General features: G+C 40.7%; 1 protein-coding gene across 1 annotated transcript; it reads left to right on the top strand.

Annotated features, from left to right (window-relative positions):
* The first annotated feature begins 4216 nt into the window (after positions 1–4216).
* On the top strand, positions 4217–42868 carry ube2z (ubiquitin-conjugating enzyme E2Z). The gene is made up of 7 exons (XM_028818734.2): positions 4217–5268; positions 27107–27179; positions 30088–30275; positions 32637–32748; positions 33058–33170; positions 35436–35526; positions 39793–42868. Exons 1-7 carry the CDS (start codon positions 4880–4882, stop codon positions 39964–39966), a joined length of 1140 nt encoding a protein of 379 aa, XP_028674567.1. The 5' UTR covers positions 4217–4879; the 3' UTR covers positions 39967–42868.
* Positions 42869–57931: the final 15063 nt, after the last annotated feature.

Here is a 57931-nt window from a genome sequence, read left to right on the forward strand (position 1 = left end):
CGTTTCGATTGTGATCGCTTTCTTTACCTTCGTTACCTTCGCTTCCTTCCTTAGCAGTTATTGAAATAAATTATATAAATCACTGCACTGACCGAAATGACGTCCACAAACACATGTATCTGGGCTCCGACTGACGCTTACAAACGCTCTCAGCTGTTTGTTTACAATCGCACAAGCGGATACACGTGACCGCATTCGGGTCGTAACGCAAGATGTTGGTCGTAATTCAAAACAAAAATTTTGGTCGTAAAGCAAGTTGTTTACATGTCAGTCCGGTCGTATATCAAGGGTTGACTATACACCATAATTTTGATGATGATGGCAAATTACACAGCAGCAAGCCTTCTCTCTACCTACCACTACACCACCTGTTTTTATTTTACATATGTAAAATAAAAAGTTATATACTGTATATATATATATATATATATATATATATATATATATATATATATATTGTGAAGGATTGCTGGCCTTTTACTCCGGCCCTCACCTCCAGGCCGTCAGGAGGAGCTCTCCCAGCAGCGTGGACGTGCCCCGAGTTCCAGCAGGGCCTCATGGACTATGTAGTTTTTATACACAGCCCTGCTGGATACCTGGGGGTCCACCGGGAGTCGCTGTAAGGGGGCTCGTGGACTCTTATGTGCCCTATAACCCAGGAGTACGTCACGGTCACGTGACAGGAAGGAACGACGTGCTCCTGGGGTGAAGAAAAGGACTGTTTACCCTGACCCGGAAGGGAAAAGGAACTGTGGACTGATTGGACAGAAACACTTCCGGGTCAGGAGATATAAAAGGACGATGGGAAATCCCAGACGTTGAGCTGAGCTGGGTGGAAGGGTGGCAACGCGTCTGGGAGTGGAGGATTGGTTATTGTTTGTGGAATTATTGATTATTATTGAGTATTGTGGAGTGGAGGGTGCTTTGTGCACAATTATTATTATTATTATTATTAATAATAAAACTATTATTTGGACTTTTATCTGGTGTCTGATGTCCAGTCTGAGGGTTCAAGGGGTCAGGGAGACCTTAATCTATCACAATATATATATATATATATATATATATATATATATATATATATATATATATATATATATATATATACCTGTCGGCATGGTGGCGCAGTGGTAGTAAGGACACACCTGGGTTCGCTTCCCAGGTCCTCCCTGCGTGGAGTTTGCATGTTCTTTCTGTGTCTGCGTGGGTTTCCTCCCACAGTCCAAAGACATGCAGGTTAGGTGTATTGGCAATCCTAAATTGTCCCTAGTGTGTGTGCATGTGCCCTACGGTGGGCTAGCGCCCTGTGCTGGCTGGGATTGGCTCCAGCAGATCCCCGTGAATTAGGATATAGCGGGTTGGAAAATGACTGACTGACTATATACCTGTATATATAGTACTATAGCATACATCTATAAATATATCAAATCCAATGTCTGTCTGTCAGTCTGCTTTTCACGAGAAAAATACTTCACAGATTTAGAGCGGGTATTTTTCTATAATTTGCTAGAACATTCTGGTTTATTTTGCGACTTCTTCCATTGCACTAAGTATCATAGTTCGCTTGCGGTACCAATTTATTTGGACGAATCTGAGAGAGCGGCTGCGGACCGAGGGGAGAAGAGCGGTGCCCTCCTCACTCATGCGCCAGCCTCCGTTCGAGTCATTGTATCTCTTGCCACGTGTTGGAGTGTACCTTGCCTCCACTTAGCTAGCGATACCTTTTTATTCAAGAGTGGACCTCAGTCTAATGGGAATACTCCAGTCGGTAAGAGAGTAAATATTTTCTTTTCATTTCATCATTTTTACTCCGTTAAGTAATAATTAATTTTTCTTTTACATATTTAGATTTTGTGATTTTGGCCACAAGTGGGACAGCCTACCAGGCTGCAACTGGGGGTTGGGCATCAAAGGCGCCAGGGGGTTGAGCCCCCCTTGTACTGTATATATATATCCATCCATCCATTTTACAACCTGCTGAATCCGAACACAGGGTCACGGGTATATATGTATATATGTTTATATATAGTAACGGTGCCTACAAGGGATGGGGATGAGTCATCCATAGTATGAGCCTGCATTCCATGCTGAAAATGAGTAGCTTGGCAAGTCTGCCAGGCTGCCAAAATAAAAAAATAAAAACTCCATCTAGTGAAATAACAGTGAGCCATACTTTTAGGGATAGCAACCACCTAAACAAGCCATGTAAGCAGCAAAAGGATCCATTCTGACACTCGTTACTGGTGCTACATTGGTGTCAAGAGCAAGATGAGGTTAAACCCAACCATCCATTTTAGCAAAGCTCTGAGTGCCACAGAGACTGAAATGCTCCTGTTGGGCTCTTCAGAGGAGTTGCTGCAGAGTTTTGAGGCTGAGATCCAGGATCTGGAATGCCATTTGCAGCATCAATATGCTGTAGGTGGGAAGACAGCTGAGAGACAACCACCTCTGCAGCGCTACAAAAGCCAGCCTATCTGCTAAGGTCCATTGGTCTGGGTGCTTGGATGCTGGTGGAGCTTCTGGCTCAGGGAGGTGGGAAAAAGTGTGGCAAACAGAGGTCACTGTCGCCAGGTGAGCCTGTTGAAGCAGGGCCGGTGGTAAAACTGTACAGGTAAAGGAGATGGCAGATGGTAGAGGTGTTTCAGAGCAGCAGTGGATGAAGAGTCTCAAAGCTGAGGTCTCAAAGCTGAGATCCAGACCTGGAATGGTGTTTGCAGTGTCATGTTATTGAAGGAAGACAGGAACAACTGCAGCTTCATGCAAGAAAGTTTTCCTTCTTTCTGTGGCCGCATAACCACATCAGAATCAAAGACCACTGTGTGGCTTTGAGAGTTCTGTGCTATTTCAAGAAGCTGAAAGTGGTCATTGTGGACAGCGACTTTGAAGGGAGGGCTACATAACGCAGCTAAGAAGTTGCATCAGTCATCCATAGTATGAGCTGTAATTCCATCATGCAAATGAGTAACTTCAGTGCCAGAGAGGGGGGGGGGGGAGGTTATAAAAAAGGCAAGCCTGTAAAGTCACAAAAAGAACTCCATCTAGTGTGGCAACAGCGCTTTTAAGAGCCATGTTTAGAGCAGCACAGCCAATCAATCCATGAGGTGATATAGGCCGGCACCCAAGCCAAGGGGCATTATATATAAAAGTTAAGGAGTGTGTGCTTTGGAAGGTGGGGTGCGCTCTGTATCTTTCTGTTATGCCTATGCTATGGGGGGTGGGTTATGGACACATAGGGGGACGCTCCCTCCCCAGTTCTTGAGGTCTAATAATACTGAAAGCCATAGACACCGATGGGCACAGTTCATGTAACGTTATGGCAACCTTGCCCACTTAAGGCTCTATAAGGGTTTCGACTGGCACTGAAGAGCAGAAAATCCATTCTTGCACTCAATGCTACAATATATATATATATATATATATATAGAGAGAGAGAGAGAGAGAGAGTACCTTTCTGACCCACGTCCATTATACGGACATAGGGGGGAATTGTTTTAGTAATATTCTGGAAACCCTGCCCAGCTAATGCTCCATATGGTCTTTGACCAGCACTGAAGACCAGAGAATCCATTCCATTTTAGCACTACAATATATATATATATATATATATATATATATATATATATATATATATATATATATATATAAAGACAGAGAGAGTTGAAAGAATGCCTTTGGATGGTCTTAGTTAATAAAACAGCATTTTTTGATTGCCTTTAAAACAATGTACTGCAAGGAAAGATGTAAATAACATTATTCTTCATGAAATCACAAGGTCACAAGTTCAATTTCCATGATCGACTCTGTGTCACTTTGCACAAAAGACTTACAGAGCCAGTGCTGCCATTAACCAAAGGTAGCAACAACTGTAGCTGAATGGTTACTAACTTCAGACAGAAATACCAGATGTAAACATGGATGAAATATGGAAAAATCAGATACGTAGCAAACAAGAGCTGTTTTTAGGATGAGCAAGGAATTAGCATTAAATGGGCGGACGGACTACCACTTTCTTTGCCCTCCAGTTCTAAGAAGCTGAGGTGCCCTGCCGTACTTTCATTTTGTCAGATGGTGCTGCTGCTTGAAATAACTGGTCATCCTGTAGTCGGATGTTTTACATACACGCCTCTCTACAACAATCACCAAGACAGTCATTTCCAAAAAGTGAGCGATCATTTCCGAGTTGCACGTTTTGGCCCAGATCCACCAAAATTGAGGTCAAAGGAGGGTGGTGTTGGCTTTTTGCGCTCCGAACGGCCCTTCATCATGCGGCTGTGGCGCACCTAGACAACGCCCATCCCGGCAGTGGCTGGAGGCAAACGACTAAGCAGCTGGAGGTGTCTCTGGCCAGTGGGAGGACACCCAAGCGAGCATCAGTCGCAACCCCACGCGAGAGCCTGAAAACTGCAGCCAGATGACGCCGTAGATCCGGACTGAAAAAAGACTTTCTACTGAGAGACTTCTTATTTGTAGTACACGTCTCCCATTCTGCGGCGCACTCATGGGGAAAACCCGACGTTATGTCTTGTAAAGGAGACGAAGTAAAAGATGATACGATGGCGAAAGGCGCTATATAGCCCGATCGTAAAGTGCCAAGCACCAAAGCGAGGAGACCAACCCCGCGTTTGAAAGTCTGACGCCAGGCGGCACTGCAAGTCGAGGAAGTGAAGTCGAAGCCAAGCACTGTTCTGCGTAGGGGAAGCAAATAGGAACACCGGTAGAGTCGCGACCGCTAGCAGCTGGGGAGCGGGGAAGAAACAGGGCCGCGCGAGTTCGCTCCTTTCGGCCCGGAGCTGTTGTTCATCGCGGCGCTTCTCCGTACGGGCTGAGCCACCAGCAGAAGCAGCAAGTCGACAGGAAGCAGCCGCCCGCGCGCGGCAACATGGCGGAGAGCGCAGGGGAGGAGGCGGCGGCTCACCAGGCTGTGGCCCCCGGCACCGCACCCGCCCCTGCCATCAGCCTCGGTCTCGGCCTCCAGCTCCTTCCCGGCCCCGAGCTGCTTGTGTCCGCCCCTGGCCTTGGCACCGGGACCCCCGCCGCTGCCATCCTGGACCAGACTCCTCCCGGCCTGTTGGTCGGGGCGGCCCCTGGCATGGGGCTGGGGGTAAGCGGGCCCCCGAGTCTGACGGGCGTCGGAGTGGGCGGACTCGCCGGGACGGGAGCGGGGGCCGGACTGTTGCCGCAGCTGCACTCAACCTTTTGGGACCCGACCGTGAGCACCGACTGGGACAACGAGAAGCCGAGTCAGCAGTGCATCTTACGGATCAAGAGGTGCGTATCTGGGAGAGAGCTTGAGCATACAGGGGGGTGAGCCTAGTGGAGATGGACGGGAAACGGACAGGGGGAACTGCTGCCGGACACGCGCGAGTGACAGGAGAGATGGACAGGCAGGCACCGCACTCTGTCCAGGCACACGAAAGCAGGAGGTAAGGCAAGTGGCGCATGAATGCGGAGCAGGGCCGACGAGTGTTCACACTCGGGGCAAGTGCACTTTAGTCTTTATTATCGTTTAGTAGCTAACAAGCAAACTTTATAACGTCTTCGCTTTCTTTTTCATTATCTGCATTAAACCCTAAGCCGCATGATTGATAATGTTTCAGTAGTATAACAAGTGACTTCGGTCCTGGCTTATTGTGAAGCAGGCGGTTGACGGTGAGGGCTCGAGTGGCAACTTTGTGCTTTGCATCTCAACGCATAACACACGCCACTTTTATTGATGGAAAATCCCTTTTAACACGAGTTGTCACAGGACTGCTCAGTTGGCAATATGGGATTCGACCTGGAGTTACTATAAAGTAGTACTATCACTTTGAAGTTTTAAAGGAGGCTTGGGGAGGAGCAGTTAATGCAGTCTTTGCATTGAGAGAACTGATAGAGAAGCATTGAGAAAACAGCAGAAAGGTTTTCATATGTTGTTTATTGATTTGGAGAAGGTTTAGGACAGAGTGTCCTGTAAAGAGGTCTGGAGAAGTTTGAGAGAGAAGAAGTATGCAAGGATTGTCCAGGATATGTATGAGGGAGTGAGGTTACCAGTTAAAAGTAATAATATAATACATTTTATTTATGTAGCGCCTTTCCCATGCACAAGGCGCATCACAGAGTCGTAGAAAAAACAGCAGGGTATATGTAACATTGGATACAAATGTTTTCCTGAATAGAACAAAGAAACAGATAACAAAGCATTAAATAGAATAAAAGACAATAAACCAGAGTAAAATACTAAATTCAATACTAAAAGAAAAACTAAACAAATAACCTAATTTGTGATATAACAGACAACACAAATTATCCTGAGCACCTGGACAGAGAGGTAAACTGAAAGTAGTGTTGGGATAACAGACAAGATCTTAGTTAGAGGTTTCTCTGTGTCCTTACCTCTTTGATCTGGTTCAGGATGTGTTGAGTCATAGGATAAAAAAACAATTCCCTCTGGTGCAGACTTTTTGCTGATGACATTGTGTTGTGTCGTACCAGAAAAGAGGAAATAAAGAGGAAGTTGGAAGAATGGACAAGGGCTTTGAAAAATAGAGGTTTGAAGATAAATTGGAAGAAGACTGAATATGAAGTTTAATGATTATTGGGATTCAGAAGTTAGCCGGCAGGGAGAGCAATTGAAAAGAGTGGATACATTTAAATATCTAGGATTAGTGGTAGTTCAAGATGAAAAACTAGATGCAGAGGTAACCTATAGAGTACATTGCGGATGGACCAATTGAAAGTAGGTGTCAGAAGTGCTGTGTGATCAAAGAATTAAGGCAAAGGTTAAAGGTAAGGTTTTTAAGACAGTGGTAAGACAAGCAATGTTGTATGGAGCTGAGACACAGGCAGTAAAGGAAGCACAGGAGAATAAATTAGATGTGGCAGAAATAAGAATGTTGAGGTGGATGTGTGGAGTTCCAAAGAAGGACAGAATAAGAAATGAGACAATTTGAGGTACAACAAAAGCAGGAGAGACATCTAAAAAAAGTACATGAAAGGAGGTTGAAGTGGTATGGACATGAGACAAAGAATATGTCCTCACATGTGGCGCAGTGGTAGTGCTGCTGTTTTGCAGTAAGGAGACTGTGGAAGATTGTGGGTTCGCTTCCCGGTTCCTCCCTGTATGGATAGTGCTTTGAGTACTGAGAAAAGCACTATATAAATGTAATGAATTATTATTATTATTATGTGGGCAAAAGAGTGATGGGAATGGAAGTACAGGGGGAGAGAAAGTGAGGGAGACTAAAGCAGAGGAAGAAGATCTGAAGAAAAAGGGTGTGACTGGGAAGGAGGTGCAGGACTGAGCTGTTTGGAGAACATCGATTAAGCACATCGACCCTACGTGGAAGCAGGAAGAGATGAAGTGGAAGAAGAAGACTGTGTTCTAGTCTAGCGGTTCTCAAGTTCAGTTCTGTGGGCTCCCCTGTGGCTACAGGGTTTTGTTCTAGTCAGTTTTACAATCAATGAGTCATTTTACCTTTAGTTGATGTCATTGTTTAAATAGCTGACCTTTTTATTTCTTTGTTTATTTTGCATTCAGAAAAGTGCAGTGGTGTTGGGTTCATATTTATAAGAAACTAGCTGTGAAATTTCTTAAAAGACAGTAGGCCTAGGTTTTATTGTCAAAGGTTAATCATATCTATCTATCTATCTATCTATCTATCTATCTATCTATCTATCTATCTATCTATCTATCTATCTATCTTATAAAAAGTACTATTTAGGTAACTGAGCACTTTTCTGTGTACAATATTATAGTTTGTCCTCCCAGGGTCTAATATAATTAGTTCACTGGAGCTCCTTACTCTTGCATATGCAACAATATAAGATAGATAGATGGATACTTTATTAATCCCAAGGGGAAATTCACAAATATATATAAGTGCACATAAGTAAAATATTCTTTTCATACATCAGTTATTACTTTTACTACTGACAGACTTTGGCTTTTGTTGGTGGTCATTGCAAAATACAATTTTAGAGGAAACTGTGTTAAATTCAAAAAGGTGATTAGTAGGAATAATGAGAATTTTAAGTGTAACTATGATTTCAACCTGTACAAGTGATAGCTTCAGTTAGATTTGAATACAATGAGTTGATATGTGATCTTGTGCCTTTCCAAAGTCATCTTGTTTTTTGGGGGGGTATGATCACAAGAGATATACACTGGATTGTGGTTTACTTAGCATATTACATATAGCAGTGGTCTCAAACTCCAGTCCTGGAGGGCTGCAGGTTTTCATTCTAACCCTTTTCTTAATTGGTGACCAGTTTTTACTGCTAATTAACTCCTTTTCCTTTTATTTTAATTGACTTATTTAAGATTTGTTTCCCTGTATTTCTTCATCATTCCCCTGCATTGCTTCATTTCTTTCCTTAAATGGCACCTAAACAGAAATGAAATGTGAAGTGAGGGAGCCAACAGAAGACCAACTAAGCCTCAAACTCCAGCCAGTTTCACTCCAACCAGTCTCTCAATTATGCTGATTCTTGTTGTTAATTAAACCCGTTCTTTAATTTCATGGCTTGTTGCTGATGTCGTCATGCAATAGCATACATTTCCAAAATTGTTGATTTTTCTCTTTTCTAAAAGCACTGTTCAAGTATTTTGAGGACCTGAGCAGATCAACATTCCTGAGACCTTCATCTTTCTTTCTTTTCAGATGTTGTATGATGGTCACAGTTTGCTGGTCGTGTTTTGTATCTCATTATTGTTTGGCTGCTAATAAAGGAAAAAGAAACAATTTAAGGGGGCCGAGTCTTTAAGAGCAAGTCAATGAAAATTAATTCAAGAAAAGTTAATTACCAAACAGGTCACTAATTAAGAAAAGGTTTAGAATGAAAAGCTGCAGCCACTGTGGCCCTCCAGTGGTTTGAGCCCACCGACATACAGCATTAACACTTAAAGGCTAAGGATTTACATGTCCCGCTGAACGAACTCAGTGTTTTTAAGCGTTGAAAGTTGAAAAGAAATAACCTCATGAACTATGTACAATGTCAGCTTCCTATATGTTATGTTTGTGGAGGTCCCTTTTAGTGAGCCATGCAAGCGTTTTAACTGGCAAAAGCATGCAGTCACCCCGGTTTGTGTTGTACATAGGTCTTGAAACCTACTAGTACGCTGTACCAGCATTTCTTTATTTCTGCGCTGCAAGCTGGAGTGTAGCAGCACATTGCGGTCTGACCTCATTTTCTGTCCATTAAGGCTTAATAGTCCATAGTTACTTGGATCAACCCAATCATCCTTTTACACAATGGGATAATATTTGGTAGCCTCCTGTCTTTAGGAATTTGTAGTGTGGCATTTTAAAATTACATATCCGAGTGAATTCAAGTGCTACAACTCCTAGGTTAATTTATAAGTGAGTGGGGGGGGGGGAGGGATGAAACTTCTTAAAGGATATATTTGGTATTTTATTTCAAGTCAAAGTAATTTCTTCACAAGTGTGGTACATATACATTTGCCATGCGAAACTGTGTTCTAAGTGTGTTCAATAAATTAAAGAAAATATATTTCTTGCCTGCTCTGGCGCTTTAGAATGGAGGGTATGGGGCACGGAAGAAAAGTTTTAAACACATGCAAAACACATCCATTTCTCATGCCAAGATAGCTGTCAAGTAGTGATCCGGACCTCTTTGTTTCTGATGCATGTTTGTGACAACAAAAAGGGTCTGGAAATTATTTTATCATATATCCCTGGTACTGCTTCTCATGGTAAGGATACATTTTCTATTGACTTGTGCAATTCCCACGTAAATACGAAAGTAAATTAAAACTAAACCAACCATGTGGTGCAAAAAGTTTACTGTGATTTGTATGTTGGAAGGAAACGGCCCCCTCGTGGGGAGAAAGCATGTTGCGCATGAAGACTAAGTGCAGAGCTATTGTGTTTGGTTGGTCTTCTTTTAAAGCAGTGGAGTCTCATTATACGCGTCATTTTTGAACTTAAAAAACATTATTAACTATTTTACAATGTGTGTGTAATTGCAAGATGCAGATCAATACTTGACAACTGTCTTGGTTTGAAAAATGGACATATTTGGTAAGTTTTTAAGCTTTTTCTCTGTGCCGCTTAGACTACAATGTAAAACACCCCGGACAAGATACTGTATATATATTTTTTAATATGTAGAAAGCAATTAACTTTAGAACGCAGTTTGACATGGCAAATGCATTTTTTATGAAGAAATAACTTTGACTTGAAAAATACCTAACTTATCCTTTAAGCATTCCACCCTAACTTGGGTTCTGTTAGAGACATTGCCAAAATTTACAGCTAAAATATTAAGTATAGATAGATAATTTATTACTTCCAAGGGGAAATTCACATACTCCAGCAGCAACATACTGATAAAGAAATAATATTAAATTAAAGAGTGATAAAAAAAAAATGCAGGTAAAACAGACAATAACTTTGTATAATGTTAACGTTTGCCCCCCCACCCTTGTGGAACTGAAAAGTCGCATACTGTGGGGGAGGAACGATCTCCTTAGTCTGTCAGTGGAGCAGGACGGTGATAGCAGTCTGTCGCTGAAGCTGCTCCTCTGTCTGGAGATGATACTATGTAAGGCTCCTCCAATTTTTCCTCCTAGATCTTTCCCAGTTGCCCCTGCTCCTTCAGGTTGTTATGATACGGCTATTTTGATGAACTCTTTTTTGGGTTGAGGTCTAGAGACTTTGACTTGGTCATTCTGCTCTTTTTACATTTTGTTTTAGGCTACTCCAGTGTGTCCATGTGGTTATATATTTGTGTCATTCATCTGCTGAATCTTATCCACAACATTTGCGTCTTTTACAGACTTCTGGAAATTTCTTCCAGAATTTCCTTGTTTTCTGCATCCATTTTTTTTTCCTGTTTTCATCTTAGAAGGTTTCCACACCCAGCTCCGGAGGAGCTCCTCTGTAAGTGACATTGCCACCATAGTGCTTTACAATGGAACCTGTTCTCAAGATGATATTTGGCCTCAGACTCGATTGTTTTGTGTGTTTAAGCCAGCAATATTTATTTATTTATTTTTGTTAAAGTTTAAAATCATCTTCTGCTTGATTTTTTGGGTTCTCCCTCATAATAATAATAATTATAATTCATTACCTTTATATAGCGCTTTTCTCAGTACTCAAAGCGCTATCCACACAGGGAGGAACCGGGAAGCGAACCCACACTCTTCCACAGTCTCCTTACTGCAAAGCAGCAGCACTACCACTGCGCCACCTGTGAGGACTCATGCCTCTCCATCTATATAGGATTTAAATACATTGCTTTAGATTTTCCAGTCTTTTTGAAGCCCATATTTAATAAGCACTCAGGTAATTATCACTGTATTCAGTGTTTACCTTTTAGTTTTTTAAAGTCTGTAATTCTTTTGGACTTATCTTACACACAATACTTACTTCAGCTGTACTCATCCTGCGGCCTGTGTTTGGAAGAATGTCTTTTATGGCATTACTGTATGTTTTTCTTCTTTAAATAATGAAATCTATTGTGCTTTGGAAGATTCTCTGTTCATGGGAAGATTTTCATATACTGTTTGCTTTATTAGTACATTTCATGATTCGTTACATCTGTTTTTTTTTTTTTTTTAGTAGGAGAACAACTATTAAAACATTCATACATGGTAATTTATGAAGTTGATATGTTGTCACACCTTTCCAGTTTGTTCTTGTTCGTCTTGAATTTTCAGTCAGATTCCTTTGGAAGAAACGTGAGGCCACACTTGTTTTGCTTGCTTGACTTGCACAAAAAGCAATTAAGGGTTATTATTTTTTTTTTTTTTTTTGGTAGAAGTAAAATGTACATTAGACAGGTAAACATTACAACATGATTGTCAGATGACAAATGGAGTCAGCAATTAGGTGTTTATATATTAAAACAAAGCGAGTGGTCATCATAATGTTAGTGCGATTATTTTGGATAGTAAAGTTGTATCTGCACTTAGAGGTGGCACAACACTTGAATGTTGTGTCCGTCCAGGCCTAAAGGCAACTGCGCATTTTTGAAGTTACAAACTTTATGAAGGGCTGCAACAGTGTGCAGAGTCAGGTCAGTGGTTTTTTGGTCTTTGAAGAAATCAAAGAAATAAGTAATACTTCTGTCTCTGTCCATGACAATTTCCTGAATTTTGTTTAAATCTGCTCCCATGTGAAAAAAATTATGATATGATGTGCGTGTAGGAGTGAGATGCATCGTCGTGAATTATACTGGTGTCATAAACATGGCGTGTTTTTTCATCATACAGCAGTTAAACCATTTCTTTTTTGCTTATTCTGCTATTTGGTGGTGTTGCTACTTCCGAGTGTCAAGCCATGTGGCAGCTTTTACAGAAACTCTTTCTCTTAATTTATTTAGAATGATGAGTGTTTTTAATGTAGTTAATTCATTTTATTAATTGGCAACTTTAGATTTGGTCTCAGGTTTGTTACCATACATTTTTCAATGAACTTTTAAACTAAACTGAAGAGATGCTGCTGTCAACATAGACCTGTGAACCAGCCCACCTCAACTGCCTCTTGGACCATCTGCAACCTTGATAAATGTCACACAGTGAGCATAAAAGATCTGATGGCTGCCTACATCCGTAACATCTCAGAATATAAGAGACTCTAAGAAATGTAAAGTGGGACATTTGTAACATCCCAATATTCATCTGGTAGCAGTACGGTCACTGCCACCTAAAGAAGCTCTGTTGCGCCCCATTGGAAGAACTCCAGTCAAAAGCTCGTCTGAAGATGGAAGAGGCGAAGATCCACAACTAGGATAAAAGTAGAACGGAAAGGATTCAGACCTGGCCTGACTTCATATAATGAGAAATGTTCCATCGCCTTTATATGTTGTATGAACTGTTATATCTCATAGCACGTGAGGTCAAATTCAGGGACTGTGGAGAGCTGCTGTTTTACTGTTGGATGGGTTTCATCAGACTGAGTGGTAAAAGCAGCAGGGAGACTGGAGATTTTTAAAAATGTGCAATAGTGAAAAGGGAGCACAGTACAATAAAAACTAAAATGTGTGATCCAAACATTGAAATACATACTGAATTCATGCACGTTACTGCCCAGGCTGCATCATCCTGCCTTAGCAACAGAACTGATTCACTCTGTACCAATATCTTAATGATGAATCATTCCGAATGCAGGTGACTTCCATCAAGGAATCAAGTGTCTGTTAGGCCTGCTTCATTCATGGACACTACAGGCTGGCAGGTTGGACCTGCTCTATCCAAATGTTATTGAGTTTAAATATAAAACTGTAGCACAATTGGAGTACGTCTGACTTCATCTTACTGACACCTACAAGCCTGTTATTGACTGTAGCATATCTCCGTTATGCAAAGCCAGAAGTTTTTGTGTGTTTTTAGGGAGGTGGTTGTTTGTTTTATTTTTTATATGATATATATTTTGGGTGCTTCTTTAAAATTTTAATTTCCCCTCGGGGACAAAAATGTATACTCAGATCTAGTGGGCACAGTTGTAGATGCTATTTAACATAAAAATGTGCAGCCCTTTTTATCCTAATCCATACATCCATCCATCGTCTTAACCTGCTTATCCTGAGAGGGGTCGCAGGAATGCTGGAGCCTATCCCATCAATCATTGGACACAAGACAGGAACAGCACCTGGACAAGGTGCTTGTGCATCCTTAGCCAGGTGAACACACATACAAACACACACACACACACACACACGCACGCAATCCAGTTTAACAACGCCAGTTCACTAGCCTACAAGACTCTGGACAGTGAGAGGAAACCAAAAGTGGGGAACATGCAGACTCTATGCAGGGAGCACCCAGGACACAAACCCCAGACTACTTTTTGTGAGGCAGTAGTGGCATCATACTGCATTTGTTAACCTTATTAAAAAGAGAAATGTATGTGGGTATGTCTCCGCCATTTCAACAGATGGCACCTGAGAAACATTTGTAGTAATAAAACACATTGTATTTGTCATTCTAATAAATTGTGCATCAACCATTAACACTGCTTTTATGAATCACATGCCAAATGACTTATAACAGATACTTGTGCATTACATTTGTCATTCCAACAGACCGTGCATCATAAATATTTGTAGATATGCATTTTATTACCACAAATGTTTGTAATGCACCCTCTTGTTGGAATGACAAATGCATTACATTTTACTACTTCATGCATGACAAAAGACAGTCCAATAGATGGTGCACTGCAAACGTTGTTGCTGAGGTCTATGTTGGTTACTTAGATTTCAATCTTTCTTGGACAGGTAACACAGCCATTAAAAGTATAAATGTCTGTGTATCATTGTTTCTGTCTGTGTATCATTGTTTCTATTCAGGTGCTATGTGTCTGCCACATCACAAATATCTATAGCAATAAAATGCATTGCATTTGTCATTCAACCAGATGGCATATTACAAACCTTAACACTGCTTTTACAAATCCCTGCATTTGTCATTCCAACAGATGGTGCATCACAAACATTAGCAGTAAAAAAAAATGGTTTACCACTAATGTTTGTGATGTTTCATCTGTTGGAATGACTGATGCAATGCCTTTTATTGCTTACACGCTCTACAGAATACATTTTAATAGATGGTGCACTGCAAACGTTAGCACTGAGGTCTACATTGATTACTTAGATTTCAAGTTATCTTAGATGGGTAGCACACCTAGTTGTCCTAATATTGGGACACACATTAAAATAAGCAATTTTCGGTCATGCTTTTTTGTATTAGATAGATAGATAGATACTTTATTAATCCCAAGGGGAAATTCACATACTCCAGCAGCAGCATACTGATACAAAAAACAATATTAAATTAAAGATTGATGATAATGCAGGTAAAAACAGACAATAATGTTATATAATGTTAACGTTTACCCCCTCCCCCCGGGTGGAATTGAAGAGTCGCATAGTTTGGGGGAGGAACGATCTTCTCAGTCTGTCAGTGGAGCAGGACAGTGACAGCAGTCTGTCGCTGAAGCTGCTCTTCTGTCTGGAGATGATACTATTATGTGGATGCAGTGGATTTTCCATAATTGATAGGAGCCTGCTGAGCGCCCTTCGCTCTGCCACAGATGTCAAACTGTCCAGCTCCATGTCAACAATAGAGCTTGCCTTCCTCACTAGTTTGTCCAGGCATGAGGCGTCTTTCTTCTTAATGCTGCCTCCCCAGCACACCACCACATAGAAGAGGGCACTCGCCACAACCGTCTGATAGAACATCTGCAGCATCTTATTGCAGATGTTAAAGGACGCCAGCCTTCTAAGGAAGTATAACCGGCTCTGTCCTTTCTTACACCGAGCATCAGTATTAATGATGATTTTTGCTATTAAGGTTTTTGAACTTTTTGTCTTGTCATTGTGGTTATAGAATTTTGGTCACTACTCTTGTTTGTCTTCCCAGTAATGACTTCTGGCCCATATTATTCATTACTTAAACAATCCCCATCTTTCCCAATCACGCAGAGTTTAAAAAAAGAATGTCCTATTTGGCAGCCATTCATTACAGTTGGTAAGGAGTATTAAATTCTGCTGAAATACAAAGTCTCTGCGTTTGTTATATTTTAGTTTGCTAAAATATACTAGATTTCTGTTCATCAAGTAGCTATTACCATTTCTAATATACAATGCAGTATTGGTTACTTTCGGTTATGTAATCTACAGGTAAAATGCTTTCTATTTCTGTAATAATGCTCAGTTTGAAGCCTAATGAAGTGGATTGATAGCATTGCTCTCTTTTTGCCCCAGTTACCAAACATTATTTTAGTTTAGTCTGTAAGGCCATCATGTACATAGATATTAGGTTGTGTGCTGCATTGGTTAAGTGGTTTGTCACTTATAATGAACCAAATTGCTGTTACAGTGGCGTCAGTTGTAGGGATGTCATTTGCTGGAGAGAATATTAGAATGCTGGATTTGTAAGTCACAGATTCCATATAAAACCGCTGTTGTAGACAGCTAGCAAGCCTGTCAAAGGGCAATAATGGCCTCACCCATGTTTATAAATCTAGTAACACTCCTTGCTATCAGTTAATCTGCATTTTATATAACAGCTTTAGTCCTTGCTGAATGCAGCGACTGGTGACACCAGTGCATTTACAGGTTGCTGTGCAATTAAATCAGACCAGCAGCCACTGAAGCTGCCACCTTCTGTCGCTGAGTGTCATAAAAGATGAGTTAGGGTTGCATGCGTTGTTTGCGAAGATTCTTCTCTGCGTGTCTAAATAGGATTACAAAGTTTGTGTGGCCGAAGTGAAATTGGTTTAGATTATTAGTTTTTTGTAATAACGTTATTTCTTTTTGGTTGCTTGGCTTAGTGTTTGTTAGCATTCACCCCCAGGGTTAATGTTTTAATAAATCACATTTATATTATACACTGTACCAGCTGTTGCTATTTTGGCTTGTATGGTCCTCCGATGAATCTGGGTGAAGCTTCTGGTGATCTGATTGCTTAGTATTGTTGTTTTTGAGCTTTGTTTCAAAACGGAGATTTCCTTGATTGTGGCCATTTAGTTTGTGTTTGTTGAGTTGGGACGTTGGTCCTTATTTGATCCATTATCAGTTGAAATTCCACAGTGACTCAATTAAACCGATCTTACATTACGTGACTTTTTGTCGTAGGGTATTCATACTTGCCAACTGCAGTTGCGGTGATCGTCACCAGACCATGTCAGTTTACATGACTGAAAATTGCAGGGCATATTACATTTAGTGACAATGTAATGACTTTCCAACTCCGTCTTGCTTACCCCCTTCTCTGCCAACCTAAAGCATGCTCCCTGAATTAGTCACAGCTGTATGAAGGGTTAACAGGTTACAGCGAGTTCGACCACACCCCCACACCCCCTTTTTTCCATTCTGTTGTGGAATGTAAAACACAAGATTTCAGACAGATGAGCTTCTTGTCGGTTTGTGAGGTCCAAGACATCCGCCTTCCTTATTCCTCTTTGTTGCATTCAATGCATTGTACTTCTGGGTGAACATGCATTGGCTGTCAGCTCTCATGCACACATAGCCTACCCTGTGACTAATGTCTGATTTATTTGGGCTAGTTGGAGTGAGTCACTGGGCATGTCAGACTGCACAATTGGTCTTTACAGGAACTCGCTGCTGACTGCCTCCGTCTTGCTAAGATGTAAATGAAAGCTACAACTGAAAATCACTGGAACAGTCACCTAATGTGTCATGGCCTCTGTGAAGACTGATCTTCCATCTTAGGGGCATTACAGTTCAGAGTCCTAGCCATTTGGAAGGGGGGGGATCACTGCCCTACACTAACATTAACATTTTTAAACACACTTAATTCAGTTCAGGGTGTTTCACCGAGAACCAGAAATACCTTGGCAGTGGTAGGCACAAGAAAGAAAACAATACTGGACATTGCGCCAGTTTGTATGCACCAGTTAACATACACAGATTTTGGATGTGGGAGGAACACTGGAGTACCCACAGAAAGACCCAACGCTTTATGAACTCTACACAGACAATGACTGGGCATGGAATTTGAATCTAGGATGTTAGGGCTGTGACGCATCAGTGCTAATAGCAGTTGCTCCACCGCCCATTGATACTGCCAACCTAACTTTATTAAAAGATTGGGACCATTGTAAGAATTTAATATAAACAGTAAGCCAGAAATGTTACCCTTTAACATTAATAGTTGTCAAATTTTAACACAAGTTTTAAGGGAGAGATCACAACTGTAATACAAGAGAAGAATATTCTAAGCTCTAGCACAGGGGTCTCCAACTCCAGTCCTGGAGAGCTACTGTGGCTGCAAGTTTTCATTCTAACTCTTAGTGACCAGTTTTTGCTGCTAATTAACTATTTCCCTTTATTTTAATTGACTTTTCTTGAGACTGACTGCTGAATTGATTCTTTTTTCCTTAAACGGCACCTATTCATAACGTTGATGTGAAGTGAGCCAACAGATGACCAACCAAGTTGGGACCTCAAACTCCAACCAACTTCACTTCATTCAGTTTCTTAATTTGAAGCCAATTCTCGTTGCTAATTAAACCCGTTATTTAATTAATTCCATGGCGCTCACTCATTCTGCCATGGCAGACATTTCCAAAACTGTTGATTTTCTTTTTAAAGAGCGCTGTCAAAATGTTTTGTGTGCCTGAGCAGATCAACATTAATGAGGCCTTCACCTTTCTATAGTTTCAGTTATTGTGTGATGGACTCGGGTTGTTGTTTATCTGTTAGTACAATTTGTGTCTTAATATTGTTTGGTTGCTAATTAAGGAAAAAATAAATAAATAAGGGGCCTGAGTCTTAAGATATGCATCAATTAAAATTAAGGCAAAGAGTTAATTAGCAGCAAAATCTGGTGACTAATTAAGAAAAGGGTTAGAATGAAAACCTGCAGCCACAGTAGCTCTCCAGGACTGGAGTTGGAGACCCCTGTTCCAGCATATTCTGTTTCTAACATAAAAGTCTGTCCTGTGGACTGGGGCTTTGTCGCATGTTTCTTGCTTTATATACAATTTGCTGCTGTGGTGGACTTAAGCATCCTGACTTTCACATATGGTTTTATAATTAATGTTAATCAAGAATGTAGTTTCAGAATACTTTTTTTATTATAATTAGAAATACATTGTTTTATCTAATTGCTTGTAAATTTAGCAAAATAGATTATTCATACTTGTAGTCCAGTAAGATGACAAAAAGCATTTTTGTAAGATGTAAACGAAATTTTCTGAGATTGTGTAGTCTCAAAAACTATGAATAATGGGATGTCATAGTACAATCTCCAAAGACTTCAAGATGCACAATACAAAAGAGTAAAGATATTTTTTGTATTCAGCCTTCCAATAGCACCCCATGTTTCTGATTGGGTTTATGCTCATCTGATTTCTTATGCAACAGTTCAGTAAATGTTTTTGTTAACTATGGATGTAGACCTGTGAATAAAAACCTTCATGGAATTCACTTAAATACGCACCACTGTTCTTTACAGTTATGTTTTTTGGAATGGTATTTGTACCACAGCTCTTGTAAGATGCGTAACCCAAACGAGCGACGATTTATGAGCAAGTCACAGAGCTTCTTGTAAGTAATCAGCTTGCAGTGATTGGTCTCACTCAGTTCTCTTTTCAAAATGTGTTATTAAAAATTTTGAATTAAGTAGATTTGCTGCTTAGAAATGAGTCAGATCAGTTGTCTGCGCTGGTAGGGACTTTAGAAATTCCCGTAAAAATCCCTTTGCTGTATAATGAACTACTTTCACTTTGTTTTCCCTTCATATGCTAAGTATACAATTTATAAAGTACTTGGAACACAGTTTACATTTTTTATCTCATTTTTTAGTTTTAATGGATGTACACTTTTTGTTGTATCCCTGACCAAAGTTGTTGTTAAGGAAAACTTAACTAAAATAACCAAAAAATAATTTTATTTAATCAAAATAAAAATGAAGCTAAGAGCAGAATGAAAAATGAAAGTTAAGCCTGGTGGCACAGTACATGACATTCAGGCGAAGAGCACATCATAATTAACAACTGCAGTTGTTATATCTCATCACCGTAAGGATGTCAGATTACAATATTAGTATCGCTGCCATGACAGACCACACAACTTCCCCTTAACTTCTCAGTACAGTTTCGATTTCCAGCATATCATATGTTTGCTGTATTTTGAAAGCCAATTGACAGACTGCTTGACAGCTCCAGTATCTTTACAGTTATTTATCAAGTGTAGTGAGGTCAGCTATAGTTTCTGCGCACCTTTATCCTTTTTACATTCTGGTGTGATATGACTAGCAAGCAGAAACACCCATTTTCCTTCTTACCTTGAGCCATATTTTATGAATTGGATTTATTGTGCACACACACTAAGACAAAAGACCCATTGGATTTTGTTAGGGTGAGCCATAGATCAGTATGACTGAGGCCATGTCCACACTACTATTTAAAAATTCACCTTTCATCTCCACTACACTGGTGTTTTTAACCCACACAAACAGACTTTTGAATATGCTCTTTAGAGTCATATTTGTCTGAAAACACTGGACTTAATAGTAGCAGTGTAGATGGGTGAATATGGAGTTTTTGTGATGTTCCATCTGTTGGAATGACTGATGCAATGCATTTTATTACTACATGCATTACAAAATACATTCTCATAGTGCGCTGCAAACATTAGCACTGAGGTCTACGTTGATTACTTAGATTTCAAGCAATCTTAGATGGGTAGCACACCTAGTTGTCCTAATATTGGGACACACATTAAAATAAGCAATTTTCAGTCATGCTTTTTTGTGTTAATGATGATTTTTTGCTATTAAGGTGTTTGAACTTTTTGCCATGACATTGTGATTATAGAATATTTGTCACTACTCTTGTTTGTCTTCCCAGTAATGACTTCTGGCCCATATTCATTACTTAAACAATCCCCATCTTTCCCAATCACACAGAGTTAAAAAAGAATGTCCTATTTAGCAGTCTGATTTGTTAGCACTTAATATGTTGCACTTCCCTGATTGGACCCTGCTTATTACAACATCTCATTCCCTTATTGGTCACCCCTCACAGATGAAAAACATATTCCAACATAGTAAACACAGAGCTGTTGATATCCATGGAGCTTGTGGTGTTGCATATCTGCATGCGTATAAATTGCATTTTTAGTGCAGTTTGAATGATTTACGAGCAAAACACAAATAATTTACTGGTTACATATAATTTAAGTATCGTTTTAGTGTGGGTGGAGATAGTTTCATAAATAATGTGAAAATAATAGTGTGGACAGAGGTAGTTTTCATTTAAAAATGTCTTTATAAAATGAAACCGTAGTAGTATGGGTGTAACCTAAGGTTGTCAGACTACACAAGTGGCACTGATTCAAACATGCTTGGACAGTCCCCAAATCTCTTAAGATTATGTAAATTAAGCCAACAACAGAAAATCACAGAAAAAGTTGTGCAGTGTGATGGTGCTTAAACGGGAATTAAATCTGCATACACAAACTTGCCAGTAATTTTTAGGTGTAGCATTCATTTACAAAATCTTAGTGACATCCCCAGCCACTCGTTTATAGTGCTCTATGATGAAACTGGGCAAAATCAAACATGCTTAATTTTGTTAAAAGTCATGGGACAGGCCCTTGTGTGTGAGAGAGAGAAACAAGCGAGTGCTCATCTGGAAGTATAACATGTACAATGCAGCCCAAGGAAAGAAGTAAAATGGATTTTTTTTTTTTTTTTAGACTACACCAGTGTTTCCCCACCTTGGTCCTGGGGGCACACTGTGGCTGCAGATTTTTGTTCCAACCACATTCCTAATCAGTGACAACACCTGATAGCACTGATCTCATTTAATTAGCTGTTTTTTTTTTTTCTTTTCTTGTATTCCACATTCAGAAAAGCATAGCAGCATGATTTTTACATTTGTAAGACATTTAGAAATGTTTCTGCTATTGCTGTAGATTTAAATGCTTAACTCTGTTTTGTTGATTTCATTATACAGTGGAACCTCAGTTTGCAAGTAACTTGGTTTATGAGTGTTTTGCAAGAAGAGCTAAAATTTTTAATAAATTTTGACTTGATAAACAACCAGTGAGGTCTTGCAGTACAAGTAGTATGTGTACGCTTTGTCTGCTGAATGTCATGTGATCACAACTGAGCTGATGGTGGTTCTCTGTCTTGCTGCGGGATTGTGGGCAATCGTCTCCTATTCTCCATCTGAGTAGGCGTGTCTCACTCATATAGTCAACATCTGTACGAGCGTATACTGTTTATTGCAGCATTGTGACTGTGTGTGTGTGTGTGTGTGTGTGTGTGTGTGTGTGTGTATGTGCTGTGACGTGTGAGTCCCCGTCTTGCACCCAAAACACAAAGCTGAGTCTCAGTACTTTAGCAACACCAGCTTTATTCAACTTGGAAACAGCAACAGCGCAGTTATTTATTGTAGCGGGATCTGCCGCTCTCCTATACACAGACACAGCAGTCAGGCAGAGTCGAGACAAAGTAGTAGTGTGCCCTGCGCATTTATAATGTTCCTTGTTTCTTGTATCACCCATCGACGGCAGGCACTTATAGCATGTCCGCGATCTTTTTGGATCCGCTTTTACGACGAACTGCTACAGCGCTGGGAGACTGCGATTGATTTGGGACGCTCTTCCGCGTGTCGTCCCGTTGTGTGGAATCCCACAAGAGTTTAGAAACTCGTTCACACCAGCCATGATTCTTTTCAAAGGTAAAGTGCAGGTTAATTTGTTTTATGTATTATGTATTATTTATGTACTTTGTATTTTGTATTAATCATTTTTATATGGATAGTTTTGGGTTGTGGAACGAATCATCTGAGTTTCCATTATTTCTTATGGGGAAATTCACTTTGATATACGAGTGCTTTGGACTGCAAGCACGTTTCCGGAACGAATTATGCTCGCAAACCAAGGTTCCACTGTACTTTGCCTTTTCTCTGTGCAGTTTTCCCCCTTCGTTGTATCTTAATAATGACAATTTAAAACGAGCAGATCAGACATGCTGGCAAACAACACTGAACAAAAGGCTGCAAATACTTTAGAGTCAGACCCACTAATTAGTAAATAATGGATTAATTAAACCGTTAGAACACCTAGAAAAGTAGAATGAAAATCAAGATGAAAATACTGTTAAAAAGAAAAACAATACATTATTCCTATATAACTGTTGGGCACATTTTAATATTTTTTTTTTGGCAAACTTAGTTTTCTAATTTCTATATTGTTCCCTAAACACAGAACTTGGGAAATATCAGTTCACTTAATTAGCCCAGGAGTTCGATTAAAAACAGAAGCTTGTTGGAAAAAAAACCTGCAGCCACAGGTGGTCCACAGGACCGAGTTTGGGAAACGCTGGGCTACACAAACAGAAGAGAGGCTTGTCTGCCCAATGTCTGTCTCATGTTTGTCTGTTAAATCAGAATGTAAAATATAAACGGATGTGCTAAGACTTCAGCTGAGCTCCACATTCCTGGAAAACAAGCTGTCTTGTAGCCAATTAATTGTTGTCAAATTAGGGAGAAAATGGGGAAACTTGCATAGATTCTGCTGAATTCTGCTTCATGCACCATACACTTAACCTTTGGAGAGAACTGGACAAAACTTCAGTCCATTGAGACATCTGTTGATATACACTACAACTGTGCCTCTCAACCATTCTGGTGTTGTGACTCACTTTTTAACCCATGTTAACCATGGGGTCTCATTTGGTGAATCGAGTACAATTGGCAGAGCAGTATCGGGCGCAATAGTTGAATTGTCGACCAGTTATGAGCCACTACCATTTAAAATAAATAAATAAATAAATAAGCAATTGCTACCTGTAGCAAAGTGGTTGTTTCTTGTGGATCGACAGTTAAAATGACAACTCACTGTCAACAAGTTTTACTTGTCAGTGTCCCTATCTTTGTAAATTTCTGGGCCCTTGGCATGTTTTTGTTGAGTTTTTGGATCTACTATAGGTTTTAGAGTTTCAGATCACTTTAATTGAATAAACTGACTTAAAGGAATAATGCACAAAAATATATATTTTTATGTGTTACTTACCCCAGTTCTAGTGAGGTTGGGAGCATGTACTGATACAGCACATTGCTGCACCCACCACATGACAAACCACCTGGATTGGGATCCCAGTGCAGCCATGAAACAGCGTGAGTTTTTTTCTTTTTTACGGTGGCTGGAGTGCCAATCCTGCCACCAACCACTAAGCTTTCCCTGCACGTTGGAGGACCTGCTACCAGGGCTGGATTTAAAGTAATGTCATACCCAGGACGAAGCAATTGCATGTTAAGGGCATTGCTCAAGGGCCCCAATGGAGTAGAGTCACTTCTGGCATTTATGGGTTTTGAACCAGCAACCTTCTGATTGCCAGCGCAGATCCCTAGCCTCAGAGCCACCACTCTGCCCCCCAGTTGTAGTGGTGGGCAAGAATAATTTTTAACCTCATGTTTTCATGCAGACTGGAGAGAAAGGTGTTTATAGCATAGTAGAAGGCAAAAGAGACCAGTGCTGTATGACAGCAAGCAATGTGAAAGAAAAAAGGAGGAAACAAAAACCTGTTTCTCTGGTCACATAATCCACTTGTCCATTACCCAGTCCAGTCGTATGCTCAAACTGTGCAAAGCGAATGCTTGTTAAATGGTTGCTTCTAGAATCATCAGTGCACAAATAAATGGGAAACTAAAGTTATATGGGAAAGACTTTTTGAATTGAAGACAGGACTCTTGATCAATAAATGAGGGAGTAGATTAGAAATATTTTTCTCAGCCACCACTACGAAGTACATGGGATAAGTAATGTAAAAAATATCATTTGTAGTTTACATATATAAAATCTAATATATACAGTACTGTGCAAAAGTTTTAGGCAGGTGTGAAAAAATGCTCTAAACAAAGAATGCTTTCAAAAATGGAAGTGTTAATCATTTATTTTCATCAATCAACAAAATGCAGTGAATGAACAAAAGAGAAATCTAAATCAATTCAATATTTGGTGTGACCACCCTTTGCCTTCAAAACAGCATCAGTTCTTCTAAGTACACTTGCACACAGTTTTTGAAGGAACTCGGCTGGTAGGTTGTTCCAAACATCTTGGAGAACTAACCACAGATCTTCTGTGGATGTAGGCTTCCTCACATCCTTCTGTCTCTTCATGTAATCCCAGACACACTCGATGTTGAGATCAGGGCTCTGTGGGGGCTATACCATCACTTCCAGGACTTCTTGTTCTTCTTTACGCTGAAGATAGTTCTTAATGACTTTGGCTATATGTTTGGGGTCGTTGTCCTGCTGCAGAATAAATTTGGGGCCAATCATACGCCTCCCTGATGGTATTGCATTATGGATAAGTATCTGCCTATATTTCTCAGCATTGAGAACACCATTAATCCTGACCAAATCTCCAACTCCATTTGCAGAAATGCAGCCCCAAATGTTCAAGGAACCTCCACCATGCTTCACTGTTGCCTGCAGATACTCATTATTGTACCGCTCTCCAGCCCTTTGACAAACAAACTGCCTTCTGCTACAGCCAAATATTTCAAATTTTGACTCATCAGTCCAGAGCACCTGCTGCCATTTTTCTGCACCCCAGTTCCTATGTTTTCGCACATACTTGAGTCACTTGGCCTTGTTTCCACATCTGAGGTATGGCTTTTTGGCTGCAACTCTTCCATGAAGAAAACGTCTGGCCAGACTTCTCCGGACAGTAGATGGGTGTACCTGGGTCCCACTGGTTTCTGCCAGTTCTGAGCTGATGGCACTGCTGGACATCTTCCGATTTCGAAGGGTAATAAGCTTGATGTGTCTTTCATCTGCTGCACTAAGTTTCATTGGCCGACCACTGCGTCTACGATCCTCAACGTTGCCCATTTCTTTGTGCTTCTTCAAAAGAGCTTGAACAGCACATCTTGGAAACCCCAGTCTGCTTTGAAATCTTTGTCTGGGAGAGACCTTGCTGATGCAGTAGAACTACCTTGTGTCTTGTTGCTGTGCTCAATCTCGCCATGTCATGAAACTGTCTTCCACAACCTCACCTTTGTAGCAGAGTTTGGCTGTTCCTCACCCAGTTTTAAGCCTCCTACACAGCGGTTTCTGTTTCAGTTAATGACTGTGTTTCAACCTACGTGTGACATTGATGATCTTTAGCACCTGTTTGGTAGAATTGGTTGATCAAACACCTGACTAGAATCCTACAAAATCCCTGACTTTGTGCAAGTTAACCTATAAGAATTGATGCTGGTTTGAAGGTAAAAGGTAGTAACACCAAATATTGATTTGATTTAGATTTTTCTTTTATTCGCTCACTTTGCATTTTGTAAATTGATATAAATAATGATTGTTTATTGTTATTTCTGAAAGCATTCTTTGTTTACAGCATTTTTTCACACCTCCCTAAAACTTTTGCACAGTACTGTATGTGTGTATAATGTGTAATAAATATTTGTGTGTGTATGTATACGCTTGGGTGTATAAGAGAGCACACTTCACACTTCATATGCTTCACATAGTTCGAAGTTAAAGATGAATAACTTTACAGCCCTTAATGCATATTGGGAAAGTAAGTTCAACATTTGTGTTTAAACTCCTCTATTACCTTTTTTAAAATCTCCCAAACCCGAGTATAAGGAGGTTTGTGCTTGCAGATCTGCAGTGAGCCAGCCACAGAGGACGATGGGATTGAGAAGTAGCATTCTTGAGTATATCATCTGCCTGTGTTGATTGGTTTAACTGTACAGCGTGTATCTATCTTTAAAACAGGAAAAATGTTTTCTATGCAAAATGAAAGTTCTGAGAGTTGTACTGTGACCATTTTTTTCCCCTTTCATTGTAGTGCTCCAACACCAGTTGAAGTTCTTCTATTTCCTAAAACTAGGCACTCACTGAAAATGAGCCAGTGGATTTAGTATTTATATGTGATCATCAGTGAAGTGTAGAGCACCTGGCCAGGAGCCAATCCACCATTGCAAGAGCTGACTTTACAAAGACATGGGTGTAGGCCTTGCACCTCCGGCACCTTTTGTAGAAAAGGCAGTGCCCTTTGTCTGCAAAATAGTTTTGAATTTCATTAAATCCCTAACAATGCCATGTTTTGTTTTACCATGTATAGGTTGTTCAGTTCCTCTTTTCAGTGCTTAAATAATTTGTCAGTTACAGAAATGTCACAAGTGTATATGGACACAGCAATAATAATAATAATAATTCTTTGCATTTATATAGCGCTTTTCTCACTACTCAAAGCGCTCAGCAGTTGCAGGTTAAGGGCCTTGCTCAAGGGCCCAACAGAGCAGAATCCCTACTGGCATTTACAGGATTCGAACCGGCAACCTTCCAATTGCCAGTGCAGATCCCTAGCCTCAGAGCCACCACTCCGCCTGCCAATCTCATGAACCCATTTTTCAAGAACACGTTAACAATGATATAAGTCTTTTATTCTTGTATCCAGTGTACTTTCAGTAGGACAATTTGTTTTTTTCAGATGGTATTGTCATTGCAATTTAGGGTTTGTAAGGAAAGAGATCAGAACTCCTTACATGTTTGAGTGCAGAAATTGATGAACCTCTGCGTGTTTGGGAATCATGACGGTACACCAACTGGATGAGTTGTGAAGGTGGACCTGTGTACTCACAAAGCTGTTCTTTTCTCTTTTCCCCATGCAGAGATATCATGTCTATTTACAAGGAGCCACCCCCAGGCATGTTTGTAGTTCCAGATCCCCATGACATGACTAAGGTAAGCGAGTTTAATTTCAAATAAGTTTTTTGTGGCGCTACCCAGTGAAATCTGGAATAGTGAAGGCTCATGTGGATTTATGCTGCTTTGTTTAAACTTTTTCCCTCTTTTTTTTATTGTTGTACTGCTGTTTTAATATTTTTGCCAGATAACTGTAAATGTGTACAAGTCTTTAACAGAAGCAATATAATGAAACAACCTTATCCTATTTGTAGTTTACATTGTTTCTTAATGACTGCTCATTTGCCTGCCTTATAATATAAACCAGTGTGCCAAATAAAAATTTCACTGTGCTCTGTGCATGTGGTAATTAAATCAAACTTGATCTTTATGTTTTGAGATTTGTCTTCATGTGAATTGCATCTGAGCTTTCAGCTATGATCGAGACTTTTAGTTTAAAAAAACTACTTCAATACAGGGGTAGATGGTTAAAAAAGGCAACCTAAAACTTTATGTAAAGATACATTTGTTGGAGTGTCTTCCTATTTATGCAAATAAATCACCAAGCACAAAGTAGGGAAGGTTATAACTTAAAACATTAAAAAAAGTATATTCCATAAATCAACATTCAGTGGGTGTTTGCCCTCTGTAGCATGTATGCAAAAAGCAAACTGCAAGCAAAAATGTGCTGCTGGGTTTTAAAATCAAATCAAATCAAAATCTTTGTCATTGTAGCAATGAGACATTTTTAGGTGCAATTTTCCAGTGCAGAAAAAAAAAATAAAAACCAAAACCCAATTACTCAAGTTACAACTATCCATCCATCCATTATCCAACCCGCTGAATCCGAACACAGGGTCACGGGGGTCTGCTGGAGCCAATCCCAGCCAACACAGGGCACAAGGCAGGAACCAATCCCGGGCAGGGTGCCAACCCACCGCAGGACACACACACAAACACACCCACACACCAAGCACACACTAGGGCCAATTTAGAATCGCCAATCCACCTAACCTGCATGTCTTTGCACTGTGGGAGGAAACCGAAGCACCCGGAGGAAACCCACGCAGATGCGGGGAGAACATGCAAACTCCATGCAGGGAGGACCCGGGAAGCGAACCCAGGTCCACAGATCTCCCAACTGCGAGGCAGCAGCGCTACCCATTGCGCCACTGTGCCGCCCTCAAGTTACAACTAAAATAAGGGAATAAAATAAGTATCCAAAATTGTCCACAACAGCAGAACAATGTTTTCCACTCATACATATATACATAAATTATATTGCACTTGTCCCTTATCTAATGTTAACTTGAAATGAAGGTGTACTCGGTCAGATTGACCACTTAGCAGCATTCAGCATGGTGATGGCTGAAGGATAGAAACTGTTTCTCAGTCTGTTTGTCTTAGTCTTTATGGATCTGAAACGTCTGCCTGAAACAATGCATGTCCTGGGTGTGATGGGTCCTGAAGAATTTTCTTGACGTTCCTGAGATAACAGGAACTATGTAGTTCTTCTAGTGAGGGGAGAGGACAGCCAACTATCCACTGGGCGACCTTAATGACCCTGTGGAGCTCTTACTGTGCAGCTGTAGAACCAAGCACAGAGACAGTAGACCAGGATGCTCTCTGCTGTGCAGCGGTAAAAGGACACCAGCAGTTTCTCAGGGATGTTGTTCCTTCTGAGCACCCTCAGGAAGTAGAGTCTCTTTTGGGCCTTCTTCACTACCTCAGCAGTGTGTGTTCCCCAGGTCAAGTCCTCCCTAATAGTGACTCCCAAGAAGCAGAAGTCTGAGACCCTCTCCACACAGTCCCCATTGATGATGAGTGGCTGGATGTTGTCTGCCTTCTTCCTGAAGTCCACAATGAGCTCCTTGGTCTTGGCTGTATTTAGGAGCAAGTTGTTATTCCTACACCACGTTGTTTAATAGCAGTAAGGAGACAAATCATGGAATAGCACTTGGTGTTGATACTAACATGAGATGTTATTTGTAGGTCTGTGATGAGCCCACAAAGGATCACTACAGCTCCCTTTTCCTTGCATGGCCAATAAAATCACTGTCTTATAATGACACTTCAAAGCCTATAAGAGAAAAAAAGATAAAATACAATTATAAAAAGTAGGTTCCTCCAACAATGGCAATGTAAAAAAGAAAGTCACAAAGACAAACAAAGTTGACAGTTCCTGTTTTATTTACCAAAACTAAAGGCTTCTATGATGTCACATGTCCACATGCAGGCTCAATTGCTCTACACTATAGCTTTGCACAGACATGCTTGCTCCCCTCAAAGTACACAATAATAAAAATCACCACGTTTACTCGACGATGTTGTGGCCGTGAGGAAAAATGACCTGCGTCTTTAGAGCACCATAACAACATGAAAGAGATAAATGGCAAAGAATGACTAAAACAGACTTGCATCTGGTGGTTTAATTGTCTCCGTACTTCCTCCAGCCAAGTTTTAATCCATGGCCTTTTGTTTTCTCAAAGCCCCCTTGATGATGATGATGTGTGTGTAAAGGAGTGCTTCTAGGTTTCCATCCCAAGTGCCCTTCCCCTTAATTTCCACCATTTTTACTTTTCTGTTTAGTTTCAGCAGATACTTTAATGAAAATTCTCTGTCATCCTTTGCAAAGGACATTCAAGTCTGTGGTTAGCTGTGCTGAGTTTTAAGATTGATTATAATTGTAACTAACTTCTCCATTATTAACATGCAAAGATGGATTTTTTTCCCTTTAATTATGTGAAATCAATAGGTTAAATCAAGACAATTCTTCACTTGGTAAAGGGAATTGTAAGATAATGCAGAACTTCGGCTGACCCAAAGTCTGAGTTTCTTTATGTCTTCTGAACCTAAGCTTACTGTATGTGCTTCTGGGATTTTGTTCAAGCGAGCCTTGTATTTTATTTTATTTTTTTATTTCATAGTCATATTTCCCCCTCTTTTCAACTCTTTGTTTCTGGATCAGATCCACGCACTTATCACTGGGCCATTTGACACCCCCTATGAAGGTGGCTTCTTCCTGTTCCTTTTTCGATGTCCTCCAGACTACCCAATACACCCTCCACGAGTAAAGCTCATGACTACGGGAAATAACACAGTCCGCTTCAACCCCAACTTCTACCGCAACGGGAAGGTGTGCCTCAGTATCTTGGGGTAAGTGAGATTTCTGGTTTGTAATTGGAATATAAAAAAGAAACTCTGAGTGCCAGGAATATAAAAAATGTATAGAGGGTAGGAGAGGATTTAATTCTCATGGTAATGACGTTATTTCATTGAATTCTTTCTTAACTCTTTGAGGGCTGAATATTTTTTCAAAAAAACTTTCTGAAAAGCAATGGTTTCACACAGAAATCTACATAAAACATCTGTTGCTGCATGCTGTGGCTGCCAGTTTGCGAAGAATGTGCAGTAGGTTTGTTGCCAGGCTGTCTTCGCGTGGCTGGGGCAGCAGCAACGATCATGGTCACAGTGCATTGCAATGTGGTTTCTACCTAATGTCATTGTTAAGTGGCAGTTCTACCTGGTGAACATTGTCAGTACCACAATTAGCTGGGGACCATTCAGCTGAAGCTGGAACCTCACATTTGTTTTCAGTCACTTGTATCAAAATCAGAGTCCTACAAGTCATAGTCCAGTTCAGAGATAATAGGCAAAATGCTGTCGGCGGAGTATTTTGCTTTACCCATTCGCTTTGATCACTCGCCAGATGTCAGTCCCATTTTTGCTATTGTTTGCGCCTTGCTACTCACGCGAGTACAGGAAATCTCGGTCAAACCAATGAATTTAATGTTCCTTCAGACAACGAGAGTCCAACTAAAACATAACAGTTGGTTTTGTCACAGTTTACAGTTGATTACCATCTTCAACTCCTCCTTTTGACAAAAGTTGACATCAGCCCTGAAAGAGTTAAAAGAAATCTACATCAAATAGTTGGTAGGATTTCCATTTACACTCTGCTGAGTGATTGTTCTTGATTTACGTTTTTCTGGCTGTTAGAAGTAAAAAAAAATGAAGAGAAACAATAGACAAGGTAAACAGCCCTAAAAATAAGGAGAAAGAAGTGACGAATTTAAGACAGCAGAGAATGTTACTTGCCAGAGAGAGTTACTCAGGGTTACACAAAAGAACCTGAGAGGACTAAGGCAACAAAACGTTTGTAGAGGGAGAAGCAGTGTGTAGATGGGAGATATTGAATGTGTGGAGGTGAATTTTAGATATTGTCAGTTTATTAAGAAGACATTGAGAAGTTGTGGCTAGGAAACTGGACTCTAAACTACAAGTCTGCTACCTTTAGCGCTCTCCCCTGACTGACCATGTAACCCCAATCCAGTTAGTGTGCCTGCATGTGGTCCAAAAGTTTAACAATGGGTAACCAATTTTACTGTCCTCAAATCTTGTAAATCATTTTCAGTAAAGGCTTCTGAGAGATATGAATAATATAAAATCATGAGGTGATTAACTGAAGATGACAAGTGAGTATTGATAGAGAAAAAGAAAGGAAAACCTGTGCATCCGGGTGATAAGAGAAACCTTATAACAGGAAAATAAATGTCTTAAGAAGTAAATCTAAGGAAGTAGTCCAAGCACAGATACTTCAAGCACACCACATCCATGTTGAGTTTTTCTAAAATGGCTACAGAAAGTTATGTCATGAAATGGAAGAGGACTGTTTTAAAGAACAAAAGACAAACCAGCTTTTGAAATCAAGACAAATTGTGGAGTGTGATAATCTTGTCATTACCTGTTGGGATGTCAAGGCAGGGAGACAGCTATTTGGTGGAGCGTAGCTGGACGTGTGAGACATCTTTATAGTGATGAAGGAAGAAAAGTCTTCAGGCCAAATTCTGTAAACTCTGAACAAGAAGATTCAGGAGGGATTTAAAGGAAGTAGGAGACTCCACCGATTTATGTTCCGATAAAAAGATGTCTTCAAAAACAGGAATGAGAATGAAGAAAGGAAAGTTTTCTAAGAAGGAGTAATTTTTTCCCATCTGCTAAAACACTTTTAACTAAATGCAGCTGCTTGGTGGCATAATGAAGAATAAAGGTTTGTTCAGACAGTAGTAATACAAACCATCATGAGATTTAAAAAAAGAGGACACAAGTTACAGTTGAGCAAAACAAACACAAGACATAAGAGTAGAAAGAAAAAGTATGGAGAACAAGGCACCGTTCAAGTTACGTGACTGAACCAAGGTCTTCCTTTTAGCAAGTCACAATTCTAACCGAATCTTACCTTGTTAATGTTCTTCAAAATGTGTTTAGATGGGGTACTCTTGGCTATCTTTCGTTACTGCATCATGTAATTTTGAATCCACCCACTTGTTTTGTATAATTGCTATATTGTGGTAACATTGCTGACTATTGCATTGCTCTGCCATCTTCAAATAATGTTGTGAAAATTGGCCTCAGTAGTATTAGTGCTTTAGCCTCTGGTGAAGAACTCTCGTTATGTCCACTGGCTATTTGTCAGATATATCCTTGAGTTAGCAATAATTTTAACTTTGTTTGCAGAACATGGACTGGGCCTGCCTGGAGTCCTGCTCAGAGTATCTCATCAGTGTTGATCTCCATACAGTCCTTAATGACAGAGAATCCATATCACAATGAGCCTGGCTTTGAACAGGTAAGGCAGGAGCAGAATGAATGTGGTCGGACACATACATATGGAGTTAGAGGGTGGAGTTCATGAGGTCATAAACTATGGGTAGATGTTCTTTTTGGGGGCTTGTATGGGTGTTGCATTTTTGTCATGATTAACAGAATCTCTGTGATGATTTCTAAGACCTTCTTGTCAGGCTATATTTAAGAAGAAAGTGAAAGATCATATGGAACTTTAATGCCAGGCTTATAAGTTTGTTCTTTCTAAACCAAGCAATCAATATTGTATTTTGCTGTCATAGAACTGTACTTGAATGCAGTTTTTATTTTTCAGGAAAGGCATCCGGGTGATAGCAGAAATTACAATGAGTGTATTCGTCATGAAACCATGCGAGTTGCAGTCTGCGATATGCTGGATGGCAAGTGTCCTTGTCCTGAGGCCTTGTGGTGAGTTTCTGGGATGGGCACACAACTGTCAAGGAAAGAAAACTGTACATGAAAAGTCTTTATACTTATTTATATGTATAGTTTATATATATATATATATATATATAATAAAATTATAAAATCGTAAGCCTAAAAGTGCAACGACTTTATGTCACTTTTTTGTCACGCTTTAATTCGGGCTTATTTTAAAACCTACATATAGATGTTCGGTATCATTCTTTTCAGAATTTATTGAACTTTAATGTGATGTTGTTAGATTTTCAGATTATTATTCCGTTTTTAAATTATGAAATAAAAAATATCAAGAACTCGCATCCTGTGAGTTGAGACTTTGTGCCAAAAGATTTAACCAGGCCCTGGGACGGAAATAAAAGACAAAGAGTAGGACAGCTGCTGTACAGGCTTTTAAATGTTCAAAGTGCCATGTGAGATGCAGATCACACGCCTGGGGGTTGGCGAGCGAAGCGAGCAGGGGAGGAAACCCCCTAGTACAGTTGTGCTTGAAAGTTTGTGAACCCTTTAGAATTTTCTATATTTCTGCATAAATATGACTTAAAACATAATCAGATTTTCACTCAAGACCTTAAAGTAGATAAAGAGAAACCAGTTAAACAAATGAGACAAAAATATTATACTTGGTCATTTATTTATTAAGGAAAATGATCGAATATTACATATTTGTGAGTGGCAAAAGTATGTGAACCTTTGCTTCAGTATCTGGTGTGATCCCCCTTTGCAGCAATAACTGCATCTAAACGTTTCCGGTATCTGTTGATCAGTCCTGCACACTGGCTTGGAGGAATTTTAGCCCATTCCTCCGTACAGAACAGCTTCAAAAACATTCTTCCAATAGCCTTCTGGTTTGTCCACATGATCTTTAGCAAACTGCAGACGAGCAGCAATGTTTTTTTTGGAGAGCAGTGGCTTTCTCCTTGCAACCCTGCCATGCACGCCATTGTTGTTCAGTGTTCTTCTGATGGTGGACTCATGAACATGAGCATTAGCCAATGTGGGAGAGGCCTTCAGTTGCTTGGAAGTTACCCTGGGGTCCTTTGTGACCTCACCGACTATTACACGCCTTGCTCTTGGAGTGATCTTTGTTGGTCGACCACTCCTGGGGAGGGTAACAATGGTCTTGAATTTCCTCCATTTGTACACAATTTGTCTTGACTGTGGATTGGTGGAGTCCAAACTCTTTAGAGATGGTTTTGTAATCTTTTCCAGCCTGATGAGCATCAACAACTCTTTTTCTGAGGTCCTCAGAAATCTCTTTTGTTTGTGCCATGATACACTTCCACAAATATGTGTTGTGAAGAGCAGACATTGATAGATCCTGTTCTTTAAATAACACAGGGTGCCCACTCACACCTGATTGTTATCCCACCGGACTCGAATTTCACCTTCAAACTAACTGCTAATCCTAGAGGGTCACATACTTTTGCCACTCACAAATATGTAATATTCGATCATTATCCTCAATAAATAAATGACCAAGTATAATATTTTTCTCTCATTTGTTTAACTGGTTTCTCTTTATCTACTTTTAGGACTTGAGTGAAAATCTGATGATGTTTTAAGTCATATTTATGCAGAAATATAGAAAATTCTAAAGGGTTCACAAACTTTCAAGCACAACTGTATATGTATATGGCTATATGGCAAGCTGTATCAACATTTATAGATATCTCATAGTGTCTATTAGGAAATTTTGGTACTCTTTATTAATCCCAGAGGGGAAACTGTCTTATCATGTGACCTTTTGCAAATGCATTTGAGATATCTCAAATATATGTATGTGTGTATTTTGAAATGTCTCAAATGCAATTCAAGATATCTCAAAATTACCTCCTGTAAAGTTGCTTATGCTTTCAATATGGCTTCCTGACAATTTTAAGATATCTTGAAATTAATTTGAGAAGTTTCAAAATGGGCAGAAAGATATTTAAAAATGTCTACACAGTGAATTGCTTAACGGCTGTGGTATATCTTGAAATACATGTCCAGTTAATATTCTTGCAATGTTTAACTTTTCACAGTTTTTTTTTTTTTTTCATGCAGAGTTAAGAATATTTGTTTCATTATTTTTTTGTCCTCCAAGTGCTTTATTTATTACATCAGTCAGTTTACTTAACATCGCTCCATCCTTGAGTCCCATGTTGCCAAGACAAGCTCAGCCCCCATGACCACGAGGGGGCTTGAGAATGCTTGGTGTTTTTTCTAAATGTTATAGTGGAATTACGTTGTCATTTTTTGTCCTTTTTATAGGAGTGTGATGGAGAAATCTTTCTTGGAGTACTATGATTTCTATGAGGGAGCATGCAAGGAAAGGCTGCACTTACAAGGACAGACTTTACAGGTACTGAGTGTCTGATTAATTGGGGATATTGTAAATGGAGGATCATTAATAGGTTGGATAAATTAATTGTCAAAAGTAACAAATCAATGCTGCATAGTACAAGGACAACACACCACTTTTGTGGTATTACTTTACATTTCATGTCATGTAGATGTACTGATGCCTGTCGCTGCATTATCAATGGATATACCAAACCTATAGGCAGCATGCTGGATTAACCTCAGTATCACAAGCTGTAGAAAATGGGCAATGTTGCAAACCCCACCTTAGGTGAGGATGTGTGGTTTACCTGGGATACTTGATACATAACAAAATTTTAATTATAAGATTAAGACATTAATGTATACACAACCTGAAAATTCTGTCGTACATGTATGCAGTGTTCCCTCTAAGCTAAGTGCATGAGTGATTGCTCATATATTTTAGACGCGTCACTCAGATTTTTACATGGTTACTCACAAAAAGACCAGACTTTCAAACAAAATTAAACTATAAAAATGAATTAAACTAAATCCATAACTGGGCCAATTTTAAACAAGTTTCAAAACAGAATTGCACTATGAAATGGACTGTGTTCTTATTTCTGTGTCTAAGCACAAAACATAAAGAAAGTTCAAGTAAGCACATTGAAAGAAACTGTGTATTAGGGGTTTAAGACGGATTTGCTGCCTGAAAGTTTTGTTAAAATGGACTTGCTGCATAGTGCCGGACAGCATGTGCTTTTGTGAGGAATTTTTATCCACTTGGCGATGTTTGATGTCGTTTGCAAAAAAAATTTTTTTTATATTTTATTGAATTTATTAAACGCAAGTAATGTTCCACACAAGCAAGTCAAACTTGACAAAACTAAATTCAATTCAATCCCCACCCATGAGAAAGAGAGGAAGGCCAACAGCCAGAGTAAAACTTTTAACAGTAGAAAAAAGGGGGAGAGAATCCTTTCCTCAATATAAATGCTTATTCTAAAATGTTATTAATTAGATCCTGCCAAGTTTAAAAAAAAAAAAAAAAAAATTTTGAACAGATCCTGTAAGTGAGAATTAGATTTTTTCCAATTTCAAGTAGTATATGACATTAGTTACCCACTGATTTAAAAGACGTGGGCTAGGATTCTTCCAGTTGAACAAGATAAGTCTACGTGCCAATAGTGAAGTAAAAGCAATTACAGTTTCTTTGTCCTTCTCCTCTTTAAGACCCCCTGTGAGCCCACCAAACATGGCTGTTAATGGGTTAGGAGGGATTGTGTCTGAAAGGCATTTAAAGATTTGGGTCCAAAATGATGTTAATTTGGCGCATGCCCAAAACATGTGACCCAGTGAGGCCGGAGCTCGATTGCAACGTTCACAGGTTGGATTTTGCTCTGGAAACATTTTAAGCGAGACAGATGCGCTCGATGTATAATTTTGAGTTGAATAATTGTGTGCTTCGCACATACGGAGCTCGAGTGAATTCTCTGCATTGCTACCTTCCACTCCTTTTCTGAGATGTTGAGTAAGAGATCCTTTTCCCACTGTCCTCTTGGATCTTTGAAAGGGAGCGACTGTAAAATGGTTTTATATATTTCAAAAAATGCTGTCTGAGACCTCGAAAACAGAGCAATATTTTTTCCAGCATAGTGGGAGGTGAGGAAAACCGGCCAGGTTCTGGTTAACGGATTAGGAAGGATTGTGACACCAAGGCTTTCTGATAGCCATTTAAAGATTTGGGTCCAGATGTTAATTAGGTACATGCCCAAAACATGACCTAGTGAGGCTGGAGCTCGATTGCATTGTTCGCAGGTTGGATCTTGCCCTGGAAACATTTTGGAAAATTTTATACAAGACACATGTGTTCAATGAAAGATTTTAAGTTGAATAATTGTATGCTTTGCGCATGTGGAGCTCGAGTGAATTTTTTGCATGGCTTCCTTCCAGTCATTTTCTGAAAATGTTGAGTAAGAGATCTTTTTCTCACTGTACTCTGGGATCTTTGAAAGGAATGGACTTTATGTTTTTATATATTATAGAAATGTTGTCTGAGTGTTCAAGACTGATCAATATTTCTTTCGTATTAGTAGTAGGTGGAGGTGAGAAAAATTGGGCAGATTTTGTTTAGCAAAGTTTCTAATTTGGAAATTGTGGAAAAATTGTGTTAATGGGAAGCTAAATTTGGAGTGTGATTGTTCGTAGGATGCAAAGACGTTATCTTTGTACAAATCTCTAACTGATTTAATCCCATACGTTTTCTAAACATTAAAAGTTGTGTACGTTTGAGAGGGTGGAAAAAGGTGGTTATCGAGCAGAGGTGCCACAGATAAAAGCTTATCTATCTTGAAGGTCTTCCTACATTGGTTCCATATTCTGATTGAATGAAGCACAATTGAGTTGTTAGTTTATTGATGATAACTTGTATTTACAGGGGCACAAAGCAAGGAATTTAAAGAAGCACTTATTTTATTTCTTATTCGGACCAAACCCTGTGTGTGTTCATCTACTTGTGTCAATATCCAGGTTTTTATAGCTTTAGCCGTTTGCAAAATTTGCTTGAAAATGTCTTGCTATATGGTTGCGTGACATGGGTGCTATCCAGTGACCTGAGACGAAGACTGGACTCATTTGGTACTGTGCCTCTCCAGAAAATCCTTGGGTACCGTTGGTTTGACTTTGTGTCGAATGAGTGGTTGCTCATGGAGTCCCGAATGAGGCGCATTACCTGCATTGTGACGGAGCGTCACTTACGGCACTACGGCCATGTGGCGTGTTTCCACGAGGGTGATCCAGCTCATAAGATTCCTCATTGTTGGGGACCCGAGTGGCTGGACCAGGCCAAGGGGGTCGCCCACGTAACACCTGGCTTCGGCAGATAGTCATTTCCGGAGGGTGGGACTGGACCTCGTTTCTGCCTGGGGGGTTGCCAACCGGGTTTCGTCGTTTAGTGGGTGCAGCAATGCACTGTACTGGTGCATGCTTCTTAACTTGACCTCAGACAAAGCATGGAGCGACTTGAAAGCAGACCATCTCCAATAACATTTGAACCAGAAATCTCTTTTCCGTTCAGTCCCAAAACTTAACCCAATCAGAAGTTTTGTTTTTGAAAGAAATATTAACAGAATCTACACAAGAACATGAAGACGGTGAAGTGCTTATGCAGCAAATTGATTGGTTGGTCTTTGTTAAGGAAGGTTTCTTTACACCTGCAAATCTAGAAAATCTTTCATTTGGATTTGAGCAGATGAATAGGCTTGTCCTCAAATACTGCACTCTCTTAAAGAAACACTGTAATTCCTTTCAAAGGGATCTTTGTAAGCAGCATCCAGAGTTTCAAAATACTGATTAAGGAAATATCAGAAACTGGAACTGTAAAGACCCTTTCAGATTTGGTTAAATTTACTAAGCAACCGGAATACTTCAAGGAGTTATTTTCACTTTTGGACATTTGTGGCACCTTCCAGGCATCAAGTGCTGAGTTTGAGAAAGGATTTTGGTCAAATTAACAATATAAATAAAACTGAAATTGCTAGGATGTTGAACATTTGGAAAACTTGATGAGAATTAAATTGTTGGTCAAATTAACAATATAAATAAAACTGAAATCGCTAGGATGTTGAACATTTGGAAAACTTGATGAGAATTAAATTGTTTTTAAATTCTGGGTAAGAGTGTTAATATTGATAGTCTATATCTTCCGAAAGCCAAAAAAGGTCAGAAGAGAACATTTTGAATAGCTAGTGAAATGGGGGGAAGACGATGCAGAAAAAGTGTCATTTCAACATGGTGGGACTGAAATGTATGCAAATCCCCCTAAATGAAAGTCTGTAATGTGCACTTTAATCATGTCGGAATTATTTGATTTGTAATTTTAAAATGTGGAGCAGAGAGGGAAATCAAGGACAATTGAGTCTTTGTCCCAAACCTTTTAGCTGGCACTGTATTTGTTCACAGTAAAGCATAAATGGCTATTTTTCCTGAGAACTCAAGCATTTTACTATTTTCTGGAGTAACATTCAGTATCTGCATACTTCCATTTCTTCTGTTAATTTGTCAGCTTTGAGAGGTGACGTGATTTTTTGTATACTTTTGATTTTGTTAAGTGTACTGTTTGACAGGATTATTTGTCCACCCAGGGTGGCAATCCGCATCTTTGTAGGTGGCCCGAGTCCTCCTCACATACTGGAGACATCCAAATTGAAAACTCAGTATTATAATAAGTCAAGAGCTGCTATTTAACAGACTATCTGAGGAATTCTGAATAATACTTTTGACTTTGTTTTTTCTTTTATTTCATAAGGACCCATTTGGAGAAAAGAGAGGCCACTTTGACTATCAGAGTCTACTCAGTCGTCTTCAAGCCATCCAGCAGAGGCTCAAGGAGAAATGCCAGGACGAGAATGACTTAGACACAGATTCGGACTCCAGCTCCTCAGGGACAGACCCGGACAGTCAAGGCAGTTCCAAGCCTTAAGCTGCTTGGAGTGAGGCAAGAAAAAGAACATTCTAGAACAGAAAGCTTTGTTGTTTTTCCCCCCCTTTCTTTCTTTAAGAAGCAGACTGTTCTAACTTCACCACCTTATGAAATGTTCCTCTAAGAAGGCACAGACGTGGTGAACCTCAGTAGCACAGTTTATGAAAACCATTATAGTGAACAAGAGGAAAGGAACGTTGACGTTCCCCACAGGCCTGGAAGCAGTGGAGGGGGAAAAAAAAATAAAGCTCTCGGGGTGGGGTGGGCTGGGGGTATAGCTCTGGAAGGGAGAGCACTGGGATGTGTTTGCCTCCAGTTGTTTTTGGGACATCAAACCAGGAAAGGCCAGACGAGGGCAAGCAAGGATGAAGTCAAGGGCTTGAAATACTTTGTCTTTTCACACTCTTTCACTCTCTCTGTGTCTCTTTCTTTCCTACACCAATGTCAGATTCATTAAAATTTTGCCTGGGAGCTCCAAATTGTCTTGACATCTTCAAAGAGCAGGACCCATTGATGTTTTTAATAAGAATTGCTTAAAGCGTCTACGACAAGCAGCCTCTGTGGCAGTATGCTAGGTATTTTTTTGTTTTTTTAATAATCCGCCAGAAGAAATTACAATAGCAGTTTATTTATTTATTTTATTTTTTTTGCAATCTGAAATTAAAAATTAAAAAAGAAAAAAAAAATGCAAATTAAGGTAAGGACTGTGTTCTCCAGTAAGACCCAATGTCAATTTCCCCCTAATGTAAAAAGGGTTACCTGTCTCAAAGACAACAAACTAAGAAGTTGCACGCAGGACAATTCTAGTCTATTTGTTTAGTGACATCTCTATCCATCCATCCATCCATCCATCCATTTTCCAACCCGCTGAATCCGAACACAGGGTCACGGGGGTCTGCTGGAGCCAATCCCAGCCAACACAGGGCACAAGGCAGGAACCAATCCCGGGCAGGGTGCCAACCCACCGCAGGACTAGTGACATCTCATGTTCTTAAAACACAAGCATGTCTTTTTGTTTTTAACATGAGGCTGACCTTATTAAATATGAAGGTTGGCTTAGTAAAGCCATACAAATAAAGGCTAAGGGTATAAGTGGAACTGACTTGAGTACACAGCCATGCATCACACCAATAATTTGGATGTATTCATATTGTGCTGAATAAATCCTGCAGAGTGTGGGCGTCTGCGTGTTTGTGGAATAAAGACAAGAACAACATTGGGAGATTGTCTTGAAGTTGGAATATGGAGTTGTACTTGAGGGCTGGGTGCATTGATGCCTTTGTGGCCCTCAGTGACATATTCTAGTTTTGGTTGTACGCTATGTACACACATGCACATACTATTTTATCCCACCATTCAGCTCACATTTCCAGACCTATACAGTGGAACCTCAGTTTGCGAGCATAATTTGTTCCAGAAACGTGCTCGCAGTCCAAAGCACTCGTATATCAAAGTGAATTTCCCCATAAGAAATAATGGAAACTCAGATGATTCGTTCCACAACCCAAAACTATTCATATAAAAATGATTAATACAAAATATAAAGTAAAAATACATAAAACAAATTAACCTGCACTTTACCTTTGAAAAGAATCATGGCTGGTTCTAAACTCTTGTGGGATTCCACCCAACGGGACGACACGCGGAAGAGCATCCCAAAGCAATCGCAGTCTGCCAGTGCTGTAGCAGTTCGCTGTAAAAGCGAATCCGAAAAGATCGCGGACATGCTATAAACGCCTGCCGTCATCAATGGGTGATACAAGGAACATTATAAATGCGCAGGGCACAGTACTACTTGGCCTCGACTCTGCATGACTGCTATGTCTGTATATAGGAGAGCCGCAGATCCCGCTACAATAAATAACCGCACTTTTGCTGTTTCAAGCTGAATAAAGCTGGTGTTGCTAAAGTACTGAGACTCCGCTTCGTGTTTTGGGGTGCAAGACGGGGACTCGCACGTCACAGCACACACACACAGTCACAATGCTGTAGTAAACAGTATACGCTCGTATGGAAGTTGACTATATGAGTGATGCACGCCGTCTCAGATGGAGAATAGGAGACGATTGCCCACAATCCCGCAGCGCGAGAGAGAGAACCACCATCGGCTCAGTTGTGATCACATGATGCTCGGCAGACAAAGCGTATACATACTACTTGTACTGCAAGACCGCGCTCATTTATCATGTCAAAATTTATTAAAAATTTTAGCTCGTCTTGCAAAACACTCGGAAACCAAGTTACTCGCAAACCGAGGTTCCACTGTATATTTAAATCGTGTCCACAAGCAATTTCACTTCTTGGATTTTAGATTTTTTTTTTTTTTAATGAATTCTAATGTTCTCCTAATTTGTCTTACATTTTTGTACATCTAACTTATGAACTGACACCTCGACATGTGATCAGGTAGTTTCAGTATGGCTAAGATGCTTGCATACGTGTGCCGAGGGTAGCCTGTATTTTTCAGTCTGTTGTTTCACTTTAGTCATGAGTAAATTAGAAAATTTTGGACACATTTGGCACTCGGGTAACTTAAGTAGTGACGTCCCAGGCCGCATAGCGCACGACATGTTTCCATATGGACAGAATACAAGCGTGTATTACTTTATTTTACCTTATGTTTTAAATCACTCTCCTTAAGTAAAAAGGCAAATCAGTACAGTTGACATATACGCTACCCCCAATTATTTTGGAAGTTTTACAGGACACCATGTGAAACTCAAATCACCACTATCTTTGATTTTTAATTTCTTACATGTCCCTTTGTAATGTAAAGAAATTACACTTCATAAAAAATGTTTAAAGTTGTTAGAGCCACGTTTAGCCTTAGGAAGGAGGCCCATGCCAGTTCTGAACAGCTGGCACTAACACTGCACTGTATAATAAAGATGAATGTGCCACAGTCTTAACGCATCGTTGTTATCAATTTAGTGTTGAAGGGGTAGGGTGATCAGCAGCTGACAGCAGGACTGCACAGCTGCTGTCATCTTGAGAGGACGTTCTCAAACCTGCCTGATCAATTCAGGATTGCAAGAGACCCAACACTATCATGGCAGCATTGGATGCAGGCTGTACGGCCCACTCATACACTCCTCTGCACTTGCACATACGTAGGCTTATTTACTGTAATGACCTGACAGGCACAACTTTGGAATGTGGAGGTGTCTGCCAACTCTGATACAGACAGTAGCCAGGCACAGGGTTCAATCTTAATCAATGAGGCGACAGTGCTGACCACTGTGTTACTGGGCCCACCCTAATCTGTCTTACTTGCCAACTAATGCAGTTTGTAAGGCTCCAGTCTCTGTGCTCTTGACTTGGTTTGACCAGGTCGGAGGACATTATGTGACTTATCATGAGATCGTCAAGTTTGGTCTTGGAGGACCACAGTGATTGCAAGTTTTTGCAGCCAGCCAACTTCCCTGATTTACAGCAACAATATGAAAAATTGTGATGGGTGGTCATCTGTGGGAATGACAGGCTATGGCAGTAAATGTTTGGGGTTTCAGCCCAGCTGTCCTCATTTACTTCAAACAAAATAAAAGAAAACAAACACATGATAGCGTGAAAAGTATAACAAATGAAAGCCCCCTTTAAGCTTGGGGCTCAAAGTAATCTCACTGTTAGGTAACAGAAGCTCTGTCTCTCTGGTTGCTCAGCTATGAAGTGATGCCTCTTTCATGGCGGTCGTGCTTTTGTTGCCCGAGAACCAAAAAGGGGCCGAGTCATTTACCTTAACTGAGGGCTTCTCCGTATTCTGTGGGGGGAAAAGGAGGAAAACAGCGACAGTGCCCCCTGTCGGCTCGCAGTGGAACTATATACCTGGGAGGATGACCCTCAGTGTTGACAAGTGATATGAAACATTACCACACCAAGGCTTATACAAGAATCTGGCCTTGCTCTTGTAGAAGAGTTTAAATCAGGGGTGTCAAACTCTGGTCCTGGAGGGCCACAATGGCTGCAGGTTTTCATTCTAACCACCTTCTTAATTATTGACCTGTTTTTGCTGCTAATTAGCTTATTTTGCCTTAGATTTAATTAACTCGACTCAGACCCCTTAGTTCCTTCTATTTCCTTAATTAGCAGCCAAACAATAATGAGACGCAAAATGAACAAACCGGTGATCAGCTAACCACATTATCTTAATACATAATTCGCCAGCCTCCTCACTCACTCAATCACTCACTCATGTCCGTCCAAAGCCGAATGCGCAGACGCCTTCTGCGCAGCTGCCCGAAAAACCTTACGAGACCGGCAGGCGGCGGATTTACGGCCGCGAAAATTCAAAGAGAAAGGCGACTTCGACCGACATCCAACCCCGACAGCGCAGTAGGCGGCGGATTTATGGCCGCAAAAATTCAAAGAGAAAGGCGACTTTGATTAAAGCTCTAGAGGCCTGAAAGGCAATTTCGACTACAGCTCGAGGCCTAATTACGCATTCTGATTCAATTACGCATTCATTCAATACACCTATATCAGGTTTGTGGTGCTTATACTTATTACTATTCCACTCTTGCTCATTTCATCTTACGTTGTCGAAACGGGCTCTTTGTCTAGTCTGAACATAAAGAAAGGTGAGGGTCTCAGTAAGGTTGATCTCTCAGGTCAATAATCAGAAACAGGAAATCAACAGTTTGGGAAATGTCTGCTGTAGCAGAAAGAGAGCAGCAGCAAGCCGAGGAATTAAGTAACGGGTTTAATTAACAGCAAGAATTGGCTTCTCATTAAGAAATTGATTGGAGTTTGAAACCCCAGTTTAGCTGGTCATCTGTCGGCTCGTTTCACATCACATTTCTGTTTGGCTGCCATTTAATGAAGAAACGAATCAATTGAGAGGACTGAATCCTTAAAATCAGAGCTATTAAAATGAAGGGAAAAGGAGTTAATTAGCAGTGAAAACTGGTCACAGATTAGGAAAAGGGTCAGAATGAAAACCTGCAGCCACTGCGGCTGTCGAGGCCTGGAGTTCGACACCACTGGTTTAAATGATTCATAATGCATCGATTACAAATTTATTATTAGGGACTTGTAACCTTTGAGGAGCAATTGGTTACATTTCTTTTGTTTTTCTAAGTGGAGCACAGGCACCTAAAGTGAGGTTAAAATCCACAACTTTAAGGCTTAAAGTCCAAAGCCTTAACCACTATGTCACACTGCAAGCTGTCAATCCATTATCAAACCCCATTAGTTACAGTTCGGGGTGACAAGGGCTGGAGCCACAATTGGGCACCAGTCAGGGATCAATGCAGGATCTTGGAGCCCTAAACACTGTGCCACTCAATTCACTGTGCAAAAAAAGCAAACCCTTTACGCAGTGGGTTGCATTGAATATGGATGTGTACCCATTTTCACATACTGTGTAGTTGTGTTTGTCCAAAATTACTAAAGTTCTACAGCTTTTAGTTTACTTCATAGAACAGTTCAGGCAATAGTGTGACACGGGTTCAAATAATTCCGCAATCCAGATATCTTTTTAAAATTGATTACATCTCGCCTGAAGAAGGGGCCTGAGTTGCCTCGAAAGCTTGCATATTGTAATCTTTTTAGTTAGCCAATAAAAGGGGTCATTTTGCTTGGCTTTTCTCAAAAAGTTTTAGTGAAATTCAAAGCAAACGGTTGAAAATAGAGAAACAATTGATATTACAAAGAAAAGAAAAAAATGTTTAATGAAAGCTCTGTAAGGCTTACTTGTTTCATTTCTCTCTGTGTTTGGTCATACAGTCATATTACGTGTGGAACGGTCAGCATGGTCAGAAATCTTTATGCCAGTGCTCAATTTGTAAAGTAATAAAATGGTCTGTGCTAGCAGTGAGACGATTTCCTATCTGCCTTAATTAACACTCTGTTTTTACAGGAATAGCTAAGAAAGTTCTACATCCTTCTAATTTACAGAAGGAAAAAGATTATACCATAATCTAAATAACTATGAGAAAGTGATATACTAGTGACATTAAGCAGACACTTGTGTGAATTTACCCGTAACATTAATTTTCTAAGATTGGCTCTTACAGACTGTGTGAGCTGATTATAACGGGGGCCGCTGCCAAGCTAACTGCATTTGTTAATACAAAGCTAAACTATATTTGTAGACCACAGGGTGTTATAGTATGGGCTGATATATTGGGGTGTGGAAGACTGATAACCCACGGCTGACCCTGCCCAGAAATATTTTACTTTTACCCCATGTAGTTTGTAGCGATGGCCGAGAAAAATGATTTAATGTCATGTTTTCACATGAACGGAGATAAGAAAGTTTCTGATAGAATAGAAGTGTTTGGTGATCAATGCTGGACAACAGCAAACAATATCAAAAATATCTTTTTGGAAAAAGAAAAAAAAAAAATCTTGTTACTCGTTTTGCGTTATCCACGTGTCAAGTCATCCAGTTGTATGCTCAAAATGTCCCAAACGCATGCATTTTTATGATAGTATTGTTAAATACACCACTTCTGGAAAATGCCCTTGTGAACAAAAATGGAACACACTCTCGGACAGACTTTCAATAACATTTCTAAGTGATAACGATCTCCGTCCACACACAAACGACTGAAAGTGCATGTGACATAGCATTTTGCCTACACTGGGCACGCACATATTTGGCAGAAGCAGGAAGATAACGTTTCCTCCACACTACACATGAATTTGCAGCTTGCGGTCACACACGGAGAACAGCAATGACGAATATGACCATGGCCCTCAGCCGGAAAAGGGTGGAGTGCCCTCTCAGGGTTGGGAGCGAGATCCTGCCTCAAGTGGAAGAGTTCAAGTATCTCGGGGTCTTGTTCACGAGTGAGAGAAGAATGGAGCGTGAGATCGACAGGCAGATCGGTGCGGCGTCCGCAGTGATGCGGGCTCTGCATCGGTCTGTCGTGGTGAAAAAGGAGCTGAGCCGTAAGGCAAAGCTCTCAATTTACCAGTCGATCTATGTTCCTACCCTCACCTATGGTCATGAGCTATGGGTAGTGACCGAAAGAACGAGATCGCGAATACAAGCGGCTGAAATGAGTTTCCTCCGCAGGGTGTCTGGGCTTTCCCTTAAAGATAGGGTGAGAAGCTCAGTCATCCGGGAGGGGCTCAGAGTAGAGCCGCTGCTCCTCCGCATCGAGAGGAGTCAGATGAGGTGGCTCGGGCATCTGATTAGGATGCCTCCTGGACGCCTCCCTGGTGAGGTGTTCCGGGCACATCTAACCTGGAGGAGGCCCCGGGGAAGACCCAGGACACACTGGAGGGACTCTCCCGGAAGAGCTAGAAGAAGTGGCCGGGGAGAGAGAAGTCTGGGCATCTCTGCTCAAGCTGCTGCCCCCGCGACCCGACCTCGGATAAGCGAAAGAGGATGGATGAAAAGCAAAAACAGACTTTGTTTGGACTGATGATGAGGCGGCATTGTTAGTAATGTGCGGAGTATAAGGTGAACAGAGCAGCTGAGAAAATGTAATGAGGAAGATTCAATCAGGGAAGTGCTACATAATAAGTACAGATCAATCGGAGCGTGATTATGAGTGTGGACTTTCAAAGCTTTTACTTTTCACATAACTGTCTATTATAATAAAAATCTTGGAAGGAGAGGGGAGATGTGACTTTTTCAGAGAGATACTTTCACATCCCACGAGACGAGACTTTGTGCTAAGAGATTTAACCACGTCTGGGGCCGGAAATAAAAGACAAAGTAGATAACAAAGTAGAACGTCATAAAGAATTCAAAAATGTTGGCACAATAAACCTGTAGAGCAGGTTTGAGATAATGAAAGTACTAAAATTCAAAAGTCTCAAAAAAAAAAATGATAGTAAAGATCGCATTAGTGCTATAACAAACGGAAATTATTACTCTTGTGAAATTACAGAACAGTGAAAAGGGATCGAATGTATTTGTTCGCATTTAAACTTTAAGTCGGAGACTTGTAGATCGTCGCTAATTCGTGTTGCTATCAGGGAAAAGTAGTGTTTCTTCCCAATGAAGGATTTGTAGTTTAGTGAAAGTGAAATCCACATACGCTGTCACGCTTGGGTCACAGAGTTGCACAGATACACAGGAGATTTTAGAGACAGAAACGTTATTCAGACACTTCAAACAGGAGTGAATTGAGCTCCGTGTGTAGTCGGAGGGGACAGTTCCATCTCTCAATTAAAAGAATAGGAAATCCTCCTCTTAATAGATAGAGGTGTGCCTCGGGAGCGCTGACTCCCCGACAGGAGCAGAGAATGTCTGGGGGTAAAGAGAGACAAGGCAGTAAGACAAAAGGACAGCTGCTCTACAGGCCACCAGCTGATCGAGCAAAGAGGAGGTAACACACAACTATTTCTTTCCCTTTGTATCACCGTTTAAGAGGGGGTTTCGGAGGAGCGACTGTATCTCCTTGGGGTGCGTTCAGCCCCTGTTTTCATAACACGTGCAGTGCCGGCGTGTAGTGCAGGCTGAGGGGGGGTTGGTCAGCAAAGTGCGCAGGGGGCGAAGCCAGTTGCTGAGCCAGTTTTTCAAAAACGTATCCATATTACTAACCGAGAATGGTAAACCGGATGGCATGGACGCAGGTACACGGCGATGGGACCATGAGACATACTGCGCAGGCGCGTACAGCGCGCGTCTCATAAACCGCATGCGAAGTCGTATCCACCGCAAACGAAGGAGTCATGGCCCAAAAACAAAAGAGCTCAACTGACGTCAATGAGAAATGAAGCAACAACGCGCCCATAGCTAACGACTAACAACACAGCCGTACAAAAAAGAGGATTCTGCGCTGCAGCCCAGATTCAAACGGAAGAGGCTACGGCGGCCCCACAGGTCCACAATGATAGTACGGAAGGCGCAGGCGTCACCGCCATATTGTGAGTGGCACTACTGTGGAGTGAAGTTAGGAATAATGTGCTGCTTGGGATTGTACAAACCACTGAACGCTTTACACCAAATTCAAACACAATACAGCTCAACGATACAAACACGAGCCCACCTAGATAAGATTATTGAACGCAGGCGCCTACAACGCGCGTCTGAAACTGCGGAAGCAAAGCGGGCACGGCTCCAAGACGAACGAGCTTGACTAATGGCTACCCAACGCAAGCAGCAGGGGGCGGAGCCCCCCTTGTACTGCTCTGCTCTGGAGAGCTTTTTGAGAAGTTCCCATTTTTGGGTGGTTAGAAACATCAGGGTATTGTGGATGAAAAGTTAAAATGGAGACTTGTAACATTTGGCTTTTTTTTTTTGTTTTTTTTTTAATGAAAAAGTAGTAGTGTGGATGTAGCCTGAGTGCAGGCTTTTTGTTGAAATGCTTGGGCGCATCACAAGGGTGTACGACTAGAAGACTGGCATCCTTCAACATCTGCAGTAAGATGCTGCAGATGTTCTATCAGATGGTTGTGGCGAGCGCCCTCTTCTACGCAGTGGTGTGCTGGGGAGGCAGCATTAAGAAGAAGGATGCGTCACGCCTGGACAAACTGGTGAGGAAGGCAGGCTCTATTGTTGGCATAGAGCTGGACGGTCTGACATCCGTAGCAGAGCAACGGGCACTCAGCAGGCTCCTATCAATTATGGAGAATCCACTGCATCCATTAAACAGTGTCATCTCCAGACAGAGGAGCAGTTTCAGCGACAGACTGCTGTCACTGTCCTGCTCCACTGACAGACTGAGAAGATCATTCCTCCACCAAACTATGCGACTCTTCAATTCCACCAGAGGGGGTAAACGTTGAACATTATTCAAGTTATTGTCTGTTTTTTTTTTTACCTGCATTTTTTATTACTCTTTAATATTTTTGCTGCTGGAATATGTGAATTTCCCCCTGGGATTAATAAAGTATCTATCTATCTATCTATCTATCTATCTATCTATCTAAAGATTAAAAAAAAAATCAAAGAAAAGTGAGTGAAAATATTAGCAATATCCAAGATGCTTCAGTGAGCAGAAGGTCCATTTCATAGCCTGCTGCTAACAGACAACAACATTTATTTCTATAGCACATTTTCATACAAGTGATGTAGCTCAAAGTGCTTTAGATAGATAGATAGATAGATAGATACTTTATTAATCCCAATGGGAAATTCACAAATTTACAGGGTGAAGAAAGAGAGTGAGAGGAAAAAAAGACAAAATATAACAATAAAATTAGACAATACTAATTAAAATAGAATAAAAGTAAGGTCTGATGGTCAGGGAGGGCATATAAAAAAAAAAAAAAAAATCTGCAGGGGCTCCGAGGCCACGAGACCACCCAGCCCCTCTAGGCATTCTACCTGACCTCAATTATATTAATCAGTCCTCATGATTTTCAGGCATCTCCTGGAAGAACATGTGGACCTCTGGGCTTCAATCCATCAATGCAGGTTACTTCACGGTGCTTTGATCGGGTGGTGGGGGTGCAGACAGTCTGTCCCTAAATTGCCGTGTTCCATTTGGTTTGTTTTCTTCTTTTCCAGTTTGTCATTGTGAGGACTCCATCCTGCATAACGGCAGGACTAGACAGGTGACAGGAATGATCACTCAACAGATTGCCATTTTATCTCGTGAAAGACCTGGCCAACTGCTTAAGCGGTTCAGTGCTGCCAATTAACTGCACTGCATGTCTTTGGGACTGTTTTTATATTGGTTCTATTCAATAAGGGCGCGCACAAAAAGGCGACCTTCAAAAGGGCGACCTCAATTGGGCGCGGAGAATAAAAGCGCACATAAATAAAAGCGATCTTCAAAAGGGCGACCTCAATTGAGCGCCGAATAAATGCGCGCGCAAATAAAGGAGCGCTTCAAAAGGATGACCTTCGGAGCGAATTAAATTAATTGTCCTTGTGTGGTAATGTGCCTTACTGGCATTACCTATAAGTAAATAAAATTTATCAAGTGTCCTCTGCAGTGTTGAGAGGCATTTGTTTGGGGAAAAAATCAAAGTATAAAGAAAGGAAACTTGCCTTTTCCTTTTGTATAGAATGCAGCTGGACATCTTCACTGACCTGATTAGCGCCTTTTGGAGAGTGTCGCGGTAGGTCTCGTGCAGTATGGAGAGACAGCCTTGCCATTAACCGGCCGGGATGGCATTAACGGTTTTCCACTCTTGCATGTGCCTCCTGCGACCCCATAACTCTAAAAGTGTAAAAGAAAGGGTGAAGCGTCATAATATTAGTTTACCGCGGTTTAGAAAAGGGATCCCATGTGTGAAGTTGTCTGGGCAGTAGCTCAGGGGAAGGACGTAAAAAGTTAAAAGTGCTTACTGTAACTTAAGGCAGAAGCGCAGTTGCGTCTCAAAAGCCGGCACAGCTATGCGCGCGCGCGCCGGCTGCTCGATTTAATATAGCATTTTTGCAGGGCAAGAGACGCCACTTCTCGCAGGCGAGTTCTCGTCATCGCGCGGTTGTAGAGGGATGACAATGGACAGTTTAATTGGTCGGTACAAGGGCACCGATTATAAAAGGAACGCATTGCCCCAGAGCATGGTGCTTTTTTGATTAGACCCTCTAAGAGAAAGGTACTCAGTAGGACAGTTCGGATTTACCAGACATGACGGCTTGTGCATTGTTTTTGTAAATATTTGTTTTTGTAAAAATATCTCTGGAATACTTTTTGGTGGAGGTATTTATTGGGTTATGGGTTTTGGTGCACTGTTTATTTTTGTATATAGTCACTATTTTTGAACATCATTTATTTACTGTTTTTGTGTGTCTTTTGCGGTATTGAACTGTGTTTTAATATATAAATTCCGCAGGACATTATTTTTGTTAAGTGCACCTGTAAATAAAACTTCACTTTATTTTTAAAAACCCAACCCTTTTTGTGTCCGTGTCTCCCTGTCATCCATTATCATCCTGGTCACGCTCGGTCCCATTTACTAGACATCCAGAGTGTAGACTGGTGATTTGATTCCCACTACACTGGGTGTCACACCTTGATTATGCTAATAGACCGCATCTCGAATATCTACGTTGCACATAATCTACAGCTTCAAGTGTAACTTGCTTTCACCTTTTTATACATTCAGCCATTGCCTTTATGTAATAAATTTTCTGTAATAATTTTGTTGCGTTTGCCTTTATTCGCTGCGCCCAATTGACGTCACCCTTTTGAAGCACTCCTTTATTTGCGCGCGGATTTATTCGGCGCTCAATTGAGGTCGCCCTTTTGAAGGTCGCCTTTATGTGCGCGCCCTTATTGACGGATACCTTTTATATTAACTGGTGATGTCGGCTTCCTCAAATTCAATTCTGATTTTAGAATGTTTTTGACAGCACATGCTAGCAGTAAAATATGTGAATATGGATTAATGGGAGTTGTAACTGAGGACATGCCAAATGACACCACAACCCATTGAGATCTGAAAATGTAAAGGCCAGAGCAGGTAGTGACGGTTCTATTCAATAAGGGCGCGCACAAAAAGGCGACCTTCAAAAGGGCGACCTCAATTGGGCGCGGCGAATAAAGGCGTTCGTAGATAATTTAGATAATAATAAAATAGCTACGTGGCATTGTACATAGTTGCGTTTGCCTTTATTCGCCGCGCCCAATTGAGGTCGCCTTTTTGAAGGATACCGGTAGGGACATCAACTTTCATATATCTGTTTTTCTGTTTATCCTAATCCTATTAAAAAAAATGAATGGCATCTATTTCGAGAATTTCTGCTGCATACACATGCCCCCCTTTAATAAAGACAAGGGGGCTCTTCTCGCCAACCCCCGGGCGGGCGCTACGCACTAGCCACTTCGCAGCTCTGCCGCTCGCGTATGGGGAAGCGGGTGTTCAATTTAAACAGATTGTTATTTTCATGGGAATTGTTACATAGTCATAATACAAGTAACAATTTTACATTACAGCGAGTAATTAACCATAGTAAAAAATAGTAAAACGTAATAAATTGAAAGACAATTATGTTTCATGTTGCGTTAGAGTTATTCGTTGCGTTATATGTTTTCGTTCTGTTTGGCCTTGAAATCAACACGCAAATGCATTTTACAGTAAAAGTTTAAAAACTAAGTAAAAACAATATTTGAAATTAACTTTTCATCGATATCGCATTGAATTTTGATTCCGTGTTTCGACTTAGGTGTAACGTATAACTGCCCGTGAGTGAAAATCATTTCTTTCTCTCTAATAAATTAAACCGACTTTTTCGAATGTTTCCATCCATCCATCCATTTTCCAACCCGCTGAATCCGAACACAGGGTCACGGGGGTCTGCTGGAGCCAATCCCAGCCAACACAAGGCAGGGAACCAATCCCGGGCGGGGCGCCAACCCACCGCAGGACACACACACACACACACCAAGCACACACTTGGCGATTCACACTTTAGAATCGCCAATCCACCTAACCTGCATGTCTTTGGACTGTGGGAGGAAACCCACACATGCAAACTCCACGCAGGGAGGACCCAGGAAGCGAACCCAGGTCTCTTAACTGCGAGGCAGCAGCGCTACCACTGCGCCACCGTGCCGCCCCTTTTCGAATGTTTGTCCATGTGATTTGTTAATTGTCTTTGCAAAAGCTATTCTAATGGGAAATTGTAAACGTTTTAATACGAATGGCATATCAAGATTTCCTTTGGTGTCTAATGTTAAGATGTACTTCATTACCGTTCTTGTCGCCTATTAAAATTTTACATGTTAGAATTTTTCGACCAATTTTGAATACAACTTATTTTCTCCAATTGCATGGCCCATCACTCAGACATCAATTCCGCAATAACGTTACGATACGTCCTCCTTTCAACAGTAATTCGGCTGGTGGGAGACCGGACGGTGTTAACGGTTGTAGATATTCTTCATGATATTGTAAGTTGATGTTTTCATCTTCTGCACCATCACCACCAACTGTTTCAGCACAGTCCATTGATACGCATTTAACCAATTTGCAGTGTAACCAATCGACAATTTTCGCGTTAATTCGTTTGACTTCATCGTTTCTCTGTGCTAGGATTGCCCGTGTACTCATTTATTCTGTTGAAAACCCTGCGGGGTGAAATTCATCCTTAAGATTTGGACATAATAAGTCTTCTTTTGTTGGGAACTTAAAGTGAGGAAAACGTAAACATTTCTAAGAGCTGAGAGCGCTGGAACGGAGTCTGACAAAAGCATTCACACGAATGAGAGGTGAGAGGACCGCGGGCGTGGGCCGTTAAAAAGTTGAGAGAAGGGCGGGACCCCCTCTACCAACTTGAAAAAGAATCTCTTGGCAATATTCTCGTCTCACGATCTTCTTTTATCATAGAGAAACATTTGCAGCCACACTGGCAGGAGACCTCGCAGCCAAAACGTGCATAAAGAAGACTTCAACAGCAGGGGTCACTCGAGAGCAGGGATCGTCCTGGAGGCCCACTGTGGCTGCCAGTTTCCATTCCACTCTGTTTTCTAATTACAAGACGTTCCTCACTGATAACAAAACTTGGTATTTATCTGTATTGCTTCTTAGTGCTTTCATTCACCCAAACAAATTTTAATTACATTATAGAGCCGGAATCCTCACTGACAGTACTGGAGGGCTGCCATGGCTGCAAGTTTTCATTTCAACCAATTTCTTGATTAGAACTCCTTTATATACTGCTAAAGCAATATGTTTTTTGGAGCTTCATTTAAGTTAATTCACTTGTTATAATTTATTTTAGGTTTAAGCAGTTGTATTTAGGTTTTGTTTTCTGAACCAGTCCTGTTTAATAATGAAATGCAAATAACAAAGAAACCACCAGCACTGCAGCCATCTTGGTTCTGTTTACAATAGTGAATGAGCATCATGAAGTCTCAAGGGTTAATAAAATGTTTAGAAATAAATGACAGAAAATAAAGAGATAAGGGCTGTGAACTGCAAATCTGTTCTAGCCCACAAAAACATATAATGTTCACAGAAAAGGAAACTTTACAATGTCATTAAGGTTTGTCTTGGATAAATGACAGCACTGACTACCAAGAGTTAAATGTCGAGGTTCATTATCAGCAATTCGGAATGAAAGCCTGCAGCCACTGTGGCTCCCCAAAGGCCTCATTTATAAAACTTTGTGCAATTTAGAGCGTGAAAATATATTACGCCCTGTAGGTGGGTTGGCACCCTGCCCGGGATTGGTTCCCTGCCTTGTGCCCTTTGTTGGCTGGGATTGGTTCCAGCAGACCCCCGTGACCCTGTGTTCGGATTCAGCGGGTTGGAAAATGGATGGATGGATGGAAATAAATTACGCCAAAAAAAAATATATATAATTTTTTATAAAACCTGATGAATACACATTTCTGCGCAAGGTACCCTTTAAAAGTCACAATCGTCTTGTAAATACACACCATGCTAATCAACCTCATACATATGCAATCACGATGCTGCAGACTTTGATTGGCTTGTTAGTGCCGTCACATGACCCGTCCAGTAGTGCAGGATAGAAAGACAGTTACACAAAGAGCCCGTAGTTGGTGGCCTAAGCGTGGGTGTCAGCAACAAGCGCAGGTACGTCGAATGGCCCCAATATTACTTCTGCTGTAAATACCGCGAGCTCCAGCCGCACCATGCCTGAAATTAAACAGAAAGAAAAGGTCCAGTCTTCTGGTGATGAAGCAGATTGCTAGTCACCGACAAAAAAAAAAACGTCTGCACTTTCTGGTTTAGATCTGCAAATACCATCAGTAATTGGAGATGCCTTTTTGTGAGGCATTATGCCATAGCAGTTCTGACAATTGGCATCACAGGTGTCTTGATAGAATGTCGCTGCTTACAGTTAACAAAAGTAGTTTTATTCTTGCTTGGTGCCCTTATTGCAATACGAGTGCATTAAAAAGCTCCAGTTGCATTTGGACACTGGTGCAAACTGCCATTCATGTTGGTAACAACAGGTTGTGTTGTATGTATATGTGCCCACTCTATGAAAACCGGATGTTTTACCTTATCAGTCGGTTAAGGGCTTCCAGCACAATGGACGTGACACAGTGAAGCTTGGCTGGGGGATTCCTGACCAGTCTTATCAGTCAGTTCCCTGAGGAGCGACAGCAGGTAGTTAAAACTTGACGAAAAAGAAAAGTTCTGCACAAATACACAGCATTGGTCCTCCTTACGGGGAACTGTGTCATATTCATGACATCTGAGCTTTAATAAGTCTGACACCTCATCACACATATCCGTCATTAGGCGTGCGTGTTCTCATTTATCTGATTTGGCTGCATTTCCCTACTTGATCAAAGGGTGTCATCATTTCCCGGTTTCTACACATAGGTCAGAGTTTCCATAAAATACAGTGATCCCTCGCTATATCGCGCTTCGTCTTTCGCGGCTTCACTCCATCGTGGATTTTAAATGTAAGCATATGTGAATATATATCGCGGATTTTTCACTGCTTCGCAGATGTCTGCGGTCTACAGTATGTGTGCTTCCTCAGTTGATTTGCCCATTTGAATTGAAACAAGGGACGCTATTGGCAGATGGCTGAGAAGCTACCCAATCAGAGCACGCGGTTAAGTTCCTGTGTGCTGCTGATTGGCTCAGCGACGGAGTGCTGCATTAACCAGGAAGTCTAATCTCACTCATTCAACATTAACGTGTCCAAGCGCCAACAGAAGATGCAAATGATTGCAGAAAAGGTAAAAGTTTTGGATATGTTGAAGGAAGGAAACAGCTACACGATGAGTCCACGATTCTTTTTATTTAAAAAGGAGGAAAAGCATATAAGATCTACGGCCGCAGTGTCTTTTAACCAGGGCGCAAAATGAGTTGCAAGTGGACGTGATAAGGCAGTAGTCTGGATGGAATCTGCTCTAGGGATTTGGATTGAAGAGTGCTGGAAGAAGAACAACGGCGGTGCTAAACAGTCGCCTGAAGAGGCTCCTTTAGAAGAGCTGTAACGCTCTCCTTTGTTGTGCAGTAAAATTAAACTCATCGTTATCGGACAAGTCGTCATGTCATTGTTGGTGAGTAACCATAATTATTTACGTACAGTACTTATTACATGTACATAGTTTAGTGTCACTGTACACACATTTTGCTGTATACAATTTTTCTTGCGTTGTACGTATTTATTGCTGGTGGCCTGTCTGTCGTAATGGCTGTAACATATGTGATATCGGAGACGCTTGATATCTTTAAAATAATATTTAGGTTTTACTGTATGTAAACTGTGTTTACATACATAATTTCAATGAATCTTACCTAATATCTAAGAGAATACAAAGGGTTTATGCTGTATAATTGTGCGTGAAATGTTTGTAATAGTGTGGGAGAGTTTATAAGGGCTTAAAATATATAAAAAGAACCATATAAACATATGGTTTCTACTTCGCGGATTTTCTTATTTCGCGGGTGGCTCTGGAACGCAACCCCCGTGATGGAGGAGGGATTACTGTATACAAATGTTCCCCCATTAAGTTTTCTTTTGTAAATCCTGACATTTAGGTGAAGGTTGCGTAGTCAACATTTCATTCCTCTAGTTTTGTGTGTTATAAATGAGGCCACAAGACCATGAGTGCAGATCCCAGCTTGTATGGGTTTGGTCCAGTTTTCAATGATGACTGTTTAAAATGGAAGGCTAATTATAATCTTTCCCTGTTTAATTTGAAGCCTGGCATTTGCTTGAGTGTAAGAGTCCAAAACATGCCAAAGGGTGTGACACAGATCAGTCTTTCTCAACCACTGGGTCACAACCCACTTTTGGGTTGAGTTTTGCTGCTGTTGGTTGTGCCAGTGGGTTACCAACTCCGGTCCTGGAGGGCCACAGTGGTTGCAGGTTTTCATTCGAACCCTTTTCTTAATGAGTGACCTGTTTTTGCTGCTAATTAACTTCTTTTGACTTGCTCTTGAAGACTCAGACCCCTTGTTTCATTTTCCTTAATTAGCAGCCAAACAATAATGAGATACAAAAAGCCAAAAGAACTGGTGCCCATCATACAATATCTGGGAAAAAAAAAGAAAGATGAAGGTCTCAGGAATGTCGATCTGCTCAGGTCCACAACACATTTTAACAGAGCTATTAGAAAAGAGAAAAATCAAGTGTTTTGGAAATGTCTGCTAATGCACCATGAGAGCAGCAACA

Source organism: Erpetoichthys calabaricus, chromosome 14 (genome assembly GCF_900747795.2).
Source record: "Erpetoichthys calabaricus chromosome 14, fErpCal1.3, whole genome shotgun sequence".
Lineage (NCBI taxonomy): Eukaryota > Metazoa > Chordata > Cladistia > Polypteriformes > Polypteridae > Erpetoichthys > Erpetoichthys calabaricus.

Excerpts from the sequence above, each read along its gene's own strand:
- ube2z (XM_028818734.2), top strand. The coding sequence starts at position 4,880 with ATGGCGGAGAGCGCAGGGGAGGAGGCGGCGGCTCACCAGGCTGTGGCC. Across the intron at positions 5,269-27,106 it reads TGCATCTTACGGATCAAGAG|AGATATCATGTCTATTTACA; the intron begins GTGCGTATCTGG and ends TTCCCCATGCAG. Across the intron at positions 27,180-30,087 it reads ATCCCCATGACATGACTAAG|ATCCACGCACTTATCACTGG; the intron begins GTAAGCGAGTTT and ends TTTCTGGATCAG.